The sequence below is a fragment of the Chenopodium album genome, chromosome 14, assembly GCF_948465745.1.
Source record: "Chenopodium album chromosome 14, dcCheAlbu1.1, whole genome shotgun sequence".
In the NCBI taxonomy this organism is placed as follows: Eukaryota; Viridiplantae; Streptophyta; class Magnoliopsida; order Caryophyllales; family Amaranthaceae; genus Chenopodium; species Chenopodium album.
The window spans coordinates 41,800,494-41,872,582 of record NC_137847.1 but is presented as its reverse complement, the minus strand read 5'-3'; the positions used below and the strand labels follow the sequence as shown (position 1 = coordinate 41,872,582).

Sequence of the window (72,089 nt, the reverse complement as noted above, 5' to 3'; positions counted from 1 at the left end):
CAGTTCCTTAAAATTAAGGGTAGCTATGTAATAACACCAAAAAATACTATTCATAAGGAATAATAGCAACTTTTGCATTTTTATTTATAATGGTTATGGATTTGCCCTATTCGATCATGTGCAAATACATACTCCTTTTGTCTCTAAATTTTTGCTCCATAGTTAAAATATGGATCAAACTTTTAGAACTTTGACTATTAATTGTGTTGATTTATAATGGATAATATAGTCATGTGTTATTTTGTTGGATTCTTCTCAACTTATATGAATGTGAGTTAGTACTTATTGTTAATGAGTTAATAGTTACCTTGATCCATTCACAACCCTATTAATATGTTCATGAGAAGGTAATCACATAATTATGTGCGGCAGACTTGTGTGATATATTTCATGTGTTGGCTGAAATGTTCATGTGTTGGCTAATATGTTTTATTTGTTGGATGATATGGTTTTTGTGTTGGCTAATATATTATTCCTTTTGTTGGCTGATATGATTTTTTTTAAATTTTTTTTTTTTTTGATATGTCCCTTTTGTTTGCTAATAAGACATCAGTTGGCTAATATCTTTATTTCGTTGGCTGATATGTATATTTTAATTATTGGCTTATATGTTTCATTTTGTGGGCTTTGTGTTTATTTTGTTAGCCTACCCGTTGCTTTTGTTTACTGATTTCATCCTTTTGTTGGCTGGTATATTTAATCTGTTGGCTGATATGTATCTTTTGTTGGATGGTATATTCTCTTTGTTGGCTGATATGTTTCATTTGTGGGCTGATATGTTCCTTGTGTTGACTGATACATTTTTATTAATATCCGATATGTCCCTAATTTTGACTGATATCAAACATCAATTAACTGATATGTTTATTTTAATGGCTGATATGCGTCATTAGTTTTCTTTTCACCACCACTGATCACCACTCATTTTTACTTATTTTTACTTCATTTTCTCCTCACTAGGAAACTCAAGTAGGCACAACTCCCATGTTCCCCCAATTCACCAATTCACCAACACCAACCCAACAAAAACAGCCGCACAAACCACCGGCTGCTCCCCACATGCCCAACCGAAAACAGAACCACCGCTGCTCCCCAACTATCGCCCAACCAGCCACCATCAACCGCTACTCCCCAACTGCTCCCCAACTAGCCACCATCAACCAGCGTACTCTACCAGTAGAGAACTGCCACCAATCACAACCACCGTCCACAACCTGTAATTGCACCTCCCTTGTGACCTGCACCAGCGAATCGCGACCAAAGTACTCTATGTTAATTGAAGAACGAAGTACTCTCTGTTGATTGAAGAAGTGAAGATTAAAGAACCCTAACAATTCGATAAGTTCTGGATTCTTAATGGCCTTTGTTCAATCGATTAAGATCCGTGAGGTATGGTTTGATAATCTTGAATATGAGTTTTTCTTGATTCAATCTTTGATCGACGATTACTCCTTCGTTGCAATGGATGCGGAGTTCCCAGAGTACTTTTCCGGCAATGCTTTGAAGATCATTCAATTAGGGTTAACATTGCCACACGAACTATTAGGTGCGGACTACCGCACCCAATAGTTTTTGTATGTTCATCAAGACTATGTTGGATAGGGTATTTTCTTTCTTCTCCTTAAGGTGCATTTGGATTGCCTAGTCTTATCTAGCCCGAATTACTTTTAGATGTTACAACTTACATAAATAGGACACAATTTAAAGTAACAACTCTCATAATTTTCTTTTGTACTTGAATTGAATTGGTTAGTCTAGCATTCTAGCATGCTTATCTCTCGACAAGCTAGCATGGCTAACAAGTATGGGAATGGTGACACAACCAAATGATCGATTGTACTCAATTAGACATGTTCACTTTTCTAGTAGTGTATGTACATTTTGGTGGGTCCATTATTTTAAAGTCTTACCTTTGATTGGTGGAAAAGGAATGCCACCAAGTAATTGAATAAAAAGCGCATGGATGCGAGTAGTCAAAGTTGGTTAATTTTGTGACTAGTATTAGGAGTTATGTCACACCAAATAGAAAGAACATTATTGCTGAACTCAATTAAATCAAAGACATATCAATCATTATTAATACATAATTATTGAATTAATATGTAACCATGTGATAGTCGTCAGAAGAAAAAAAAAAGTTAATCATGAAGATATAGTACGGGGTGTTGAATTGTGTGTTTTCTAATATTCACCTATACTGGATCATATAATATAATTTAGTATGTATATGACTAGAATATATTACATACATACTTCAAATTTGAAATGATAGGATATACAAAGTATATGTTTATTAGAAATTTCGATATGCCTTGAGATTTAGTGACTTCATAGACTTATGAATTTTAACAGATTAAGCAAGGAGGATCATTTCAAGCCAATTGTTGAAAATTGTACAACTCGATTTCAAAACAATGCATGAAATTATCTCACATTTAAAAAAAAAAAGAGAGAATTAATCATTTGATAAGGCTAAGGAGTTTCCCTCACCCCTACCCCACTTGAAGTAGAATCACCTAGGCTTTATGAAGTGAACTCTCTCCATATTTATTAGGTGGCATGGCTTGATGAAATACCACATGTGAGCCATAGATCAAAAAACAAATACAATATAGGCTAAGGGGATACAAATTCCCTATTTCTATTATTACCATATGGCTTTTATGTGCTCGGAATCTCCTGCTTATATCATGTGATGTGCTCTAAATGAAAGGTAGTGACCGATGTAATTTTCTGTAAGTCTTAAATTGTGTTACCTCTATACCATAATATTAACACAGTCAAAATTGACACACTTGTTAATGTCCAAATTTCACCTTGAATAAAATAATTACGTATTAGTGAAAAGTATATAAAGATGATACAGAGTATTATAAAACTTTAAATTAATAAACATTTAACCACATTTTACATTATAACATTTGTTTTTAATAAGCTAGTAAGAAACTATAACTAGTTTTTGTCAATATATATATATATATATATATATATATATATATATATATATATATAGTGAAAAAAGTCAATATGTAAAAAGTCAATATGTCGGTAGGAATTTTTCATTAGATAAGCAATAGCTCTATATCAAGTACGGAGTATGATTTGAAAAATGTTAATAAGTTAAATTTCAGAGGATATATATATATATATATATATATATATATATATATATATATATATATATATATATATATATATATATATATATATATATATATATATATATATATTTATATATATATATATATATATTAATTCAAACTACTGATGAAATTTCAAATAAGAAATGTATGCACTCTCAACATACAAATTATAGAGAGTGAGGAATAGCTCAAGTGGTTAGAGGAGATCCTGGGATTAATTCTCACCCTGTCCTTGTGGCTCTCTGAAAATATATATATATATATATATATATATATATATATATATATATATATATATATATATATATATATATATATATATATATATATATATATATATATATATATATATATATATATACAAATTACAACTCTCTTTTAGGGTTTCTCCAAAATCTTGGTCGTTTAGGTCGGAAATATTCTAATTTTTTCGGAAATGAAACTATTTCCGACCTTTTTTTCCCTTAATTTTATTTAGTTTTGCAATTTAGGTTTTAATAAATCTACGCAAGTATGTAGATATTCGTCCGTCTACCTATGGTGGACTCGTTAGTTTTTGTTAGTTTAGTTGTTTGTTTATGTTTAGGGTTTAGCAAAAAGGTAATCATCTTTTGCCCTATTGTCAGTTCTTTGGTAAAAATATATTCGGGATCGCAACGGTTGTCAAGTTTTCAAATGTGTTCGAGCGAATCAGATGAAAATCATCCTTACGGCTACAAAAAATAAATAGACCGTCTCTTCGAAAATGTTGTATATTCCAGCAATGTGTGGGAGAGATGTACCACGTATAGTGCAAGATCTTTTCAACGATGGTACCTTTGATGAAAGAAACCCTAATTTGATTCAATTTTATGTATTTGTTAATATAGATTTCATTTGTTGATGACGAATGACTTTTTATTAATGAATTGATTGATTTGTTTCAAAAAAACATACAAATTACAAGATACTACATACTACTTTTATTGGTAAAACATTTTTACAATCATAATTATTTGAGTTTAATGATGCGTTATGATCACTTAATTTTCACTTATTTTCATTTATAAAAAAATTTAATACGGAGAAACATACTTGAACTAAATTTTAACTTACAAACACTTATTTAAACAAACTTATTTTAGTTGTAAATAAAATTTAGATAGTCATTATTCATCCATATTAGATTTGAACTTTTCTTATCAGAATCATTAACTTTTTGTCTTTACTTTTTTTTCTTGAAAAAAAATTAAAATAAGGTGAATAGAGTATAATAATATTACATTTATCCCTATGCTTTTGGGCATTATTAAAAGTAATAATCTCCACACTTGCATCCTTTTATAGGGTAGTTTCTACAAAAATGATTTTGGATTGTATTTTTTTTTCTTTTTCCGTTGACTAATAATTATTTTTAAAGAAGGTATTAGGTGTGGCAAGCCGCACTAAACAATTTGTGCATCAAGTATATATGATATGCAGTATTTGATCAGGATATGTATTATTTTATAGAGGATATGTACAACTTGTTTGAGGATATGTGTTATTTAATGGAGGATACGTACAGTTTTGTTGTAAGATATGTATTGTTTGTTATAGGATATGTAGTATTTGATAGAGGATATGTACAATTTATCTTTGGTAGAAGATACTACAGTTTGATATAGGATATGTAGTATTTGATAGAGGATATGTACAATTTATCTTTGGTAGAGGATACTACGGTTTGTTAGAGGATATTATCATATAGCCAATAGAGGATATCGTCCAGCCTATAGATAATATCAAAGACACAATTATAAATGATATCATATAGTCAATAGAGGATATTGTCTAGCCTAATAGACACAATTATAAATGATATCATATAGCTAATATACACAATTATACATATTTTATATTTAGTAATCTTTATTTTTAAAATAAACAAATACAATAATTGTCTTCCTACCATTGAAGGTCAACAATGACAAAACCACCGTTGAAGGTCCCATACTAAGCTTATAGGTATAAGCTAACATGCTCATTTATCAACCAAAATACATGCATTTGTTATCAAAACACTCACAATTCAACATACAATCACATAGGACAATCAATTTCAACAATTATACATCACACAAGAAAGCCCCAAATCGATTTTTTTAGGCATTTTTGGAAATATCCGAGAATCTCAAGCAATTATCAAGCCAAATTCAAGCATAAATCATGGACAAATATAATCAACAATCAACGAGTTTTTCACTGTCAACGATACCACCGCCAATAACAATGTTGTCGATGAGAGCGATCATTGGGTATAAAGCAAAAACCCGTTGGACTGACGAAACATTTGGTCAGTCTGAACTGACGTAATAATTTGTGTTAATTTTAAGAGACTTATAACCTTTGTTTTGACCAAGAATTAATTGTAAGTGACTTAAAATAATAAACCACTTTCTCATTCGACCAAAATCGCCCAAACTTAATGATTGTACATGTTACCATTTCAAACTCTTTGAAATAGGACTTTGTTTTCCACATTTTAAAACCAACTCCCCAAGAACCATATACTTATTTATATAGGCGCCATGAAAGTCTTAGCCAAACCAAACTTGAAAATTTTAAATTTAATCAGATAATTATAAGCTAAATTAGCTTATGATTGTTTCAAGCAGTGTGCAAGTGTGGGGATTATTTCGTAAAAAATAGCCAAAATAAATTATTTACATGATATAAAATCCCTAATTGATTTCGTGGTATCATCATCAACTTTAATAACACTAGCCTAGCAAAAGAAAAAAAAAAATACTTCCTAATAAATTAGTACTTTCATTATAGTTGATCAAAGAGTCAACTTTATCACTTTAATCCATAGATTAATGTTAAAAGGAAGAAAACTAGAGAATAGATCAATAATGACATACGAAAAAGAAAGCAAAAATAAGTTATGTAAAATAATTCTAAATGTCACTAAACCATCACATTTATTTTGATACCCTATGAAAATGGTAAAAAGAGTTGGGAAAGTTACATAACTTCGAGAGACTTGCCAATCCCCACTTTTCCTTAATTACTAATTACTAAATTTGAAGCCAAAGCAAGGATATAGAGTTCTGCAACTCACATGGCAGTCGCCCTCACTTTTTTGTCATAATGTTTATGTTGCTATGCTACTTTATAATTAATGGAGCACTTTGGCATAATGGTTTTTAATTTTTATATAAAAAAAAATTGATTCCCTCGGCTTAAATTAGGGTAGTGTTCAGTCTAACTTATTTAAGTAAATATGATTTCATTTAAAAACAAATAAAAAACTAATTTTGAAAAAGCTAATATTAGGAGTATTATTATTATTATTATTAGCTAGGGAAATTATCAATAGTACACCCGTAGTTTTGACTTTTATCAATGATACACTCGTGTTTTTAATAATTATCAGAGATGCACCTATGGTTTCGACTTTGTCTCACTCATACACCTCTTCCGTTAATTCCGTTAAAAAAGTGTTAAATTTTTTTTTAAGGGAAAAGCTTTTATAATAATTTAAGATTAATAAAAATTAATTATAAAAACTTAAAAAAAAAAAAAAAAAAAAAACCCAGCCACCCTCTCCCCACCCTACTGCCATCCGTCCCCCACCCCTGCTCCCCGTCGCCACCAGTTCCTCCTCCCCCACCCAGCCGGCGGCCAGCGCCCACAGCCGACGACCCCACCCACACCCCCCTTTCCCCCACCAAGGCAACCCACCACCCTCTTTTTCCCCCTTTTTGTTTCCCGAACCCCATCCCAAAACCACCCCTAAACGCCGTCCTCCCCTCGAAACCGCCCCCCTCCTCTTCACCTCCCCCCGGAAACCGCCCCTCCCCCGAAAACCCCCCCTTAATCGACCCCTTAAGGACTCTAACGCCCTAACCCTCCCTTAATTCGCCGGCGGTTTTAGGGTTTCAATAAGGTGGTGGTTTAGGGTTAGGACCCATAGGGGGTCAATTAAGGGAGGGGGAAAGGTGAGGGGAGGTTTCCAGGGGAGGGGGGAGAGGAAGGGGCGTTTTCGACGGGAGAACGGTGGTTAGGGGTGGTTTTGGGATTGGGGTCGGGAAACGAAAAGGGGGAAATGGAGGGTGGTAGGCTGCCTTAATGGGGGAAAGGGGGGCGTAGGTGGGGTGGCCGGCGCCGGGCGACCCTCTAAGCGTCGGCCGCTGGCTGGGGGGGAGGGGGATCGATGGTGACGGGGAGGATGGGGTGGCAATGGGGTGGGGAGGGAGGCTGGGTTATTTTTTTTTTTAAAGATTTTAGAATAATTTAGATTTACAAAAAAAATTAAAATTTTTAACGGTTTTTTAACTTTTCAAACGGAATAGGTGTATTAGTGAGAAAAGTCCAAACGACAGGTGTACCGTTGATAAATAATAAAAACACGTGTATCATTGATAAAAGTCAATACCACGGGTGTACCATTGATAATATCCCTTATTATTATTATTATTATTATTATTATTATTATTATTATTATTATTATTATTATAAAAATAACAAAAATTTACACAGTCAATCAATTTACAAGAAATTGGTGGCGAGTCGAGATACAATATGGGCCTCCACTCCTCTAGGTATAGCGAACTCGATCCTGTTGAAAATGTGAGCAGCTGCACTAGCACCAATATCGATCCTGAGTCTTAGCGAACGCCTGAACCCGCTTCAGCAATGCTATAACATCATTCTCTAATTCCCCCAACGAAGAAAAGGAGAAAGGTAAAAAACCATAACCAATAACCCTGCAACACGCCTCATGCTAGGAACGAAGTTAGACAACCCAGATTGTGTTAAATGAGAGGAACTCGTCAAATCAACAAATACATCAAGGCCTCTCAATAACTAACGCTTAACTTGCACTATGGCTTTGTATAGTGAATCATATCATGTTGACTCTTGCAAAACATGATTTTGTGACCCTATGATATTATTGGAATAAAAACTACTTATCTTGGGGACAAACTTTTAAACAAATCGAATGTACAATAAAATATTGTACATCCGTTATAAAGTGACCCTAAAATGAGCAAAAATTACCATAATATGAATAAAAGTTACCCTGACATAAATAAAAGTTACGAAACATTTATGCTTTATTGATAAAAGTTACCCAAAAAATTGTAAAAGTGACCCTAAATTTGATAAAAGTGACCCTCGATGTACAGTAAATTACTATACATCGGATGCATACACAAGTTACTCTATCTTGGGTGTAAGATGATTATAAGATTCACAAATCTTCAAGAATAATATGAAGATACGTATATGACCTAGAAATTTCTATTAGTTTCTAAAGTATGTTGCTTAAAATATAATATACCATTCACAATACTAATGTGATTCTATAAACACAATGCTAATGTGATTCTATAAACACAATGTCATATGAAAAATATATTAAATATTTTTAACAGTAAAAATATTATGTTTTGGATGGATATTTAAGATATTAAACTCTATATGAGTGTTAATAGGCAATTTGATTTAATTATTCTCAAAATTAAAGAGAATTTGTATGATTGAAAGGGTAAATGTTTGCATGACTATTATAATTTGTGTAAAAAGCTCATAAGAATTGCAAACATGACTACATAATATTCATTTGAGTAAGAAAAATTATGAGTTAAAGAAATTGAGCATGACAATATAATGAGATTTTAGTTAAAAAAATGTATTCATTATGCCCATACCTTAATTTTGGGAATTTTCAATATAAAGATTCATATAATTGGGCAAGAGGAAAAGAATAACTTTGCTTGTTTGATATATGCATTGCTAAAAGAATTTATGTCTTAAAAGAAGCAATGGATTTAAAGATTGTTGGACTATTTTTGTATCCCATGTGCAAGGATTAGGGGGAGATAATGTTTAGTCCAAATTGTTTTTATGTAATCCTTGCACATAAATAATTAAATATGTTGATGGTCAGTTTGGTATATACACTAGCCTAAATATCAATGATTTACGGAGTATTTAATTGATGTGGCCACATGATGATCAAATATTTAGAATGATACCATCCTAAAGATGGATTTGAATCAATGTTATTACCAAATACTAGCTATAAATATACATATTAAATTGACGTCCTAAAAAGGACAAGATCAGTTACTATTGAAACTATCTAGCACACTTGAAGTGTGGTAATCCAAAGGGTTACAACGATAAGAATCCTTGGAAGAGGAAAGGAGTAATAATTGACAATGAAAAATTTGAGAGAGTGATACATTTTGATGGATTTTCTGAAGAGATCATTTCTAGTATATTAAAATGTGTTATGATTATATTATAAAGTACTCCAGAAGCATTTAAAATGTTGTGTAACAAGATTAACATGTATCAAAATTAAATCAATGTTGTAGTGGAGTATGGGTATTAGCTAATTGTCTTGCCAATTGTAGAAAGAAACACATAGATGTACTTATATCACATCATACTCATGAACATGCATAAAGTATCTTTAATAAGGTGATCACCAGCATTATAAAACTAACCAGAATTTAAATACTAAAGGAAAAGTGATATGATAATTAAATTAAGCCATCTGGGGTTTAATAAATTCCCATTATGGAAACCTGAAGTTTCATTTGATATGAAAGAAATAATGCGCTGGCGCTCTCTCATGTTAGATATATGAAATGAATTGAATCGCAAGACATAATGTTGTGATTGAGGTATTTTTGGATTGTGATTGAATAGTTTGTTTTGAAGAAATTTCAAGATATTATATGCTAGTTTTGAACAATTTTGCATGTGAACAAGTAATAAGTGGCCAGAAGCTCACTAAAACAGCTTGTATGTGTAAAGATTTTGAGTAACTAGAAATTCATTATTAAAGTATTTGGAGAATTAGAAACTCACCATATAGTGGCTTTTCATACAAGAGATTTAATAGTAAATTAATCTCTTGATTGAGGATATTTGTTTTATGTCAGCACATAAGAAATAGAATAAGAAAATAGACAACTGCACAAATCATGACTCCCTATTAAGATTGATCTCGAGAAGAGATAGAAATTACATTATTCTCCGAAAGAGGTAAAAATTTGTTGAATATGATTATCATGCGAGATGAAATTTGTTGGACTTGACATTATATTCTAAGTTGGTGAAGAATTGCCCAATATTTGAAATATTTTACCAACTCATGGGGAGAAGAATTGAAGTATGTTGGAAAAATTATAAAACTATAAGTAGTTGATCCCTTTAATGATACTTTGAAAATTTACATGCCAACTTTTGTATCAAGATAGGTTGCACATCTATTATTTGATTTGTACACCGTTATGACTCATTCAAAAGCATAGAGAGATACATTTTGGTTATAGTGAGAATATGCATACGTTGAGATGGATCTTGCCTATTTTTTTTTAATTACTACACCTGAAGTGTAGGTTGTAAGGTCAATTCCAATATATGTAATATATGGCAAGATAGTGCAGTTGATATTAATACCACAATGTATGAAATACCCTAAATAGAAGTAGTATATATAGATTTATGAGAATTATATATATTTATGAGAATTATATAGATATATGAGAATTAAAATAGATGGTCTGGCCTATAATACGAAAAAAAGTTATAATGGTACCAATTGGAGATATATTCAGATATCATAGTAAATTATCATGCGAAATTGTATCTTACTGAATTTTATAATACCGGTGTACTATGTAACTAGTAAATAATATGCATATGCATGATAGAATGGACTAGTGAATAAGAGATCTGAATTATATGTCCATTTTAATGTCGACGTAATGATAATGATCAAAACGTTTATCATGGACTAGAAGTCCAATGAAATTTGGATTTTTAAATCCACACACTACAGTGTCTTGCATTATTTTCAATCTTAAGTCCATGTGAATGCGTGAGTCATAGGTTAATAGATTACTCATTTCATGTGTAGGAAGTTGTTACTCATTGTATATTTTGTTCAATAAATATCTTATCATGATTTTAATATCTGATATTGCATGCACTAGTTTCTATATAATTATTGTGGTATGTGTCAATATTTGTTCAAAGTATAGTAAGGCTTATTTACAATATTGATAGGAACTTACAAAGAAATATTTATATTCCAATGGACTTATAATTGTTATGAAATTATTGATGATGCCGATTTAAGTGCATGTTATGAATCATGTCAGATGAGTTCCTGAAGAACTTATATACGACGTATTTAAATATCTAGCTCTACAAAGTTTATATCTTGAATATTGCAATTATTATCGAACTCTTGAAAAGTCTATGTGACTACATTAATGACACCTCAACCTAAAGTTTGAGTATATAAAAGTTAGTGAGATTTACTATTTGTATTTGCAAGAGAGCTACCGTGTTAATTATGAAACGTCTAAAGAATATCAATGGAATACTTATACGTGAGAATGTTTTCTTATAGTCCAGAAGAACCATAATTAGTGTATATAATTACATGAGTATATTATAATTCATATGAGATTGAAGAAGGACATTAATAATATCAAGTTTTGTCATCAAATTATTATCAATGTATGTTTAATCAAATAATGATCATCAATTTCTATAATTCACAACCTCAAGAAGAAGTCATAACCGCATAAGTTTAACTTTTAAATCAATTATTAAACAGAGATTGATATAATGATATTAGAGATAAACACTTGTATGGTGAAATGAAGACACTTCACATGTTCACCTGAAGATTTGAAGATGCAATTTCAGTTTAGGAGGATCGAAGAACAACAAATGATATTTTACTACATATGAGAAGATATCCAACCATGTTGGATTCATTGTTGCGGCACTAGAAGATCTCAAGTTATATATTCATTATGGGGAGAAAATACGCGCTGCACTATTTTTTCCTTGACCATGGTTTTGTCCCACATTGGGTTTTCGTGGTAAGGTTTTTAATGAGGCAGCATCTCAAGCGTATTACGAAGAATGTTGTACTCTTTTTCTTAATTAGGTTTTTATCCCATATAGGGTTTTTCCTAATAAGGTTTTAACGAGGCACAATCTTCAATAATGAACATCCAAGGGGGAGTGTTATGAAATATTGGTTGGATGCCCATTATCCTTTTTGTATCATCCAAATTATTCTAAATCTAGGGTTTATTGTTATCTAATTTAAGTAAACCATAATTATATTGTATGTATATATACCCCATCATATGGAGTAAAGATACATACATTAAGTCTCTCTTAATCTCTCATGTTTTTCTTATTTTCACAACATCATCATCATCATCATCATCATCTTCATCATCATCATCATCATCATTATTATTGTTGTATTATTATTATTATAATTATTATTATTATTATTATTATGGTTTGTTATAGTTAAGGGGAAAGGAATCATAAATCATTTACCTTACATTAAAGTTGATAAAATATACTGCCCAGCCATTACCAAGTTTGCTTAAACTAATGTAGATCATACATGTTTGTACTTATTGGTCATTTCATACAATCAAGTTAATATCGGTTCATGACAACTATTTATTAAACACCTTTTATAGATAGAATTTGGAAGAAGTTAAACGGGTGGAAAGAAAAGTTGTTGTCTGTGCTGGAAAGGAAGTGCTTTTAAAATCTGTGATTTGAGTAATTCCCACGTATTTAATGGGAGTTTACAGATTGCCGCATAGTGTTTTCACGACATTCACTCTATGATGGCAAGATTTCTTTGGGGTAGCACCGATAAGGATCGCAAAGTACATTGGAAAAAGTGAGTGGATCTTTGTACTCCAAAATGTTTGGGGGGCTTGGGTTTCAGAGGTTTGCGAGTTTTCAATGAAGCACTTCTTGGAAGATAAGGTTGGCGACTTACCAAGTTCCCAAACTCTCTTCTTAGCAAGGTTGTGGGTGCTAAATACTATACGAATTGCAACGTTTTGGAGTCAAATTTGGGGTATGCTGCTGGAAGCTACTCCTAGCAGAGCATATGGTTCACTAAAGCTCTACTCAAGGGTGGTCTTTTGTAGTGAATTGGCAATGGAATGAGTGTTAACATATGGTGTGATCCTTGGGTCAATACCGGCACTAGCAGGTTTATTTCTTCATAAAGATCAGAAGTAGTCAAAGCGGTAGCAGATTTGATTGTTCATGGAAAAAGAGAATGGAAGGATGCTATAATTTATGATATTTTCAACGAACAGGATGCTAGCGGCATTCTCTCTATCCCTTTGAGCTCCAACCCTTCATTAGACTCGGTTTTTTAGGCTTGTTCCATGGATGAAGTCTATTGGGTTGAGACCGCATATATGCTTGGGAAATCGTGCAACTTGGATGATTTTTATAAGACTTGGGTGGATATTTGGAAGCTTGATGTCACGCTAAAGGTTTGTCATTTTATCTGGAGAATTTGCATAGGTACAGTCCTAGTCTGAGCTTACTTGAAGTATCGACATATGTCGGATGTTGAAACCTATCCTTAGTGCCTCGATAGCCCTGAAAGATTTAGGCACGCTTTCTTCGAGAGTCCTATTGCCAGGGACCTCTAGGTGGAGTGTGACTACCAAGAGCCCGCGGTTTGGCCTACAAGGGCTGTCCTTCCTTGATTTCTTTGAGGTGTGGAGCAAGCTTAGCTCTAGTAAAAAATGCAGGGGAGCTATTCTTATGTGGAACCTGTGGAGAAGAAAAAATGAAAAAAATATTCCAAGGGGCTGAAATTTTTCACCCTGTACATGTGGACAAAGTGAAGAGGCTTGTGAGTGAATGTATCTCTTGCTCGGAGAAAATATATAGTGTGAAAAGAGCCAAGAACAGAAGCAGTCCCAAGACATGGCAAGCGCCGCCAGATGGAATAATTAAGCTAAATTGTGATGCGTCTCTCCGCGAAGAAGGTTGGGTGGGTCTTGGTGTGGTGGCCAGGAACAGTCAGGGGGAGGTTTTAATCGTAGCTTGTAGACGTTCTCGTGCTTACTAGCCTCCCATAATTGATGAATGCAAGGCTGTGTAGATGGCTATTAGACTAGCAAAGCGTTATGGGCTCAGAGATATTGTGGTTGAATCGGATTGCGAGGCTCTTATTGGAAGACTTTGCAAAGGCTCCATTTATATCACTGATCTTAATATGCATCATGAGGATGCGCTAAAATCTTGTAATTCTTTTAATTCTATCTCTTAGTGTCATGTCAAATAGGAAGTGAATAATGTAGCTCATCATTTAGCCCGTATAGTGCCTTTCGGTTTTGAACAAGTTTGAGAGAACCATAGTCCCTGTGAGGTCTCCCCATATGTATTGATGGACAATTTATTAATTTAAGGCATGCCATCCGTTTTTCTCAAAAAAAAAGTATAAGCATTTAGCGAACCAACTCACACAACTGGCTAGTGAAACTAGCTCATATGAACAACTAACAAAAATAATGTACCCACCACCATTGTTGATGATAGAGAAAGGTTTGATCAACTACAAGAAAAAGGGGGATTAGCGACGGTCAAATTAGTCGCAAATCCGTCGCAAAAATGGATTTGCGACGGATTTGCAACTACTTTGGTTAGTTGCTAAAGACCTCGTCGCAAATCCATTTTTGCGACTAATTTTGGTATAGTCACAAATTTAGCGACGAATTTGCAACGACTTTGCAATTGCAATTTACTAACTAACTTTAAAATTTTAGTAACTGAATCATAGTCCGTCGTAAAATATTAGCGACTAATTTGCGACTATCAATTAATGACTAACTATAAGATTTTAGCAACGGATTCATTGTCCATCACAAAATAGTAGCGATGGATTAACAACTACTTTGACCAAATTTTTAAGACTACCGAGTCTAGTATTTTGCGACAGATTAGCGACTACGGAGACCAATATTTTTATGAATGATTAGCAACTGCCAAGATCAATTTTTTGCTACTAACCAATTAGTTGCTAATACAAGTACCTTAATGCTTGATGTCTTTTATGATGGAAGGCGCCATTTCTTACTTGAAACATAGCCTAATAGGTTCCCATTAAAAAAATGGTTTTTTTCCCTCTAAATTGAAACAGATACACATACATATATTAACTTAAATATTTTCAATAATGATTATTGTAATAAATATTACAATTTTATCCCAACAGAAAGTATTTTAATTGTACAAAGTTGGGATTAGCATTAATAAGAACATTTAACAACAAGCAGCAACAACAACATCAATGGCTTCAACGTATCAGCAACAGGTCTGCAAGAATGAAAACCAAATAAGTACCTTGATTAAAATTTGTCAAGAGAATACACAAGAAGACCAGTTTAAAAACCAAGACATGAATGAATAGCATAATATTGTAGATGAAGTATAATAGCGCTATCTAGATGATTAAAATATACATGAAGAGACATGCTTAAACTCATCAAGACCCCCTTGCAAGCTTGGGGAGATTCATAGCAATGCAAGGACTAACAATAATGATCAAACTTTACACGTCTTTTGTAAACAAAACTAAGAAATGTTTTAGATACAAAAGATCCCAAATCCTTCTTATCATAACTAAATTACCAGAATATCTTGATAGACAGAGATAGGAAACTAAGGTAAAGTATAAATTTTAAGGCTAACCTTGCCGACGTTCCTGAGGTGCTTCTTTGCTATATAAGCTGATAGGGAGTCAGTAATGAAACTTAGTTATTCACCTAACAAAACTTAGTTATTCACCTAACAGAGAGTTAAACAAAAAATAAAACCCTAACAGAGAGCGAATATTTAATATAGATTACAATATGAAAGAAAAGATGGAATATTAGTTCACATGCATATTGTATATTTTGAAGCTGAACAAGCAATAAAAAAAGATAGAGAAGCAAAAGAGAGCAAAGGTAAAGAAAGACAAGATATGGCAGAATTCAGAATTCTGATCCCATAGAGTAAGTAGTAGAGCATTCAACCTGTCAAAGGTATGAACTAGCCCATCTGCACCTTTTTTCAGCATAAAACAATATATACAGAAGCATAATATGTACTATATATTTTTCTTAGTCCAATCAAGAACCATGTTAGAAACGGAAAGAAGAGGAAACGAATATTAAAACCAATTTGATCCAAATAGCAGAGCAGAGCAGCGCACGAAAAATGGAGATTAGTCTCCACTTGTGCTTGAAGATTATGAGCTTGTTCTGCAAATGTAATGAATATTGATCACATTTTAGACAATAAGCAATGTTTGTTTGTGCTTAAGCTTATTATTAACATATGTACATATCATTTAGTCTCTAAGATTCTAACACTTCAAATTCCAAAACATAACAATAAATCTCCAAAATCCTAACAGCAAATCCTAATATCTTAAATGAGAAAGTTATAGCATGAGCATCCTTTCTACATCAGTAAATGATATAGTTCCCACAATCTAACATTCTCATTCAATTTTAGCTCAATAACAAATCTTCAAAATTGTAATATGGAACCACTTTACCACTTCAATGATAAAACCAAAAAATAATGAAGCTACACTCATTTGGAGGTGATAACACCATAATAAAGAACCAAAGAGCATAAAATAGTTAGACAAATTACATCTCCAGTTGTTTCTTAGGGTATTATTTAGCCTTAGTATAATGCATATTACATCTTCTTTCGGTTGTTTGTAAGGAACATGAGAATTGTAATACTGAAATTGTAATTACAGATACAAATCTCTCAGCAACACTAATAATGCAATGGTGATTACAAACACACACAAAAGCCCCAAAATTTCACCAATAATTTCAAATTTCTGTCACTTCAATTGAATTTCAATCAAATTCCTATCATCAAACCCAACCAAAATATATAACAAAAAAATCAACCAAAATCATGCAGATTTATACGAATAATAAAAAAATAAAAATTAAAAACGCAAATTTTGACATTGAATCAATAAATGGGCAAAATTCATCAACAAGCCCAAATAAAAAATCAACAAATTGATCCAATATAGCAATAAAACAAGCAATATAGAGGAATCGGTTAACAAGGAATTGATTCTACTGAGAATTGGAATAAGCGAAAATAGTTAAAATATAAAGGACCTTACATGTAGAGGAATCGGTGCCGGAATTCAATGAATCTGGCGACATGAGCGACGGCGACGGTGGTGGAGGTAGAGTGATGGAGAGAGTGAGCAGATGAGAGAGGAAGAGAGAGAAATGGGGGTTTTCAGTTGTTGATCGAATTTGTTGGGTTTTGGGAGTCGAATATCTTGGATTGGGGTCGAAAATTGCTGGGGTTTTGGGGTTTTGAACGGGTTTGAAATTTCTGGGGGTTTTGGGTTTGATTTTTGCTCGAGAATGGGGAATTTCTGCTCGGATTGCTCGAGTTAGGGAGGATTTGGCTCAAAATTGCTGGGGATTTCGGTTTCCAGTTGAATTTTTTGGGTTCAAAGGTCGAATTGATTGGGGTTTGAATAGTTAATTTCGCTGGGTTTTTGGGGTTTGAATGGCAGCAAGCTAAAGTAGTGCATATTTCAATTTTTTTTTCTACAGACTCTACACTGTAAGCAATGGGCGAATGAAGAGGGTAATTGCATACTATCGTTGAACTAATTTTACCCTAACTAAGGCAAACAAGTTCCTAGATTATGGCCATGTTTGTTAATTAGAGTTTTGACAACAAATGAGCTTATTTGACCAATTAAGTTAGAGATTGGACTACAATCACTACATAAATCATCTAATTTGTTTGTTTGGTAAAAGAGCTTTTTAAATAAGCTTATTGAGGCAAATAAGCTAATTTGTAAAAAGCTAATTAAAAAAAGATTAGCTTATTGAGTAATGAATGTCAAAAGACAATTTTATCCTAAAAGTTACTCTAATTCACATTCTTGCCCTCCCGATTTCTTACCCTAATCAAGTAAAAAAAATATTATCAATGTCCTAAATTGTCATTTCATATGTTCAACTATCAAGCAACTACAAATAATAAGATAAGTTTACCCAACAACTCTACATAAAAAGCTCTTATAAATCAGCTAGTCAAAGCAGCTAATGCAACCATTTAGTCAAAACAGCCGATGCAACCAGCTCTTGTCAATCAACTAACCGCTAATTACCAAACAGGACCATAGTAGACTGATAACACTTTCACCGTGGGATACGAAACCATAACTTCGTCATATTTAAGAAAATTATCAAATTGCCTATTTTCAAACACAAATGGAATGTAGAATGAGCTGAAATAACAACCATATATTTTTTTGAAAAGGATGAACATCACAATTAGTATCGAACGAATGAATATTTCAATCTCTTTCAGCCACAAATTTTTTTTTTTGCGACTGAATATTATGGTAGTCGCAAATAGTAGTCGCAATTTTTTTATTTGCAACTAAATATTAGGGTAGTCGCGAATATGAGTCGTAAATTAGCGACCGCATTGCAACTAATGTAAAATTAGTTACAAAATTTGCGACTACTAGTCTTTTTCAGTTGCAAAAATGTTTTTTTGCGACTGAAAATTAGGGTAGTTTTAAATATGAGTCGCAAATTTGCGACCCCATAGCAACTACAACAAAATCAGTCGCAAAATTTGCAACTACCCGTCCTTTTCAGTTGCAAAAATATTTTTTGCGACTAAATATTAGGATAGTTGCAAATATCAGTCGCTAAATTGGCTTTTTCTTGTAGTGGATCGAGCATATCACCCATTCACATAAATGTAAGCTACATTAGGTCATTTGATCAAAGGTTAATAAAAATTATAAATAAGTCACAATGATATTACCACCATATGAAAAATTAAAATTAGGTGAATATGGGGCGCGTGTAAGACAAGAAACGATAACCAAAATTGGGTGATTCTGGGGTACGTAGGCCGGGGGTTGGGCGGGTGGAGGTAGGGCACAACTTATTTGGGGTGGGTCCAACATACCTACCTCACCACCCATGGCAGGTATGATTTTCACTCGACCCTTACTATATTACCTACTAAATGCAGTATCTTTTTTCGACGGGGATGGGGCATATTTCTCCTATTTGACCCGCCCCTTTGGCATCTCTTGGACAATCTCCCTATCATAAATAAGTATTAATTAATAAATGCAGATGTGATGGATGTGGTAAGGTGGGTTTAGGAGTGAAATAATAATAATAATAATAATAATAATAATAATAATAATAATAATTAGTGGTGGTTTATTGGGGATTCGGTTTGTTGGAGGTGGTAAGGTGGTTGTTTCGGTTCATTGGTGGTCGGCTGGTCGCTGGTGGTGGTGCGAGTTGGTTGGGTGTGTTCATTGGTGTTCGACTGGTCGGTGGTGGTCGTGCGAGTTAGTTGGGGTTTCGGGTTATTGGAGGTGGTAAGGTGGTCAGTTGGTCGCTGGTGGTTGTGCGAGTTGGTTGGGTGGGTTCGTTGGTGGTCGCTAGTGATGTGGGGATTCGATTGGCAGTGATGCGAGTTGGTTGGGTGGGTTTTGGGTGGTTGTGGTGGTGTTTAAGATATTAATGGTGGTGAGAGGGTGGTTACAAGGTGAGTGCTAGCGGTGTTTATTTTCTCTCTCATCTAATTAATCACATGTCCGCTTTTTATTAATCTTTGCTTAAGAAATGTTGTGTTCAACCAAGTTTGTTGCATATTTTATGAAACGGAGGTAGTAAAAGAAAAATTCCAACAACTACCAAGCTTTTCACAAAAGCTAATTTATAATATTAACTTTTCACAAAAGCTACTACAATTACTAAATTTTATCCTTCCCACTTACCAAAAACTTAGGTTTTCTACTAAGTAATGATTTGAATAAGTTAAACCACTAAAAACTAGCTAGAAGCTATTTAGAAATTAGTGCTGAACAAGCCCATAAAATGTTAATTTGATAAGGTGTACTTAAATATATTGTTCAAAAAATTGTTTACTAGAAGTTATGACAATATGTTGCTAATGGGAGACTGTGGGAGTATAATTCCAAATGATTGGATGATCAGCTCGATTCGGTATTCAATTAGGAAGGAAGTGTATTAACAAACCCACCATAGTTTAGGATACTCATAATACTTCCTCCGTACTATTAATATTGCAACAATGGACTTTTTGCACTATTCACCACTCTTGTTTGACCATATAATATGATTTATACGTTAAGCAAAATATAGTCATGTGGGATCTTGTTGGATTCGTCTCATAAAATACTTTCACGATATCAACTTTTTATAATTTTTACTCTTACATAATTATAGATATTTAGCATATAAAATGTGTTTTGGGATGCGTAATTTCCTCCTTGTTGCAATATTAATAGATCGGAGGAAGTATAATATAGTTTAGAGCATCAGCCAAGATCACAAAATAACCCTTATTAAACTACTAGGATTAATGCCATAGCCCATAAATTCACATGGGTAGTCTGGTATGTATAAATGGTATAGTGGTACATGGAGAACTAGGTTTTTTTTTTTTTTTTTTTTTGTTTGAATAAAGAACAAGCTAGTCAAATAGCCTGACTATCGTACTGAAATAAATTACTCCTCAATTTATCAAAATATAACCCTAATCCGACTTAAGATAATTAAGCATAGACATCCCGCATTATAATACATGATTATAGAATCTGGACAAATGTAATATGTTATATCCATGGTTACATTTATTCTATGTCCATCCCATGGTTAGAGTACACTGATACACATTTCTTTCTTTCTTTTTATCTTTTAGGCACTAAAACACAAAACAAAATTATACTTCGTATGTATCTGTGTAATGACGTAACACCATTATTATTGTAAACAAAAAAATTGAAGTTGCAAATTTATACTTTATATATTAAAAAGCGTTTCTAAAAATGTTTATGTGTAACATAAATCTGCACCACATTATCAGTTAACTACATATCATGTGCCATGTCACTCCTAGCATTGCAACATTTAGTCCATGTCATTATTAATAAAAAAAAACATCCCACAAGGTTTGAATATTGGATCTCATGATTACAAGATCACACACTTTACCATCTTAGCCAAGGCCAATTTCTGTTCTCTATATACATATAAATAAATATATGTATAAGTAAGCACAAATAAATAATTATGTAACCTGAAAAAAAAAATGAATAAAAAAGAGTAGCCTCAACAATACCAAGACAATGAAAATAAAATATCTTCAACAACGGGATTTTGGGTTACATTTTGTTTTAAAGTAATAAACCGGCGTAACGCGCGGGGTACACACTAGTTAGAAATAATTTCACTACTCATTCAAATTATTTTATACACCTGAAATAATTTAATAATTTCACTACTCATTCAAATTATTTTATACATCATACCTTTTTATTTCTAATTTTTTTTTTCCTTTCTGTAACGAATGGTGTCTTTTATATAGTTCTGCTCACTTTTAATTTATTTCACAAGTTTTTGGGCCCGGACGATGTCCCAGATTATTACATGGAACTGATCAATAATATATGTTGTTAATTTATGATTCAATTTTCTTGTAATGAAATTTGTTGTTTATATTGTCATTTGTTACACATTAATACTTTGTATTCTAAAGATCATATAAAAAATCACATACTTTGGTGGTAAGACACTTAGTTCTAGAGTTAGAGGTTATGAGTTCAAATCTTGTGGTGAACTTTTTTTTATTATTATAAGTGCATGACATGTAATGAAAACAAATGGAAGGGAGAGCCACATGGCGTTATAAGTAGTTGTATGGGTGACGTGTCGTAGTGAGGAGAGTTTATGTGACACGTGGACGTTGTTAGAAACGCCTTTTAATATATTAGTATAAATTTTGTCAAACCTAGTTTGCAATGCTATCTAATCTTACCTAGACTATGGGTTACTGTATTTACATATGTTCACCCACTTGTAAACTTTATCCACCGTTTTCTTACATCCATTCAATTTTTATAAAAAGAGTATAGTCGAACTTTGGTAAACGAAGGAAGCATATATAAGCAAAGTATAGTAGGAAGAGTGCGCAACCCTTGATCTGAACCAACGTCTCATTCACCCCATTAATAATACCTCTTTCACAAGTCCTTTTCCCTTTCTCTCTTTTTAATTCCCATTCTTCCTTTCTCTCTCTCTCTCCAATATCACCCCTTTTTATTTTTTCCAGTCACAAGAAAGTTAAAAACTCAGCTGTTAATGGAGTCTAAATTTTTTATGTGAATTTCCATTTTTAGCCTTCTCTTTTCAACCAAAACCGTCCATTTTCATACAAAAGGGTATAATAAAAGGGTTAATTTTGTAACAAAAATAATTTTTCTTTCATTTAATTTTTTTTTTAAACTTTGTGAGAATTAAATAGAAATGTTGAGAAATTAAATGGGTTTCTACTTTTATAAATACCCAACTAGAAGGGCAAACTCACTTCCAATTTGTTTTCTTTCTTTTTTTCTGTTGTTGCAGAATTTTAGGGAAGAAAAAGAGAGGCAGACATATTATATTTCCTAATTCTTCATTTTTCTTCCTCAGGTGAGATTAAGCTTAAAATAATAGCTTAGTCAATTCCAAATTTCAATTCTATTTAATTTTCGTTTCGCCTCTTATGGTATTTCTATTCCCTTTCCATCCCATGAAATTTCGAGCTAGTAAATCAGTTTCGAATATAGCATATTTAGTTGAACTAAGCTGGATGACTAAATAACTATCTAGATAGCTCAATGAAAAGATTAATGTTGTGGATATTATGTTGGTTTAATGATGTACATGTTATTGATTTTATTTTACTGGTGTTATAAGTTTTTGATTAAGCTAATATGTTAACATATGATTAAATTTTCTTTCAGAAAAACTAGCAAAATCATGGAATTCCCAACACAAGTTATGGAAGAAGGTTCACCCTCAAGCCAAAGAAAGATGGGAAGGGGGAAGATCGAGATCAAGCGGATCGAAAACACGACAAATCGCCAAGTGACCTTCTGCAAGAGAAGGAATGGATTGCTGAAGAAAGCCTATGAATTATCAGTCTTATGTGATGCTGAAGTTGCCCTTATTGTCTTTTCGAGCCGAGGCCGGCTCTATGAGTATGCTAATCATAGGTATATGTTCAACATAATTCCTCCCTTTTTACTAATTCACGAATTTACTTATATTTTGGACAAATTTTGAAGATGATAAATAAGGGTTATATCTTAGAGAAATTAAAATTGTCTTTCTTTCTTTCAGTTTTGTTTTTTTCTCTGTTAAGAGCTTTAAGGGATGCCCTTTTTATTTCTTTAAATAAGGCCTTCTTTTACTTCTTTGATTGACAGAAACATAGATCTGGTTGTAATACAAGGAAATAACAGAAATTTGGCAATTTTTTTTGGCATAGAAAAATCAGACCTAAAATAAATGGGAATCATTATAAAATTTTAAAACAGTAAGAAAAATTGGGAAAGTTTTCAGGACTATGAGATCAGCTTTCCATCTTACCCTCTTCTCCATTGTTGCTAACTTTGTATATTCTCTCTCTAAGTGAAAGTACAAATATGCCCATGATCTATGATGCTGGAAGAAGAGGGGTAGGCCTACTACGCCCATAGCTGTCACATTCTGATTCGTCGAAAAACCCTCTACCGGTCTACCCCCATCTCTTGACACTTCCTTAATATCATGTCAGTTTACCCATAAAGCTAAAACAAAAGGACACCCACAAAAGTTTGTGTTCAAGAAACCCCAATTCAAAAAATCAAACTACTACTAGTAGATAAGATTATATAGAGCAGTATGTAACACAACACAACACCACAATGTTTTCGATTTTGTTCATCTAACACGTAGCGTGTGTAACTAAATTCCCTTGCCTATAATTAGATATTGATGAAAATATGTTGGTTACACGTGATGTGTATTTGTAAAAGTCAATAAATTAGCCTAAATTAGGGCTTAAAAATGCACCCACTTGACATATTTGAGGGTTTCAATTTATTGCACACAACTCATTTTTTTGGCAAAGTGGGTCTAAATTTGTAACAAAACAAAGGCTAGTAGTTAAAAAACATAATACAAATCAGAAGAAGTTAGAAGAAGTTTGCCAGATTTGGTCCCTTTAATTTTATATGTATAATTCTTTTTTCATAATTAGGGTTATTATCACTAAGTCTTAAAATTGGCCATCTACAATAGATTGAGAGCTTTAACTAAAATGAAATTGAAAATTTAAATTGTTATATGACTAATTTGAGAAAAAGAGGAATCTTTTGTGTTTTTAGTTAATAATTTTTGTTTTATTAATGTTTTTGGGTAAATCTGACAAATATAAAGAGAAAAAGGTTAGTGTAGTGATATGATTTCCAATACAAAGAGTAACTCTTCTAACTCAAATGGTGAAAGAAAAAAATATACATATATTTGATTAATTTTTATTTTGTACAAATACCCTCTTAAATTGTGAAAGGATCTTACTTTCTCTATGAGTTCAAAACAAAAATTGGGTAAAATTAATTTTTTAATTTACCGTTTTCTTTCAACAAAAAAGAACCACCTCACTCTTTGATGATCTCATCACTGTTGAGTCTGAAACAGCAAAAACAACAAAAACATTGCTGTTTTTTTTCAGAGTGTGTTGAACCAATCAAATTGCATCATCCTTTTTTCACAAACTTTCACTTTATTAGGGAAAATTAGGGTGTGTTGAGACTAGATCTTGCTTAGATATTTTTGTACAATACTCATGCCTTTCAAAGAAATTTATGTACTCTTACCAAAGCTACCTAAAAAGAGTGTTTGTATATAAATCCGTTAGATAATTCAATTTGTGGTCACCGTTTTGTACTTAAACTTGCATCATCCTCTAATTAAGACGATATTTAGTCATCATAAAATTCGGTTATTAGTCCTATTTCATTCTCATCTAAGTATTTGCAGCTTATTATAATCGTTCAAGTAGATCTTATTACCTACCCAAAAGAATTAGTCTTATTTAATTTTTTTTTTTTCAAAACGTAAGTTTTTAAACTATGTAACTTAGATCCTTAAAAAAAAAGTCGTAACTGTAGTTAAAAGACAAGTTATAGTAAAAGTTAAATTAATTTTTTTCCCAAAATGGTAGTATGTGGAAATTTTTTAGCAACCACTTTACAATGTTTATACTTATAGCTTTTTCTCCACCATCTTTTACAGCTACTTTCAACATTGTTATTCTTGAATTTCATTTACTTAGGATGAAATAAAAGTTTTTTATTTTTTATTTTTTATTTATTTTTATTAAAAAAAAGAGAAAGATAAGAAAAGAAAGAGTATGGACAAGCTTGACTTTGTGTAATCCATGCATGGAAGAAGAAAGAGCCCTACACCTACGGCTGCTATCACGTGGTCAGACTTCAATTTTTTATTTTTATTTATTGATTGATAGAAAATTAGAAATTCGGAAAAGACTAATTTTAGTATTCCAATCGTATTGTGTATTTGTGTTAAAAAAAATCATTTTTTAATAATAAAAAATTCCTAAACCCTTGGATATTAGGGTAATCGAGTGGGTTAATATCTAACGGACAATGGGTTTCTGACACGTGGCTCAGTTCTCAACTCACTAGTCTTATTCTACCCAATCATATCACTGGACCACATGACAACGTGGCAGAACTTAGCCAATCACTTACTCGAGGAAATTAAGGTATCACCCAATTCGAGAGAGTTCAGTCAATTTTTTAATTAAATTGGATGTTATAAAATCATTAAATATTATAAATTTAGGTCATATCATACTAAATTACATCACATCAAACAGTAAATATTCTGAACTCTGAAGTTGAGTTTACTGAGGTTTTTCTTACTTTTCATTCAAATTACTGTTTTGTATAGCTTTTCGTGTTGGACTATGTTACAAGATAGATTTGACTAAAATAATTACTGAAGTAAGTATCTATTTTTAGATGTAATAATCATTTCATGAAATTATTCATATTGTTTGTTCATACTTGTACTCAATGTCGTTTAGTCAGTTGTAGAATTTATTTCTATAATCATTTGTTTCGTTTGTGGGATTTTTTCAAGAGCTTTACTCCTTAATTTGCAATATTGATATCCAAGCTTTTGATTTTCTGGATTCCATCTTCTCTGCTTTGCTGTTTAGTGTTTCTGCCCATCTTCCGCTTTTCTTCTTTGGCTGTTTAGCAGCAATAATTGAAAAGAAAAATGTAAATAAAAAATAAACTATGGGTAAGGTTTAGGCAAACAATTTATATTTTGTGTTTTCAAAATGTGTCAATGCTAACCCAATAACTAAAATGCTTAAGGACATGTGCTGGAAAAAGTCAATTTATTGAGGAAAAATGAAAAAAAAAAAAAAAAAAAAAAGCAGAATAACTAAGTTCCTGGGAACATTTTGTTTAAGGGGTTAGAGTTATGACTAGATATGTTGAAAGGAGAGTCTATACTATTTGACTATTAATAATATAATATATCTGTAATAATATGTAAAGTGAAAGGGGGTTTTGGGTGATAAATTTTTCTTCCCAAAAATACCCATCTCATTTTTTTATTATCTTTATTTAAAAAAAAAATTTAAAAAATTACCTTCATTTTAAAAAAAAAAAACTAGTACTCAACCCGTGCAATGCACGGGTTAGATTTGTTTGTAATTTTTTTTAATGGGAGGATTGTTAAGTTATGTCTGCCTTTAAAAATGAAAATAGGGGGAAAAAATATTACAGAGTAATAATGAATGTATGTTTGAAAAATAATTCTTTATATTCAAAATTACCTAGCTTAGCAAAAATTGGATTGCAACTATTGAACAACATTGAATTTCATGCCTATTACTATTCATATTTTTTAATATATCTGTCAATTCAAAAACTTTAGATGCCATTACATGAAGCAAAACAGAAAATTTAAATTTGGAAGATCTAGAATTTAATTTTAATTAACCAATCAAACTATTTGATTAAAATGTAAAATAAGTAAAAAAAAAAAAAAAAAAAAAATTCTAATTTGTTCAATGAGATCAATCCGATTAAAAGTATAAACAACATACAAGTAGTTAAATTGAGAAGAACGGAAAGATGCAAACTTTAAAAAGTTCAAATAAAAATACAATAGAATAGCCACGCGTACAATTTAATGTTGCTTTTGAGTTTTGATACATGATTATAATTAGTGCATGAAAAATCGATTAAGAGTATAAACAACATACAAGTAGTTAAATTGTGAAGAACGAAAAGATGCAACTTTAAAAAAAAAATTAAAAAAAAAACTACACTTATAATTTAATATTGCTTGTGAGTTTTGACACATGATTATAATTTTGATAAATTATTCTTAAAAAAAAAATCGAGATACACACCTTACTGCTTGCGAAAATGTTGCAACAAATAATATCAATTCAAACCCAGAACTTCACAAGTTGACATAAACCTACAATGAATAAAAAAAATTGAAAATAAGTTTAAAATATATACAAAATCATGAATTTCATTGTAATTTTTTGATTTTGTTTGTAAAAAAGAAAGTAATTAATATTAGACTAATGAATTATGTAGTTATTAAGAATGAGTTGGGGATGAAAAAAATGATTTAGGGTAAAAAGAAAGGAAGAGAGATTGGATATAAAAGAAAGATAAATTCGGTAGTTGTGAAATGAAAATAACATCTTAAATGGATGTATAAATTAATTGAATACTAGGAAGTGAATGAAGCGTTGTTTAGAGAATAAATTAAACAAATAAAAAGATAAACATCAGAGATTTTGGGAAGTGAATGAAGCGTTGTTTGGAGAATGAACCAAACAAATAAAAAGATCAACATCATTTTTTTTTCACCTTTAATTAATTATTTTTTTAACCCAAAAAAAAAAAAAAAAAAAATTCCTTAAGAAAACAGAAAAAAAAAAAAAAAGGACACATAGACACTCTAAATTTCGTTTAAATTTTCCCGTTTTAAAATAATAGTATAGATAACTACCATAAAAAAAATAATAAATAAATAAAAAGAACTTACCATCCTATTTTTTCAAAAAAAAAAAAAAAAAAAAATTTGTGAGAAACTACCTAATAAAGCCTAAATTTTGTGAGAAACTAGCTAATAAAAAAAATGTTGTAAGAAACTACCTAATAAAAGATAAAATGTTGTATGATATTACCTTTGACCGATTTTCAACTGTTGACTTTATTTTACAACGTTGATCCACCTTAAAACACCCTCGAAACCACTGTGAGGGTTGATTTTCAAGATGGTAAGGTTATTTTCGAGGTGATTGGAGGACATTCCAAATTGGTGAGGGTAAATTAGTGTTTCAAGATGGTGGTTTTTGGCCTTAGAGGTGGTGGTTTTGGGGTCGAAAGATGGTTTAGATGTGGTGGAGGTGATTTTAAACAAGTTGTATTTGTTTTGGGAATTAAATCGGTGGTTTCGGGAGTGTTTTGAGATCGATCAACGGTTGAAATCTGGCATATGTAGTATTTTACAACATTTTACCTTTTCTTAAATAGTTTTTTACAACATTTTACCTTGATTAGGTAGTTTATTACAATATTTTTTTTATTAGGTAGTTTCTCACAAAATCTGGGTTTTATTAGGTAGTTTTTGACAAAGACAATATTTCATGAAAAAGGCGAAAATTGAGCCATATAAATTTCTTGTGATGCACACGCAATGTGCGTGTGCCTCATAGCTTGTAATAGTAAAATAAAAACTAAGAATGATACGTGTCACTTTTTGGTGCTGTAATTTTCCTCCAGTTTTTTTAATTCAATTAGCTTCCTACAAAAGATATTAAATTTCTTTTAATAATTGTGTTTTCACTTCCTTACCCAAAATATTCACCCAATCAAATAATTGTGATTCACTTCCTTAAAAAAAAATCATATATTTTCATATCTTTAATTGTATTAAATATTATTCTATATCTTTTACTATGTATATCGTACGGATTACATTTCATTTTGTATATTTAAATATAATAGTACTTTTTTTTTTTTTTTTTTGAAACATAATAGTATAGTATCAATAATCAATAACTTAATCTAATACAGACACCGTGAGTGACACATGTCACATTCTGAAGCTGTTTTTTCCCTCCAAAACTCCCCTTCCTTTTTTAACCTTTTTTTTTGGTTAATATTGAATTTATAATAATATCATTTCAAATATTTTATATTATCTTTATGACAACTATATATTTCTTTTTATTTGGTGTTCATAATTATATATATACATTTACCTAAATAATTATTTCAACTTCTTTCAAAAAAAAAAAAAAAAAATCTCAACTCCTTTTTAACTATATTTTAAATGGAGTATTATTATATTTTGCCAAAAAAGTTATAATAAATTGATTCATATAATAGATGTTAAAGAAATTACTTAAAAATATCACTTAAATTTTTTTTTTCAAATACCTCTAGCTAATATTTTATTTCAATCTCAATTCATTCAAGCTAATTACAATTTTGTTTAAGAAATTTCACTACTATACGTATATATTATCACAAGCTGATATACTGCTATAAAATAAATGTTGTGTTTAACAAATGATTTATTAGATATAAAGGTGATATATTATTTGTAATTTTGTGTATGTTTGCACTTGCTAATAATTTTACTGGAGATTTTAGTTTGTTGTTAGATTGATTTTTGATGTTTATTAAAAATACATTTATAAATAAGTATTCACTAATATGACCACTAGACCTGATTAAGGCCCTGAAATATTCTCGAGTTCGGGCAGACTAAAAAAATCCATTTTTTAGATAATTTGTTGCTTTGCCTATTTATATATATTATGACATTATGATTTCTATATATTTGATTTGTATGTTTTATCAAATTTTATTTGTTGGATATAATTAATTTTTTTAAAAAAAAAAATTAGACTTACAGTACATGCACGGGCCTTAAGCTAGTTTGGTACTATATACGTGACAATATAAATTTATTGTAACTACAAATTTAATTATAATGATTTAAAGACGTTTCTTTTGGAGAAAAAAGGGAATAATTATTAATTAAAACGTAGAAATATTTTTTGTAAAGAAAATATCGATATTTTTTTAATCAATAATTATTGACAAAATTTTACTAATAACTAAGCAATATTATGTTTTGCTCAAAATATATAAAATACTTTAGTATTAAACTATCAAGATCACAAGAGAGAATACGATGTAATTAATTGTGACTAGATACATAGCCTAGCACACAACTTTCAATCAAATGATCTAAATAAACAACATTTTTTTTTTCTAATCATTCCGTAGCATTTAATGCGTAGTTTACACTTTTAAAATACTTAATTGTTTAGTTAATAAAGAGGAAAAACTATACCAAATTAATTTTATTACAACACTCATTTGTCTAATTTACTTTATATACGTTTTAGATATATTTTGTCCACGGTATTTTTATAAAAGATTTTATTTTTAGTTGATTATAATTAAAGTGTTAAATTTAGAAAATATGGATAAGTGAAATTACCTAACATAATTTGTAGTATATCAGAAAAAAAACCTCCATTGCATATGCAAGTTTCCTTTGTGTAGTTATGTAAACATTTTCACCTCTTTTGATAATAGTATTTCAATTTCACTGTTTGTAGATTAGTTTTTATAATAGTATTTCAATTACACTATTTGTAGATTAGTTAGCTTACCTGCTGGTTGCTAGTTATCTAATGGAACTATGTTATGATAGTATGAAGCCAAAATATAATGGCAAAAAACAATAGTGTTAATGATTAATAAGTAATAATACAGTTTCACAATAAAAGAGAAATTATGTCAAACAAGTTCTTGTTGAATGATAACTCGTTGATATTTGTTTTGAAGTTGAATGCGATACATATCCTTTTATTGAGTATAACATGTTAAGTCTTTTGTCAAAATTATTAACTTCTAGTGTCAAGAATGTTGAGATGTTGAGTTAAAATTCCAAATATAGCTATTTAGTTCACCTAAGCCATTTTTTCTCTCTGAAATTATCTCTAGTAATTGTGCAGCGAAAATAAATAACAGATGTAGGGAATGAAAAGTGGTAATAAGAAAGGGTAAATAAAGGCAAGATAAATATTAAAAAGTGACATACAATTTAATATTTGACATAATTCACAAAATATCCCCGGATGATGAGCACCCAAATAATTATCTCAATAGTAGAGTCGTAGTAGAGAAGGTGGATAATATACAAAAGATAGATAGGTACGCTTGTGTATAGGCATGTGTTTGTATGCTTAAATTAAATGTTCATCTCCAGTATTTTTTTGAAACTATGTCCATCTCCAATATTTATAGTTGAATATGAAAATTAAAAGAAATGACTAGAAAATTCAAGAATTTTCTTCAAATTTTCTAGAAATTTCACAACCTATATCTTCTTGTTGCTTCAATGTTAAGAATTCTTTAGATCATTTTAGGCTTACATGATGTAGAAAAATCTAAATGAATACTAACCGTGCTACCAGTATCCAAAAATTTCCAGAACACGTATAAATACTCCACCAATGGGCCTATAAAATTTGTGCCACTGCCAAATCAAACAATATCATTTCTAAATGTATGTATGCATGAGATATGGTCATCGTTGTTTATCAGATTGTTCAATTAAAAACAAGTATAAAAACTTATGGAACATAAGGTCATGGAACTAATTGATATTCTTTAGCTGCAGTGTCAAGGGTACAATTGACAGGTACAAGAAGGCGTGCTCTGATCAGACCGGTGCTGGATCAGTTGCTGAAGCCAATGCTCAGGTATAATGCAACTAACTAACCTCACTTGATTGCTCGCTTTTCTTTCTTTTGGTAGGAAGAACATTTATATAAGTTGCTTACAGAATGGTGAAATCATAGTTACCTAATTCCCTAAACCTAGAAATGTGTTTTAGGTAAAAAAGTATTGTGTAATATAATTTTGTAAATTGCAGTACTATCAGCAAGAGGCTGCCAAGCTGCGAGGCCAAATCAAAACTGCAACTGAGAACAACAGGTAAATTTTACTGTGTAAACCTTGATTAACAAAATAGTACGAAGTATTATGTTTAGAGCAAACATTACTGAAATAGAACTATAGGCTTCTTTCCAGGCATATGATGGGTGAAGGGCTGAGCAGCCTAAGTATGAAGGAGCTGAAGAACCTCGAGACTAAACTTGAGAAAGGAATTAATAGAATTCGGTCCAAAAAGGTAAATAGATAAGAAAGCTATATGAAGTTGGCATGTTAATACAGTTCTTTTGACATCCTCTTGTAATTTACTTTTCCTTATTTTTTTTGTGTTTTCCAGAATGAACTGCTCTTTGCTGAGATCGAGTTTATGCAGAAAAGGGTAAGTTAATCTGTCCCTATACTAAAATGATCCAGATTAAAACATAATGTCTATTTATCTGAGTTGCTAATTACACCAATATGATTTGTACAATAGTATTAAGAACTCATCTATCAAAATAAGTAATCCGTAGATGTTTAAACAATAGCAATCACGATACATAAATAAGCATTGATGAATATTATGTGACTGAAGAGAAGCCGTGAAAGTTTTGATCAATGTGTAGGTGTCTTCATGTCTTCCAACTTGTCCCCCATTATGGAGTGATATTGTAGAATTTATTTGACATATGAGCTACTGTATTTAGTGGTTTATTTTTCAATGTATAACTAGATTAAGTGAATAAGTTTAATCTTTACAGTGAGTTAATTGTTATGTCAGTTTAGGTGCAATGCATAATTACAAACAGGTCGTCTTAAAAGAGTCTGTTTAGATGTTCTAATAGTCACCAAAATTACTCCTGTCTCGTGTACTCATCTGATTTAACCCTTTTGCCTTTATTAATACTACCTCCGTTTTTTTTAGTTGACAACTTTCTCTTTTTATGCTTTCCAATGCACTATTTTAACGCTTAATATCTCTAAATCTCGACATTGTAAAATTATAAGTGGATTTTAATAAAATATACATTGAGACGATTCTTACAAGATTGCACTTATGTTTTATCATAACAATAAATCACAAAAGCTAGTCAAAGTGTAGTTAGTGAATAGTGTAAAAGTCAAATGATGTCAACTAAAAAAAACGGAGTTAGTAGTTTCTTAGGTTTCAGACTAACAAGCCTTAAACAATGCTGCCGCCATATTGAAAGATCTGATCTATTTGATTATGGAACTATCTAATTTCTGTTTCAATTTGATGCGGTCTATGTCAACCTAATTACACTTTATGTAAGAAATTAGGAAGAAATTAAGTTTGAATTTGACTCAATACCCATTACTTTGTTAATCTTTTGTAAGCTTAAAGCACTCTAGCCTCTTATGTTAAGATTCCTAAATGTGATTAGAGAGATAATAAAACAAATTAGACATTAAACCTACTGCTTGTATAAGATACTACAAAACTATCTAGGAAAATGGTAATATGAGATTATGAGGTGGTGCAATTTGACATGAAATACTACCCCTTATTTATCTCTAAAATAGGTATCATATATCAGCACTTGAAAACATGTAATTTGCTCTAATTTAATCACATAAAGATTATTTTCAGAATTATAATTAAGTACGAAAAATAATGGAAATTAATTGAGAAAAAACATTGTTTTTATCTTATATTTGTCAATATACTTTGTTACTTTGTATGTTAAAAGACGCGATTTACTGATTTACTGTCAAGAAAGGAAGAAGCCATCATCAGACTTCCTCAATTTTCTTTTACTAGTACTCTAGAGATCAATAAATGTATTCATTTCGAACAATATTTTAGATATTGTACAAATTATACAAGACTTATTGACAAAATTGTTGCTCCTGCAGGAGATTGAACTGCATAACAATAACCAGTTTCTCCGAGCAAGGGTATATGCTTCCTTCCTCTCTTTTCCTTTATTTTCAACACGACGAAAGCACAAATTTATGAACACATGAAATTGAATTATATAGCAGATATCTGAAAATGAAAGAGCTCAGCAAAGCATGAGTTTGATGCCGGGGGGCAGTGACTATGATCTTGTCCCTTCGCAGTCGTTTGATTCCCGGAATTACTTCCAAGTAAATGCCCTCCAACCCAATAGTCAGTATGCCCGCCAAGACCAGACCCCGCTCCAGTTAGTGTAACTATGCAACATAATGCAGATTGAACTGGCCGGAGCTGAAAGTGACCAAGTGAATTCGCTAATGAATGGGATATAGTCCTGTATTCTAGCGTTTTGAGTCTATAAGGAAGTATGTAGTGCAAGTTTGGTGTGCAGTGTGATTTGCATAACGTTTGATGCAACCTAAACTTTTAACTTAATTATCTCATCCTGTGTGATGGAGTATTTGACCTTAATTTTCGATATATTGTGCTGTTATTACATTTTGGAAAATTTGTTCAAAAGGACCACCTAAATGGTCTCTTTTGTTTAGAAGGACCTAATAAGAAAAAGGTTGTTTAAAAGGACCACATTTTGGGTTGACAAAGAGGACCAAATCCAATTTTCAGGTAAGTCAATGCCGAAATCCGGCGTTGACTGTCACGTGCTAGGCACGTGACTCATTAAGTTGACCCAAAATTATTATTTTTTTCTCTTTTTTCCCCTCTTTCCCACGATTTCCCCCAATTTTTCCCTTTCTTCTCCTTTCTCTCTCCTCTAAGCAGAAAAGTTGCTTTAATTCATCATTTTCGTATTGCTAAAACTCCCAATGTTCGTCAACTTGCTGTTTTACTTTGTATGAAGATTACTGGGCATTGGGCTAAGCTTAATCCTCATCTTCGTCAACTTTTTAAGCACTCTCTTATTGATAGTATTACTATGGAGCACAGGCTTTCTTTCTCTCTTCTTTCGATTCTCTTCTTGCATTCTGATGGAAAAATGTCTGATTTTTTTGAAGAATTGAGATGATTTGAAGTGAGGTGTGTAATGGAGGAATTAAGTCGATAATGGGTGATTGAGTAATCGTTTGATAATGGGTAATTGAGGAATTAGTTTGATAATTGGTAATTTTGGAATTGGTTTGATAATGGGTAATTGAGGAATTAGCTTGATGATGAGTAATTGTGGAGCTAGTTTGATGATGGGTAACTTTGGAACTAATTTGATAATGGTTAATTATAAATTAATTGTTGTTGTTAGGTTTTTGATTGTGTATAATGAGTTATGCAATCAATGAAATTTGATAAGAATGTTAAAGTGTGTAATGATTAGTGATAATGGGATAAATTGGGGGTAAATCCCTAAATCTGGGTCAACTTAATGACGGTCAATGCCGGATTCCGGCGTTGACTTCCCTGAAAATTGGATTTGGTCCCTTTTGCCAACCCAAATAGTCTTATATGGTCCTTTTAAGCAACCTTTTTCTTATTAGGTCCTTCTAAACAAAAGAGACCACTTAGGTGGTCCTTTTGAATAAATTTTCCTTACATTTTAGCTACTGTATGGTGACTATGGTCTGTATCCATTTTGACTATTGCAATTTAGGGCCACCATGGACGAATAGAAGGAAGCCTTCGTTCGCTACACGAGATCCCCTCACTTCCTTTTGCAAGCAGTTTGCCATCATGTTATAGTTTCTTCCTCCATAATGATTCGTAAACAACCAAGTACATTGCTGTCATTACTCGTTAAAGGTCTTCACACTGTACCAATTGCTTCCTACAGTCCACTGAATGCTTGCCTTCTATTAGTTCTATGTTACTGAGACTCGGGTACTGGTTTTGTATGAAAGTACACATCCAAGTGTTTGACTCTCAAAAGTTTAAAAATTAAGACATGTAGACAGTACCCAAACCTTTTTTTTTTTTTTTTTTTTTTTGAGGAAAGAGACAGTACCCTATCTTGGGACACAGGGATGTTGAACATGGTAGACATTTAGATCTACAAATAAACATGAGAGAGAGATTGAATAGGACTATGGGAGGTTGTCCGACTATAAAAAGGGTGATGGAGGGTATGAAAGTTACAATCTCCTCTAGCCATTGGAATCCAAATAACCATTGATTGATTGATTAAGGAGAAATGAATCCCCTTTAACTAGTTTTGGGGCCAAACGATGCCCCAGTTATGATTGAACTTTGGGATAAATTCATTGGCTTGAATGTCAATGTTTGACTAATTTTCTCCAAACTTTTTCAAGTCAACTCAAATTTTGTAGCCCCAAGTTATATTTAGGATGTTTTCTATGATTCAGATTAAGAGTTGTTATTAGCTTTTACTATTAACACATATGTATATATAGTCTCTTATAACCAAGACTTGCCAAAACTCCTAAGCTTATATAAATATATCATAATATGTAAATCACGAATACCCATCATGTTAAGTTACAAATAAAATTGATGCTTCCCAAGTGTCTTGGTTAAAACTTTGCTAATTAATAGAATGTAGGAACATATGCAGTAGCTAATTAAATTACTAGACACTAACTCATCACGAATAAAATGACAATCTGTCTTTACAATATATTTTTATTACAATCATAAAATAAGTTGATTGACCATCACAAAATAATTTCATAGGGGAATTGGGATGCAAAATATCAAAAGATGACAACAAACTTCAACCAATTTATCTCACTAGTTGTAACGGACATAGCACAATACTCTGCCTCAGCAAACAAACGAATATATATTGTGGGCTTTTTAATTTCTTGGTCTTCCATGAGACACATTATATTAATGGTAATGCCAAGAGAGGACAACAAAGAATTCAACAGATTTAACTCATAAGTTATATTTAAAATTAATGCATTTCATTGAGGAAGACCTCCTAGTGCAGTAGCACATGGATTGCCTCGCATCCTCAAGGTGTGAGGCTCGAGCTTCACCAGTGGCAGATTCAAGATTTTTATTCGACAACAAGGCTTAGAAATGAGTAATTGGTGGGTAAATATAACACATAAGAGACCAGGTATTAGATATAGGAGGGTCCCTTTGTTATCATTTTTTTTGGCTGAATGTACAACTATACCTCTGTGTACCCCCAAGATCCGCCAATATACAAATCCTCTCCCCGGACAGCATTGCCAGTTAGGCTACCTATGATAGGAGCCTTCGATTAGAGCCCAATTTACCTTACTTTATATATATATAAAAAAAATAAAAAATTAATACATTTCAATAATTGTTAATATATGTAATTATGCATTTGCAAAAAATTAAAAAGTTATGTATTAATAAAACACACCTTGAGACCAATCAAACCAATAAAAACATGCATAGTAAGCTTATGATTAAATCACAAATGACTGTTAAAAGTAACTTATTTTATTGAGATAGGAATGTATATTGTGATATGATATTATGAGAATAATATCATATGAGATATTATGAGAATAATATCATATGAGATATTATTGTGAAAAGATATATATGATATATATATTGTGAATAGATTTAGGAAGTTAAGATAATAAGGAATATTAGGGTTAGTTATTCCTATTGTTTATATATATTGTAATGTGGCCAAATATTATGAATGGGAAAATACAATGGAAATATAGAGAGAACTATTTTCCCCAATATTTAACATGGGGAAAATACAATGGAAATATAGAGAGAACTATTTTCCCCAATATTTAACATGGTATCAAGAGCCTAGGGAGATCCTGGGATGAAAACACGAGAGTTCGTGTGGGAGAATGAGAGAACCTTAAACACGAGAGTTCGTGTGGGAGAATGAGAGAACCTTAAACACGAGAGTTTGTGTGAGAGGAGAGAATGAAAAAAACCTTAATCACGAGAGTTCGTGTGAGAGGAGAGGATGAAAAACACAAGAGGTTGTGTGAGAGAATGAGAAAAACCTTAAACACGCGAGAACGTGTGAGAGGAGAAGAAAAAATATGACGGGTTCGAAAAAATAGACGTTCTCGTTAGATTGATTGATGGGTTCGAAAAGAATGGCGTTCTCATCAAGTGAGAGAATAAAATAACCTTAAACACGAGAATTCGTGTAAGATGAGTGATCAAATGCACACATTATTCATTATTTGCGTCCAATATAGTGAGATTGTGAGAGTTCACAATTTTTTTTAACTATACGTTATTTTCATAATTATCGTATAATAATAGTGTGAGAATTATTGTGAGAGTTCGAAGTATTTTTTTTAATGAGAAATCGTTTTTGTGACTATGTTGATCATGGTGAAATTTGATGATTTTAATGAAGATGAAGAACGTGGCATGATCAAGTGTTCGATCAAATTCAAGAGGATTATATTTGTGATTATTCGAAGAAGGATGATTACATATTGCGGCTTGATGATGACATGATGCAGATTTTATTTTATTGTCCAAGTCGGATGTTCGAGATCTACACCTCCGACTTGAGGGAGGGTATTGAGATAGGAATGTATATTGTGATATGATATTATGAGAATAATATCATATGAGATATTATGAGAATAATATCATATGAGATATTATTGTGAAAAGATATATATGATATATATATTGTGAATAGATTTAGGAAGTTAAGATAATAAGGAATATTAGGGTTAGTTATTCCTATTGTTTATATATATTGTAATGTGGCCAAATATTATGAATGGGAAAATACAATGGAAATATAGAGAGAACTATTTTCCCCAATATTTAACATATTTAAATAGTAAAATGTTAAGTAATCGTCTAATAAAATGGAGAAAGTAACAATTGAAGGTGAATAGCTAGATGTTAGCGTTTAACCCTTAAACTTTGGCAATTAGCATCATAGAATAGTAGAAGATATAATCTATACTAATATATTAAAAGGCATTCCTAAAAACGTCTCTACGCCACGTAGACCCCCTCACTACGCCACGTCACTCACTCAAATCCTTATTATGCCACGTCATCCACTCAATTACTCAATATACCACGTCATCCGCACTACCAACAATACTTAATGTTGCCTCAACTATATTGGAAAAAAAATATATGGATGAGAAAGTTTAAACCCTTGACTTCTTTGAATAAATGTTATTGTTTAACCATCTAGACAAATAGTCAATTATGATTTAATCTTGCACACTAAATAATATTATACTATAAAAGTATTTAATATACATACTACATACACACTATTAAATGCTTTTAAAAATTAGCATTTGCACAACTACAAAAGTAGTATCCCGGCGGGCTACTCACTAGTGATTATGTTAAAAGGATGTACCATTAATAATTTGTTTTAATTGATAATTAACTAAATCAATTGTACCAATAAAAGGTTGTTTAATATCATCATCACACTTTTTAATGGTATAAACTAGTGAGTTATCCCGGGCGTTGCCCCATTGCTACTGTTGTAGACGTACAATCGATAATTTTTTTTTTTATTAAAAGGCTTTTCAAAACTGGAATTATCATTATCAAATAAAAATTGGGTTATTCATTGAATTTTTTTTTTCTTTTTTTGAAGGCATTTTAATCGAACCTTGTGGTTTGCACTTATATGATTTTTTACCATACAAATAACATAGTTGATGTTGGCTTAGATGGTTAAATACACATATGTAGAGGTTGAGGGTTCAAACCTCGCTCCTTATCCTTATGTTTTTATATGGACTAATGTTAGTTGTTTGGGTGATGTGGCATTGTTTGAGTGATGATGTGGCGTCATGAGATGTTGGGAAGATGACATTATGGTTCAACAAAATAGGGACTACGTGGCACATCGACGTTCTTAGGAGCGCCTTTTAATAGATTAATATAGATTTTACACGTATGATGTATCTATAAAAACAAAATGGTAACGTCATGTGTCACCCTTACTTATGATTTGGTGCCACATGTGTGCTATGTGTCGCCTTATGTGTCATTACCATTCTCTCTCCAAATTGAATTATAGTAATATACTTCCTCCGTCCCTTGTTGATAGTCCCTTATACGGTCAATTTTATGTCCCAAAATGATAATCTCATTTGATTTTTTCAAGTACCATTAATAATAAATTTTTTACCAAAATTTTCTCCAATTTGCAACAATATTTGTGCAAATTTAACTTTTCCGTGTAAATTTTGCTTTTCCATATACTTTTATTACTTTCTATCTCTACTTTTTTTGCAAACCCAATGTAGATTTACCTTTCCAATGTACTTTTACTACTTCTTATTTATGTTTATTAATTCTCGTGAAAATTGCCCATAAGAGACGGAGGGAGTAGTGACTTTGAAAAACTCTTCATTGAAGTGACTTTAATGCTCTATAATAATGTTTAATTTACTTTAAAAACTATTCATGTGTAAAACCTCCATGTTTATATTTGACATATCGTATAACATATATTAATGAAGGATAATGTAGCTTATTTTATTTTCATTCACTTATTAATATTTTTCAATATGAACCCTTTTTACCAGTCAAAAACAAATATTAACCTTTTTTAATTAACTTTGATCAAACTTATAAATTAATGACGTGTTGGGCCATCGCCCGGACAAATAACTAGTTTATAACTTTATTTATACAATGAGAAAAATATCACAGTAAATTTGTATCTTATAATTCTATTACACCATCAAATGGTATTATTTACTTATTGGTATCTTATAAAAAAATTAGCATTATTTACAAAAATGCCACGATTGTAAATACATAAATAAATTGTATGTACTAATACTTTCTCGCTATATATATATATTTTTAAAAGGTTAGAAGAAATAACATTAGGAAGTCGAGTCAAGGTGCTAATTAACATCACTAAGCCGCTAAGAAGAGTGCAGAAAATCCGTGACAAATGGGGCAATGTGATTATGGTGGAATTCGCTTATGAAAGGCTGCCTTTTTTCTGCTTCGCTTGTGGGGTTATAGGACATTCAAAGAAAGATTGTTCTCTTATGTCGGAGGAAAGCAAGCAGGCTAAACTGGGATGGGGGAGGTGGCTTTGTGCCTCTCCTAGGAAGGGAAAGGGGAAGGAGGACGAGGAGCTCGAGGTAGTGTTAGGGGTGAGAAAGCAACTTTTTGTGACTAAAGAGATTGTTAAGTCGACCCATGATCATGAGAGTGAGATTAGTGCGCTGGAGAAAGGAATTTTAAAGGAAAGGCAGCAGTGCATTGGTACAAATGAGGGGCAGGTTCCAAAGCTTTTGGAAGGTGCTGAGCAGTGTGTCGAAAAGGGGAGTGAGGAGGTGGGAGTTGAGCTACGAAATTTTGACAAAAATCCGAAGGGGGAGAAGGGGCATAATGCAGGGGGGATTGGGTGGGGTTTGAATCTGGAGGAAATTGGTAAGGGAGAAAAACTCATATGATTGCCATATGAGTAGGGATGAGCTAGATATTCTCGGGAAAAGGGGAAGGGAAATAGGGGAGGGGATGGTGGAGGGAGAGAGTGCGGGGAAGAAAGTTGTAACTGCTGATAATATTTCCGGATTGCGGTTGGCGGAGACTGTTGTTGAGCAGTCCCGCCGAGCTCAATGAGAGTGCTAAGTGTTAACTGGAGAGGGTTGGGCAATACCTCTGCAGTTAATAACCTCCGAAACTTGGTAAGGAGGGAGGCCTTGTCTCTTATCTTCCTTACAGAGACGAAGTTAAGTATCATAGAAATGAATAAAGTTCGAGATAAGTTAGTAGGTTATGATGGTGTTGCGGTGGACAATTGTGGTAGGTCAGGGGGTGTGGCTATGCTTTGGTTGAGGGATCTTGATGTGGAGTTACTCACTATGTCATTACACCATGTTCATGTCTTGATTAAGAAAGGGATAGGGGAAGGAGTTTGGAGGTTATCGGGTTTCTATGGGTGGCCGGAGGTGCATAACCGTCATCTATCATGGGAACTTCTTGTTGAGTTAGCTAATAGTAGAGAGGAGTTGTGGGTTTGCATAGGAGATTTTAATGAGATTTTTCTTGACTCAGAGAAAAAAGGGAGTAATGATCGAGCTCTTTGGCAAATGGAGAATTTTAGGAATGCAGTTGACACATGCTATTTGTGTGATATTCCTTTTGAGGGATATGAGTTTACTTATGACAATGGTCAATGGGGTGATGACAATATACAATGTAGACTCGACAAGGCTCTTGCGAATCAAGGGTGGATGGGTTTGTATCCGAAAGCAAAAGTTGTTAATTTCGAGCGTGAATGGTCGGACCATGCACCGATAAAGTTGCTTCTTGACGAAGATACTAACAAGTCCAAGTGCAAGGAGAAGCCGTTTCGCTTCGAGCAGCTATGGGTGGAGAGTGAGAGGTGTGAAGGGGTGGTGCAGTACGGCTGGCAGCTTGATGGGGGTTCGGTAGAGGGTAGGCTGGCAGCTTGTGCGGCGGAGTTGAAGATATGGAGTGATAGTGATGAGTTTGGGAAAATTTTTAGGGAGATAAGAAAGAGGAGGAAGAAGCTTGCTACTCTTAACAAAGGGAGTAGAACGGAGAGCCGTGTGAAGGAAAGGAGGAAGGTGGTTAGAGAGATCAATGATTTACTCCATCATGAGGAGATTTATTGAGACAACGTTCGAGAGCCTTGTGGATTGAGGCTGGTGACCGAAGTTCAAGTTTCTTTCATAGGAAAGCCTCACAACATCGTCAAAAAAATAATATTAGATGCCTTGTTTTGGATGATGGGGTTAAGCATCAAGAGGAAAATGGAATCAGCAAGGTGGCAGTGGAGTATTTTTAATCTCTTTTCCTCTTCTGTGGGGTCAGACTTTGATGAATCTCTTTGTGGGATTGATACTCGTGTGACAAAGGACATGAATGAAGGTTTAAGTGCCAATTATACCGCGGATGAAGTGCTTGTTGCTCTAAAACAAATGCATCCTCTTAAGGCCCCGGGTACCGATGGTATGTGTCCTTTATTTTTCCAAACTTATTGGCATATTGTTGGACCTTCTGTTACTACTTTGGTGCTTGGTGTGCTTAGTGGTGATATGATTCCGAAGGAAATTAATAAAACTTTTATTGTCTTAATTTCAAAAACGAAGGCTCCGGAAATAATGACGGAATTTAGACCTATTAGCTTATGTAATGTGGTGTATAAATTGATTACTAAGGTGTTAGCTAATAGATTAGAAGTTTTTCTTTCGGATATTACTTCTTTGAATCAGAGTGCGTTCACTCCGGGAAGACTGATTACTGATAATATTTTGGTGGCTTTTGAGGTGTTCCATCATATGAAAAATTCGAGTAGTAACAAGGGGTCTATGGCACTAAAACTTGACATGGCGAAAGCTTATGACAGAGTGGAGTGGGGCTTTCTGAGAGCGGTTATGCTGAAGTTGGGTTTTGTGGAACACTGGGTGGATTGGGTTATGCATTGTGTTTCTACAATTACCTTCTTTGTTCTTATAAATGGGGCACCTTCAGGGGAGTTTACTCCATCGAGGGGTTTACGGCAAGGTGATCCTCTTTCCCCATATCTGTTCATTATGTGTGCAGAAGCGTTGTCTGGACTGTTAAATAGATCTGTGGTGAGTTGTAGTCTGTATGGGATTAGAGTGGCATCGTTAGCTGCTTTTATTTCGCATCTACTATTTGCAAATGTAGAGGAGGTTAACACAATTCGTAGTTTACTCCGTACTTATGAATGTGTCGGAGGTGTGTGTCGGAGGAGAGAAGGAGAGTGTTAGCGGACTTGATGGGTGTGAAGATGGTCGATATTCATGATAAATATCTTGGTCTCCCTACGGTTGTGGGGAGGTCTAAGATAGTGATTACGAAAGGTGTTAGGGAGAAGTTGTGGAAGAGACTTTAAGGGTGGAAGGGGGGAATGCTATCTAATGCTGGTCGGGAGGTGTTGATTAAGGTCGTGGCCCAATCTATCCCAACCTACGCAATGAGTGTGTTTAAATTTCCCTCTTCCTTTTGTGATGAGTTGCATTCGATGGTTTTGAATTTTTGGTGGGGTTAAAAAAAGGGTGAGAGGAAGATCCATTGGTTGTCTTGGAAGAAGCTTTATGAACCAAAGGCAGTTGGAGGACTTGGTTTTAGAGATTTTAAATATTTTAATGCTGCTTTATTAGGTAAACAAGCTTGGTCGGAGGATTATTCAAGAGCCGGGCAGTTTAATTGCAAGAATTTTTAAGTCAAGGTATTTTTCTAATGGGGATTTTCTGAGCTCTGAGATTGGAAATAACCCGAGTTACACGTGGAGAGGTCTTTGGGGGTTAAATGGGTAATTCAGAGAGGAATGAGATGGAGGGTAGGGGATGGGCTAAACATTCTGGTGTGGCAGTGCCCTTGGATCCCTGGAACGCGGACTAGGAAGGTGATATCTCCTATTGTTGAGGGTAGGAGTAATATGAGGGTCTGTGATCTTATTCACCTACCTACGGCTTCTTGGAATGTTTCTTTAGTCAATGAGATTTTTCTTCCATTTGAAAGGGAGAGAGTCTTATGTATTCCTCTGAGTTTCCATCTCCCTAATGAAAAGATTTGTTGGGAGTTAGAGAAGGATAGAAGGTGCTCGGTTCGGTCGGCATACAGGGTGATTTTTGGTGAGCCTGACAGTGAGAATGTGGCTTCTTCGTCGTTGCATACGAACATCTGGAACAAGGTATGGCATTGTGTAGGGAATATTTCAAGCATCCCACACTTGAGCCCCACTGTGATCATACACTTAAGTATGGTGGCGTCCAAAGGGAAGGAAGCTAGAGCAAAAGAGTCGCCAACAAGTTTTAGGAACTTGTAAACCGTTCACAGGGTGAAGGTTACACCCCTTCACGATTCATGAGAACACTAAATCCATAGTGGTCTGGAGCCATGACTGGATATTTGGGGATGAAGGTACAAATCCAACCTAAAAGAGATTGAACTTGCCCTAAAAATAGGCCTCTACTTTATTCTTCTCATATTCATGTGCACTTTCTAACTAACATACAATCATTATATTAATCCTAAACCTGTTTAATCTATGTTGGTTGAATATTAATGCACAAGCAAAACTATTATTGGCGATCACTTGAATTAAAATCACATTAGCCTAAATCAAATTATTAATTATCTTATTAAGCGTGATTTCAAGTACAAATTCCCTTTAAACCTGCAAGAGAGGGAGTGATCAAACAATAACAATAATATCAAGCAACATAATAATATTGACATAACAAATCATCATCATCAAAATAATATTCTCAATCTCATCAAAGCATAATAATATTATTAGCAAGATCCTAGGCATGATACTAAGATGATTAATAACAAATCCTAGCATGTCACTAAACATTAAAGATCAAAGCTTTAGCATAACATGATACTAACATGATAGAAGAAAATCGGAAGCAACCTAAGCATGATACTAGAAATATACATGATATTAGAAATATTAATTATTACCCTAAACATAATACTAGGAATCATAAAGACATCCTAACATGATACTAGGAATTAGAATAATCTAAGCATGATTCCTAAATAAATAGAGCAATTGAATAAGGATTTTTTGACTTCTACCATAAAAAAAAAATCAAAAAATTGTGTTTTACCACCAAAACTTCTAAAACTTTTATTTTACCACCAAATAAAAAATTAAAAATTGTTTTTTACCACCTGTCGTCAAAAACCTAACGGAAATTTTAAAATTCTTCGATTTTTGTGTCAAACACATGTTCTTTAGAGGTTTTGGGGTATATTTTGGCCCTTTGGGCCCAATTTGAGATCAGAATTGACAAAAAATGATCGAAAATGCTTCGTTTTGCGTATTTAAAAATACCTCAATTTGTGTAAACATGCAAAACGAGGCATTTTCGATCCTTTTTTGTCAATTCTGACCTCAAATTGGTTCCATAGGCCCAAAATAGCCCCCTAAACCTATGAATAGCATGCTTTGCGCACGAAATTTGAAGAAGTTTTTTTAAAACCGTTAGATTTAACGGTTTTCTTGATGTTAGATGGTAAAAAATAATTTTTAGAATTTTTTTTGTGGTAAAATAAAAGTTTTAAAAGTTTTGGTGGTAAAAAATAATTTTTTGATTTTTTTTTGTGGTAAAAGTCAAATTTTCCATTGAATAACTTACTTTGTTGCCTCGTATCTCTTTCTATCAAAGAAATACACACGTTAGTAACTTCAAGGAAAATAGTAAATCAAACAATTAATTAAATAATTGAAATTGGGATTTGGGACTAAACCCTCAGAAATTATCAACCTTTCATGTCAAGGGAGAAGGCAACTTCGAGTTTGGCTAGGTGTGTCTAGAACTTGTGAATGCAGAATTGTGTTTGAAAAAAGGCTAGGCTTAGAAAGGGAGAGAAAGAATAAGTTTTTGCTTAAGAAAGAAGAGAATAGAATTAGATGATTGAAAACGAGGAAATACGACCCTATTTATAAGAAAAATAGTCCGGAAACGATTAGAAAAAGACCAAATGCAATCTGGAATAAAACCACTTCTGTTATGGCGCGACAGCTTCATCGCGGCGCGATGGTTCTGTCGTTTCGCGATGGTTCACGCGTTAACCCAAAGCCGTACAGAGTCCTTAATCTAATTAAATTAGACTAATTAACGTCCGTACTTATCTTTTAAAATTAGATTTAATTCTTTTAAAACACTTATTTTATTCCAAATAAAATTTTTTATTTTCTAAAAATATAATTATTAATCCTAATTCCACTAGAACTTAAGAGAACCTTCTAAATTATTCTAGAAGATTAAAGTCAATCCTAATGACTTTAGAAATAATAGTTAATGAGCCATCCACTAGATCATTGGGCCGTATATAAAACTTATTTCGGGCCCAACTTAGTATTTTGGCCACAACTTCCTCATTATTCATCGGAAATGGGCTTATAATATATCGTTGGAAAGCTCTTTTCGAACCCAATCCAAGTACACCATTATTAGACCCTTATTATGGACCAAACTAAATTGGATTGGATATTTTCATACATTTTCGAAAACAGAAAGAAGTATTTTTATATTAAAACAACCGCATCACAAGACTTTTCACACTTTCACTTCGTTCGATAATCAATGACGTGAAAGATATTCATCACTAGGTTTAGTTTTTTTGGGGAGACACAATTAGGTGTCTACACATTGTAATGTTTTTTCGAGAATAAAAATCTTTTTATGGACGGCTTGTAGAAAGATATTACCCACCTCAAAGGGATTAAGTAGGAGAATGCAAGAAAAGGATTCCATGTGTAGCATTTGCAAAGCCAAGGAAGAAACCGAATTGCATTGTATGATGGAGTGCGTGATTGCCCAATTAATTTGGGATGAGAGTGATCTGAGAGATAAGATTAAGGGCGAGTTTAGAAATTTCTATGAGATGGCAATGTACTACTTGGAGTGTTTGCCTAAGACTGACCATGGGCGGTTTATTACAACCTGTTGGGCGATTTGGAATGCAAGAAATCGCTGGATTTTCGAAGGTGAGAGGTGCGAGCCAAAGCGATTGATAGAGCATGTCAACAAGATTATAGGGTAGTTAGCAAAGGAGGAGGCAGGGGTGAAAATTGGGGGGAGGGGTGCGCGTTTGAGGTGGAAACCACCTGTGGCTGGGGTGCTGAAGGTTAACGTGGATGGTGGGGTGTGTGAAGGGAAGGGATCTCTGTTGGGGCTGTGATCAGGGGGTCAGACGGGGCAGCAGTGCTGGCTGCTGCGTGGGTGGTCGAGGATAGGTGGGAGCCTTCCATTGCTAAAGCGAAAGCGATCTTGTTGGGTGCTCAAGCTGTTGTGGATTTCGGTGCTCGCAAGATAGTGATCGAGAGTGATTGTTTGGGGGTGTTGAACGCACTCAAAGCACAGGAAAGGGGGGAGAGTAGTCTTCACCTAATATTTGATGATATTTATCATGTTATTCAAGCTTTTGAGTTTGTTTCTTGGAGTTTTGTTAATAGGGAATGTAATAAGGTTGCGCACAAGCTAGGTCATTGCTTGCCGTGGGAACCGGGTAGTAGAGTTTGGTTATCTGATTTTCTTGATTGTATTGTTCCTATTGGACTATGATCTCCCTATTAATGAATGAGTAGCCTTGCTGGCTTTGTTTAAAAAAAAAAAAAAATTAGAAAGCCCTCTTCACTAGGGGAATTATTACTAATGTAAAAAAAAAAAAAGCAAATTATAAATTGTATGTACTAATACTTTCTCGCTAATATGAATTACGATCCCACATTCCTACTTATAATACACTAGTGTTAAAAGATCAAAACTAAAAACGGTTAGACAAAAGCTCCAAATCAAAAACCAACATCATGACTTGTATCTAAACACGAAATGTGGAGAAGTATGACGATACTTTCCAAATTTAATCAAACACATTGTAAAAGCATTATGTCATCAAGAGTATAATTATACTAGCAGCAGATAGGATAAAACAAATCCAGCGTATAAAACGAAAACATGGATTTTTTTTGCTATGAGTTTGTATTCGCATTAACGTCAATTGCGGTCCGTCCATTATTACAAATTGAGCGTTCTCAACTAGGAAGGTAATATTTTTTTGAGAAGGCATTGGGTGTGGCAAGCCGTATCTAAAACTTTATGCAGCAAGTATATATATGTATGTAGTATTTGGTGGAGGATTTGTATTATTTGATAGAAGATAGGTACAATTTATCCAAAGATATTTTATTATTTGATAGAGGATACGTACAACTTGTTGGTGGATATGTACAGTTTGTTAAAAAATATGTAGTATTTGATAGAAGATATGTACGATTTATCTTTGATAGAGGATACGTATAGTATGTTAGACGATACATTTTATTTGGTAGTATATATATATATGATATGTAGTATTTGGTGGAAGATGTGTCTTATTTTAAAGAGGATATGTACAGTTTGTTAGAGGATATGTAGTATTTGGTGGATGATGTGTATTAATTGATAGTAGATATGTGTTGTTTGCTAGAGGATACATACAATATGTTGAAGGATATATATTATTTGTTGGAAGATACGTACAGTTTGTTGCCGCATGAAATATTGGGTGCTCCTTTGTGTATTATTTTTTTTTTTATTAACAAGGCCTTTTAATTTGTTTATTTTAAAAGAATCTTGCTAACGAACAAGCGTCCTCAGAAGTTAGATAACTAATCAATATATTATTTAAAATAGTAATTAAATTTAAAATGCATGTCAAAATCACGCGGTATAACTAATATTTATTTTACTCTAGTACTTTCACTTTTAGTTCTCTTATTAACGTCCGTGACACACATTAGCTTTTGCCGTTTTGAAATCATTATTATTTGTCCTTAGGGCCTATTCACATTTACTTAATTTCAGTTCAGTTTAGTTCAGTTCAGCTCTAATCAGTTCAGTTCAGCTCAGCTCCAATCAGTTCAGTTCAGTTCCATCAGCTCCTAATTTCCATCTCTCATAAAATATTCATTTCAGCTCAGTTCATTCAGTTCAGTTCAGTTCAGCTCCAATCAGTTCAGTTTAGTTCAGCTCATTTCAGTAAATGTGAACAAACCCCTTAATTAGATTGACCACTTTCCATTGTACAAAGTTTTAGAGGATAAGTATGCGGTTAAAAAATTATCAATTATTAATTTAGCATAAGTGTTGATCTAATGTGAGTTAAAGCGTTTTATTACTAATATAATTAAAAAAAAATGGTTTGAAAAAAAAAAATATAGCATAGTTCAAGAGTAAAGTAAGAATATAATTGGTTAAACTTTAACAAAACAAATGATAAAGAAAAGAAAAAAAAATATGGGTTAAATGTTTAAAGTGCAGCCTTTTTTTTATTTTTTTGTTTAGAGACCACGAGGGCGGAGACGATAATTGATCCCAAAATCTCCTGGAATCGTGAGAAAAGCTCTAACCACTTGAGCTTATTTAAGTTAGTATATCGTACTAACTTATTTCAGAAATGGTCAGATCAGATGAGATGATTTTATTTTTTAATTTGCGTTATTTAGTGTTAAATGTCCTTATTTTTTGTACTTTAAATAATTAAGAAATTTTTTTATGTATAGAAAGTAGGCTTGTACAGAACTATCTAATGATCCAAAAATCCGATAATCCGATCCGCAATCGATCTGAATTTTTGGATATCTAATCCGAGTTTTCACTTCAGATCAGATATCTAATCCGAAAAGGTGGATATCGGATGCGGATCTGGATAATGATTTTCAAAATTTCGGATATCCGATATCCAAAATATAAAGGCTAAAATAGTAAAATATATATAAATTTTCTAAATTGTTCATATAAAATGGTTTACTTATTACAATATTCTTAATATATTTTATGGTAATATTTATTGCAGAAGGACTATTATTTTGTTAAAATATGTTGTACAACTCAGCGATAAAAAAGCGGTAAAATTAGTGAAATTTACAAAGTAATCATAATCAATTTTACTTAATAATGGATAATGGATATCCAAAGCATTCGATCCGAAAATTTTGGATATCTGAATATCGGATATCCTAAATTTTCAAATCGAATTTGGATATCAATTTCTGATATTTGAGTGTTTGGATATCCGATCCAAAATCACATTTCGGATCAGATATCCGTGAACAGGCCTAATAGAAAGTACGATTTAATAACATCTCATTTCATAATTTTTAAACTTATGGATAAGTGTATTAGTTAGTTTGGAAATCTAATCAAAACAAATCAAATAAAAAAATCAAATCGGATCTAATCATATTATGTGAACTGAACATAGCCTAAAATGTGTAATGTAACAATCTATGTGAGACTTGAAAAACGTCTTTGTAAAATGAAGGGAATATGTGACACCGACAGCATATGTGCAAATTAAAGTCAGTGTATTAATTCAAAAACAATTTTCATTACACTACATATATATTTTGGTGCACTGTGCACTAAAACTATATACTAATGTTTTTTTTTTTAAAACTTATTTTAATGAATAAAAACTAATTATTACTCATTTAATTATCAAATGAGCAAAAAAATAAAATTAATTTGGTACATCTTGCACCCAATTGTATATAAAAAAATTTTACAAGGGGGTGTACAGTGTACCACACACCGGGCACTATTTTTTGATAACGACTTCATAAGGTATACAAAGATTTATTTTATTTTATTTTTTTTTTTTTTTGGCATTTTGTATGATGTGGTTAAAGAATTTTTCAAGGCAATACTTTTATTCATTTGCCATACAAAAAATTTGAAACTGACAAGTAAAGAATGTATATATAAATGTAAAAACTACACAATGCATCTAAAATTTGAGTTAAACATTATTTCTTCAACACAATGCATCTAAAAACTTGTTTGGTGAACCCATTAAGGGTCGATCAAGTTCATTTGGAACATTCATCTTAACCTACCCAAATTATATATAGATATATACTTTGTGTAAGTATCCATCCTATGTTGTATGTTGTACGAAGTATATATGTGTATTTGGGCCTAGATAAGCTTTTAATATCGTGTATAATCAAGCTAACTTCAAATTAATTGCCTAATGCTCATCGGATGGACAAAAAAGAACGGGTCGTTGTATGCAATTGTTGCTGCTGCCTGATTCACAAATTCTGATGGATGAAATCCATCCATGTATCCGTGAAAGAGCCTATTACGACAAGGGGGAGAAAGCGGCTCACACATGAAATCACTTCTTAATTTGCAACAATATGAATCCATTATAAACCCTGCAAAATTCAAAAGTTTGAATCGTAATTATTAGAACAATGTACACATGCTCTTTAAAACGGAAATTTAAATTAATTTAAACTAGTAATGTAACAACTGTTGACCCACGTACCAAATGGGAATGAAGTTGAAGATTGCATGGCCGAGAGATTAATGTAGGTAAATTTGGCCTCAGGGAGCTTTAAATTGAAATCATCTACTAGTGAAACAAGTTTTGTATTGAAAAGATCTACTGCTTTGTTGATTTCATCAACACATTTTGTTGAATTGAATCTAGCCTTTTCAGCTGGAATGCAACCTATTTGACCTAATCCAAAAACCGCTATCTTCCTTGCACCAGAATCATATAGTGCCTACATCAGAAAATGCATTAATTAGATAAGTAATTAAAACAAAATAAAATATTTATTGAGTGTTAGTTTACATAGATTTGGAAGTGTTGTAATTAACAACACACATGTGAGTACATAACGATAATACATAATGATGACAAATGATATATATATATATATATATATATATATATATATATATATATATATATATATATATATATATATATATATATATATATACACGATTTAATCCTAAAAGTGTTTGGACACACGCTACACTAAATACAAAAAGTAATGATAATCTACCACTGGTAAAAGTGATAGTGCGCTATGAGTAGTGATGTTGAGACCAATTTTATTTTAAGTTGACAGACACCATGCATTTATTATCATGTACACGGGTAGCAAAATTATTGCTTAATATATATGGAGAAGGGAGGGAAGGGAGAAAGAAACAAACACATACCAGTAATCGAGCTCGATATCGAGATATGAGTAGTGTTGCATATTCGTCCTTGGTGAAGAGTTTGCTACTAGGAAATTGTTGTGGGAGGAAGTAGTTATTAATGTAGTCATTGCTACCAATATTGACAGTGTACAAACACTTGTTTAAGTAGTTAGCAATCGGTCCTTTAACCATCGATTGAAGCATTGAGATTGTGACGTTGTAATTTTGTAATTGTTGATCCAACCAAATTCGTTCACCCTGAAAATGGAGGAAACAATTATATATGGTAAACAAATAAAATTATATTATCAAACCCTTTGTAGAAAATGTTACTCGCATTTTTGACTTTTTTGTTACGGAAATAATGTAAATTACCTCCTTCAATTTGTTCCTTCAAACCCTTTTATTTGCGTTTTTTTTTTCAAAGTAGAAAACCGATCCACATTATAATTAAGCGAATCTAACAAGTAGTTACTTAATTACTTGATAATGTTTTATTTTTATAATGTATAAATTATTTTTAAAAAAGTCAAAAGTTTGGGTGCAATCAAGTGATTAATTAGTGAATGGAAAAATCTTTTAAGAACTATTCAGATTTGGTTAAGGAAGTGTCATTATTTTTTGACTAGATGAATGTGTCATCTTCGATCTCCATACATAATGCAATTTTTTTTTCTTTTTGTTTTATAGAAATGTTGACATACAAGTAGTAATCACCAAAATTTACTGTTCATAATAGCAGAAAAAACCCGATAGATATTATATTTATGATAATATTTGTCGCGGATTAGGATAGATATTATGTTATTTTGTATCCTTATCGTACTAGGTTTTCTAACGTGATTAGGACTAGTATTGTAAACTCTATATATGTTGATCATTGGTACACACTCCAACTTGAGGAGTTTTCCAAAATCTAACAAAACCATCATATTAATTTAATTATAATGAAAAGGGATAGGGGTAAATTGTTGTTTACAATATGCTTTTGCCATGATTCCTTTGGTTCCCTTTTACAAACATAAAACGATGCAAGATATAAAGTTTATAATAGTACCAAATTTGATCCAGTTTCTGGGAGAATTCCTGCAGCACCAGATGCGTAATTGACTCCTCTCAATGCATCTTGACCAATGTGAGCACTATATGGTTGTATAAACTCTTTAAATCCCAAGAATTGAGCTGTAATATCACCAATAATAAAAAAAAAAAATTATATTAATAACCATTTGGTTTAATCTATTTTTTTTTTCCAAACTAAGCTCCATATGATAGTATGATAGATAATTAGTATAGGGAATTTAATTGATTTTTTGAATTGAAATTTAAAGTTTGACAATACATTAATAGATATTATAATCATAGTTGTTTCCCCATCCTCTTCCATGCATGTAAGCCTGTAAGGTGTGACGGTATGACGACTATGACCCATGAATTACTCCATTTCATATTGATTTTTTGAAGTCTCAGTCAAAGTCTTTGAAGACTTTGATCATTAATACTCTTACGATTAATAAAAAATAATGAATTGATCTGATGTGATTTTTGTTAGATTCATCTCATCATGTGTTAAGAACTAGAATATTTTTAATCATGAAAAGATGAAAATCAAAATCTATCCTAAAAAATTAATGTTCTTATATATGTTAAAAATAACTTAATACAAAACTTACAAAACTTGGGATACATTTTGTGTTTAATGGTTATATTATTTGAAAGGTCGGAACCCAGTCACCCCAAGATTAATGATCAGCTAGATTAGTGTTTAATGTTCAGCTAGATTAGTTGGTTAATGCATGTCTCGACTCCCAACTTCTAGGAGTGATATTTTACCCAAGATTTGCATCAAATTTTGTTAACATTATTTAGTCTTGGATATTAGTCTTACTGTTACAAAATTGGTTAATATACGAGTACTTGAATTGATGTGATATAGCTAACCATTGTCTACACTTATCTATGCAATTAATTAGAATCAAATATAGCTATCTATTTTATATTTTTAAAAAATTTCTGATAAAAATACCAATGGAATCATTACTATAAATCACCAGGTCAACACATACATAAAAGATTAAAAGGTGGCATAACATAGAAAGTTTACTTTTTTTAATTTTTTGTATCAATTTTACATTTAGAACATCCAAATATCCTAATTAATTTCACGTGTAAAATTTATAGACAGCCAAACAAAGAAAATATGAACAAAGTGCACCAAAAAAAAAAAAAAAAATGAAAATATGAACAATAATTTATCAACTATAGAAGGATAAATAGATAGATAGATATGGATAGTAGATATTGTGTTAGCAGATCATTTCACACTATTTTTAGCATTGTTACATGCTTCGTGTTTATATGCTGCCCTATATAGTAAATACTGTGCTTCGTGTTTCATTTCATTGTTAATACCTACTGATGAAATCTGCAATGGTACGTCCATTAGTAAACCTTCCGGTGGGAACTCCGCCAGGAAAATCGACACCATACGGTGAATAATTAGCTTTAGCCATAGTATCTAGGGCATTATTGTTGCCTGCATCTGATAGCGAATCTCCAAAGATGAAATAACATGGCACCTCCGGATCACCATTAACGAAATTAGAGCTAATCACAACAAGAACCAAAAATATTACTCGAACTCGCAACATTCTTTTTGTGATTTAAGGTTATTGGTAATGAATTGAATTACCTTTGAACTATTAATGATATATTGCATTATAAGATTAGATGTAGTTATGTTATTTATAGCGGGATACTTTAATACGAGTATAAAATTACAAAAATTTTAAATAGAAAGTCTAACAATCATTACACTTTTACGTTCCTTTTGGCCCATAGGTCGTATTATTGATCTACGCGGCCTATGATGGTAAAGTTGACAATTTGCCTTTTAATTGAAAGTTTGTTAGTAGGGGTGTCAATTCGGATAAATAGTTCGGATTTGGGTTGGGTTTATCAATTTCGGGTTATAACGGGTTGAAATAATTAGCGGGTCGGCTTGGGTCGATTTTGAAAATTATCGGGTAAGTTCGGTTTGGTTTTTTTAATTGCAGTTTTTATTCGGATCGGGTCCTTATCGGGTCAGGTTCTAGTCGGTTCGAGTCATAATCAATTTGGGTTGAACCGAGTCAGTTTGAAAACGGGTTAACCCATTTAAAGTGGGTTTCGGTTAAAAACAGTTCGGGTCTTTATCAGGACGGGTCGTAATTGGTTCGGGACATAATCAGTTTGGGTTAAACTGGGGCGGTTCGAAAATGGGTTTCGGTGCAAAACAGATCGGGTGAAATCGGGTCCAATCATTATCGTTTCAAGTTATAATCAGTTTAGATTGAACATGGTTGGTTTGAAAACGAGTTTACCCAATTTGAAGCGGGTTTCAGTTCAAATCATATCGGGTTAAAATTGAGTCGAATGATTATCAAGTCGAGTTAGTCATATAACGGGTAGGAATAGGTCATGTTATAATCAAGTCAAGTCATAAATAAGTTGGGTTTATCGAGTAGTGGGATGAAACGGATTAGATCATAAATATATTAGGTTATAGGTTGTAAATGACTCAGTCATAACGGGTTACGAATTTTAAACGGTTAGGTCTCAACGGGTTACGGGTCCTAAACGGTTCGGTCACAACGGGTTACGGATTGTAAATGGTTCGGTCACAACAGGTTTTGGGTTGGAATGATTTAGATTTATCGGATTTTTGCCGGGTTTTAACGGTTTTCGGTTTAAAATGGGTCGGGTTACTATCGTGTTTAGACGTAATCGGTTTGGGTTGCTTTCAGTTTTGGTTTGTAACGGTTTGGCTTGATAATGGGTCAGGTTAGTAACGGTTCGCACAAATTCGGTTCAGTTCAGTTTTGGGTTTGAAAAAATTGGGTCGGGTCAGTTTTCGGTTTCAAAAAAAACAGATTTTAAACAGTTTAGTTTCTTTTCGAATCGGTTCGAAACAGTCGGATTTAACGGTTCGGATCAAAAACTGAGAACTCTATTTGTTAGTCAAAGAAATTAAAGCATTATTTTTTCACATCAATATAGTATACTTTAAAGATTACATAATTTAAAACATCCATTATTGGAGTATTATATTTCATTTGGTGAGGGAATATATTCTTTTTCAACAATATGCTATATGCATGAGGACTTTGATCAAACTATATCTTCTACAGTTACTTTAGACTTGTATTTGTGAGAAAGACACTTAAGAGTAGAGGGTTAGAACATTCAAAACGGGTAAGGGAGTTTCTATTCTCAAGCATTATATTCTTACTTGATCGGCATCGAACTCCAAATTTTAAGATATGAGATAAGAACCTTGCGAAATGAATTTAGTCTTGGATGATAATGAGTTGAATCAGCTGACGTAAATATAAGGTATGGATGATAAAGTTATTACTATATTAGCGGACAACTTGCATTGGTCATGATATAATAATTAACATCCTATTGTTTTGTCCAATAATACGCGTTCGAATCAGTTCATAAGATGTGAATTATTCTTTATTCTATATGTCTTAAGCCACCAAGCCTAAATATAGGAATTTTCTATTAAAAAAAATATGTTTACACGTTGGTCGGAGTGTTACAAATAGATTAAAATATTTAAAAATAAAATTCAAACATGTGGATCGAGTTTTAATATCTGGGGTCAAATTTGATTTGCTTTGCTGTTGCTAACATGGGTATATGATATCAAAATGAAATAAAATATCAACTAACGATGATTGCATTATGGATACTTTGTTGTAGAATTTTTTGCGTGATGGAATTGGAAATGAGGGCTTTTCTTACGATCTGGACGTGCATTCGAATTTTTGTGTGGCTCTTGAGGAATTAATAATGTCTAAAAACTCCCTTACAGAGGCGAATATAAAACATTCATCAACTTGGATCAAGTCAAAGTCAAACTAATATGCGGGGAATTAGTTTTCACTTAAAATTAAAGTTTTATAAAAGTACTTCATTATTATCGAGGACAGAGGTAATAATTAATTGGATTAATAAAACTTAGGGTTTGTTCACATTTATTGAATTGGGCTGAAATGAACTGAATTAAATTGAAATGAACTGAACTGATTGGAGCTGAAATGAACTCAACTGAACTGAATAGAGCTGAAATGAATATTTTATAAGAGAAGGAAATTAGGAGTTGAATTGAACTAAACTGAACTGAAATGAAATTAAGCTGAAGTGAACAGGTCCTTAGGATCAAATCATGCTTATGCTATACATTTATCTTTTGAGTCTCTCTCAATATTGAATTTGTCTTGCTCTATGTTGATTCTTACCCAATTCAAATTTGAATGTGGTACTCTATCTTTTTTTTTTGGTGCTTAGAGAGCCACAATGGCGTGTTTAAAAATCGATCCCAGGATCTCTTGAAACCGAGAGGAAAGCTCTAACCACTTGAGGTATCCTTCACTCTCACATGTGGTACTCTATCTATTGGCTGGGTTTCAAGCTAAGGTCAGGGGTTGAATTTGCATTTTTCAACTATTCTAAATCATGTGTTATTTTAATTACTACTATTATTATATTTTTTTTACAATGTGGAAAAAGAAGCCTAGCTTCCAATCGAATCTGATTGTATACTAGCAATTGATGATAATTAGAACAACAACATCAATAACAGTAATCATGATTATAGTACTAGTACTTATTACGGAGTATAAGTACGTATCTCGTCTTTCTGATGGGTGTCCGGTTTGTATTAGCTTTGGCTTCCTATTATATGAAGGTCAAAGTGGCTCACAATAAATTGGTTGTGTGATTAAATTATTTCTAATTCTATGAGAATTGGATTCAATTCAATGGTCAAGCTCTTCCTCCTAAGTACTTCTTGAATAGTTGTTCTTTTTTGTAAGTACCTTTCTATTATCACGTTTGTCAACGCATGTTTTTAACGATTAACTAGTTTTTGGGCCCGGGCGATGCCCAAAATTATTAGATGAAACTAACTGATCATTAATATACATTGTAATTTATGATTTATTTTCTTCGAATGAATATGTTTTTTTTTAAAAAAAATAATTAAACCATGTGGTTTATACTTATATATATATATTTCTTTTCATATTTATAACATGTTTGATAATTAGCTAAGATGGCTAAATAGTTAATTTTGCTGTAAGTGGTTTGGGGTTCGAATCCTCTTATTGACATGGCGTCATGAATTGCTAGTGAAGTGACGTGGCGTAATTTGGAAGAGTCTACATGGCGCATGGACGTTTTTATAAATGCCTTTCAATATAGTATAGATACTGTGTATCGAGGTAACTTTTGTTAAATTTAGAGTAACTTTTATCCATAAAGCTTAAATAACTTTTATTATATTACAATAACTTATATATACCAGGTAATTTTCATTCATTATAGGATAATTTTTAACCATTTTTAAATAGCTTTGAGGTGGATGTACAATATTTTATTATACATCCGATTTTTTTTAAATGTTTGCCATTTGAAAAACTTACTTAAAATAGAACAATCCATGTTACTATATCCAAGTATTCTTGAGAGAGTGGGCTTACAAAATGACCCAAGTCAATGTGACGTTAATCCGATTAACGATCTCACCCCAACTTAGGGAACTAAAACATACTCCCTCTCCCTCCGTTTTTAAATACTTGCTCCATTTTTTCATGCGCGGAGTTTTAGGAGAAATTGGAGAAAGTAATAATATATGGAGGTAATGGGGTAGGTGGAAGAATAAAAAATTGTAAAAAGCAAAAGTAGTGGAAAACATTAGAGGAGAGAGAATATGAAATTAATAAAATATGATCATGGTGAGTCTACTAGGTGAGTGAAATTAGTTAAATATTGTAAAAGTTTTTCAAATAAGAAAATGAAGCAAGTATTTAAAAACGGCCGAAAAAGAAAAATGGAACAAGTATTTAAAAACGGAGGGAGTAGTATTGAATAAGGCTTTAACGCCTAATAAATGTAATTCGTACCAAATCCATGCAAATTTTGTTAACCTAACCTTGAAATTAACTCAACAAAACTTAATTATAGTCTATATAGCTTGCCCAAGATATTTCCTCAAAAAAAAAGAACAAAAAAAAAAAGGCTTGACCAAGATATGATATGACTTGTGTGCACTATATAGAGACTAGCAGTAGCATATCCAGGAATTTCAAAGTGTCAATTCGAAAAAAAATAAAAAAATAAAAAAATTGAAATATTAACTAAAGATTCAATACGAGCACATAAGTTCAATTTTAGGATTACAAAATGAATTAAACATTCTTCTAATGGAGGATCCCTTCAACTAGGTAAATAACAAGTGGAGCACGTTTCTAGAAAGACTCTAAACTCATGGTAAAAACCTCACAATCTATATTAACATGAAGCAAAATTCTTTGTAACTTTCTAGTATTTTTTTTATATATAGTAAATCAATAAAAACACAAAAATCAATCAAGTACAAGTATTTTTATTTATTTATTTATTTTTGAATAAAGTACTAGTATTTATTAAAATCTCTAAATAATTTAATAGTTATATGTAGTTCTATCTCCAAAATGACAAAAAATGAAAACAAAAAAAAGGAAAAAGGAAAAAAAGAAAAGGAAAAAACAAACAACGCTGTTGTATAGAGGAATTAGAAAGTTAAGAATAGTAGACTGCTGCCCCAAGATATGAGGTTGATGTCAGGCATCGAACCCTTGATCTCCAAGGCTAACAGTTAGTAAAAACTTACCACTGAGCTGCGCTTCTACTGCTTGTCTTAATTCTCACAAATATTAGTTATAACTTTTTTTTTTATGAAAATCAGTGGGTTCAACAAACCTACTTGAACCCAACCCGTATCCGCCACTGGAGACTAGAGTCAAATAGAGTCCACAAGCACCTAATAGATCCGTTATCTAGCATAATATCCAAGATAATCGGAACTCGAACCCAATTTTGATAATTCAAACCCAAATTAACTCCAACCTATTCAGACAGTTTCGAAGCGGTGAAGCCTAGTTGGACTCATTGTAATATCCAATAGAGAATTATCAGAACTTAGCCAATCTTGTTGACTCACTGGAACATATTTATTTTATTTGTATGTCATTATAGATTTAAACATGATTAACATTTTTTTTTTCGTGTGTGTTTAGAAGGCAATAAGGGCGGGGTCAGAATCTATCTTAGAATCTCCTGGAACCAGATGGGAAGCTCTAGCCACTTAAGTTACCCCTCACTAAATTATTAATAAATTACTTGTTCAGTTGTTTCTCTTGCCTCTTTTTTGGAGCTTTTCTCATGTTATTTATCCCCATACAACGTTGTTCAAATGCGTTAAGACTTGATTCTATTAAAAATGTGTATGGTGCATCAAAGGACATTTGGATACGGCATAGTAATCAATGAAATTACATTTGAGTGCAATTAATCTATTTAAGAGAAGCCTGGTTCAATGGACATTTCTGCTTGGTGGCTCATTCAGGAGTTGCGCGCTTCAATTCAATCTTTTTTGGTTTGCCAAGTTCAAAAGGTTCCTCGTTTGTGGGTGTCTCCTGTTCACTGGTTAGTTGGTTGTGATAGGCGTCGCCAATTACTGTATTTTCTGTTTTAGCGGTTTGTTGACAGTTGTTATTTTGTTTTTATTTTTTATTTTTATTTGATAGCTCTTTTGTCAAAAAAGAAAAAAAAAAGACTATTTAAGAGAAGAAAATATAATAATTCAATATTCAAGTTGATAAACAATTTATTTGGAGTTTAACTATTGAAATGATTGACTCAAATTACTGATAACAATTTTACAAGAATTAATTACTCATTTTCGCGTATTAGCATCAGCCGTATACATTGGAAGCAAGCAATCGTTGAAGTATGAACCACCTATAAACTTACATATGTTTATTGATAAATGATCACAAAATATAAATATAAAACTGATAATCTACTTCTTCTGTTTCTTTTACTTGCAACACAACCTTTAGACATGCAATTTTGGGCTGCAATTAGAAAGGTAAATGAATGATGTCGAAATAATTTAAACACTGGGATTACAGAAGAGTTAAATACCATAAGTAAAAATTAATATGATTAATTTGAACGTTCAAATTAATGAAATTATATAATCTTGGCCTCAAATCGCATGCCACAAGACTATGTTGTAAGTATTCAAAACAAAAAAGTATGTAGTCTATGTACTACTGTGATTTAAAGGCAATGATAGATTAACAGTAATATAGTATGATACCATATATTTGTAGAGCTAATTAACCGTATTTAAAACTTTAAGAATTATTTTAAGTGTAAACCACTGTAAAAAAAAAAAAAAATTGATATGAAATCTCAAACTAATACATTATTTAATTTTATTTCAAATCGAGACTCTCTATCTAAAATACACATTCTTTCCCCCCACCCCCCACCAAAAAAAAAAAAAAAAAAAAAAAAAAAAAAAATCGGAAGTACACATGATGACATGTGGTATTTCCTTAATTTTGTACCGTTTTCCATTTTCAAATTACGTTACCTAATTTAGCTTTGTACCATAATGGTCCATCCACTTTGGGCCTAAGAGGACCAAGCCTAAATCAAGACTGCTTCAAGGCCCTTACCAATGAGACAAATGTCTTGGGTGTCTGTTTAAGCCCAAACAATTGCCAAGGCCCAAATAATCTTGTAGAGTTATTAAGGCCAAATATAAATTGTATTCTGTAATAAATAGTGTGGTTAGCTGTACACAATGTTTTGAACATAGAGAGAGGTACAAATCTTTTTATTATTTTTTTTTGAGGCCAAAAATCTTTTTATTATTTAATCAATTTTCCTCAAAAAAAAAAAAAAAAAGTACAAATAAAACAAGCTAAAATGGAGATAACAAGCTAAGAATGTTATTTTTTTTTTTTTTTTTTTGACAAAGGCAAATTATATTAATAAAATCAGAGTTTACAACATACGAAATAAAAACTAAAACTTACTACTACAAGGCTTTCGACATTTAAGCCTTTACAACTTTCGATATTAAAAACCATATTACATAACTGGGGTTGGCCGGAGATGTTGCGGATTAGGACCTCTTTATAGGCCAAAGAGCGGATACCTACTTCAAAACACAAAGAGAGCAAAGAGTATCGAACTTCGATCATGGCTAGTTTAACCTTACCTAGTGGGATCAACTTATCACCAAGTAAGGCCTTCAAACCGATCACTTGGACATGTGACCTTTCCTTCAAAGGCTGTTCTTGTTGGCAAGAAAGCTTTGATAACGTCGAGGCTCGAGAAACCCCAAAACAAAGTTTGGGCGCCTGCTTCAGATAAAAAATTTCAAGAGTAATGATCATAATGATCACAACAAAGAAGGGAGCAGAATGACAACCATAATCACTCCACCATAACACACACTTCACCCTAGCCATGGTCAACTTCTTGTTCGTTCCCCAAACAACGGCAATCCATGTTAACTCTCTCAACACAACAACAAAACCCAATCCCTTAACAAGGGATCCAAACTCCTTCCGCACACAACCATCCAATAAACTATAGCCAATACAACCAGAAATACAGGACAACAACCAAGAAAAGCTAAAATAAACCATACATAATTTTAACAAATAAAGTAAACTCTGAATAACAAGAAGAAAATACATACTTAGGTAAGCCGACCAAATCAGAGAGCCCCTTTTAGACCCATAATCCAAAACCATAACGACAAAGAACCTCAAGACCCTAACCCTAACTTCACCGTTTCCGTCACGAACCACTCCTGACGGCGGCGTTAGGCCTAGCTTTCCAGCGCAAGGACCCATGAAACCCTAACGCTAACTTTACCGTTTCCGTCACGGTCAAAATTACTTATGACCTTTATGACGGCGGCGCTAGGCTTAGTCCTTAGACCTCTTGTTTCGCTGGTGAAATCCTTTGAACGTGAACCTTCCACTCTAAGGTGGGTAATATAGGGGCTTCTCTGATTCTTCTTAGCCGGGAAAAGGTCACAAAGACACCTTCGAAACTTAGATTAATAAGTTTAAGGGAAGAGATGAAGGCGTTGCTCGGAGTTTAATTGAAGACGCCTAAAAGAAAAACAGAGCAATAAGGGGAAAGAAGAAAGGAAAAGAGAAGTAAGAGAAGAGGAGGAACACGGAATCCTCACAGATTAAAAGAAGAGAAAAAGGAGGAAACTCGCCGGAGAAACAGCTGCGGCGCCGGATCTCCGGCGAGCACCTAGGTTTACGGGAGGGGAAGGCTTCTTTTTTAGAGGAGAGAGAAGAGAGCGTTTTGTTTTAGAGGAGAGAGATGATAGTAGGTGTTCCACTTGGAACAGTTAGCAAAGCCTAAAAAATAAAAAAAGCCTTAAGAATCTAAGCTAAGAATGTTAACTGATCAAAAACTTAACCTGTTGATTGAAGCTCAAAGTTGGTTTATATATATAGTCTATCACACTCCTCATATTAATCTTGTGATATATATATATATATATATATGTCAAGATACAATTTTGACATAAATCTTGGTGCTAATTGCTAATCAATTTGCTAATATTCATAGGATGAACAAACAAGGGATCTTGAGAGGTGTATATATATATATATATATATGTCAAGATACAACTTTGACATCATCTCTAATAAAGAACAATGGACAATAAATCTTGGTGCTAATTGCTAATCAATTTGCTAATATTCATAGGATGAACAAACAAGGGATCTTGAGAGGTGTATGAAGATACTGCAAGTTGCTTATTTACAACTTCTGTTGGATGAAATCCGTCCATATATGCGTATAACTTCCTATTTGGGCATGGTGGAGTGGATGACTTACACAGGTTACTAATGGTTATTTCGCAACAAGTTGAATTCATGATCAAACCTGCAATATATTCATTAATTTTTACATCAAATAATTTTTTTTTTCCATGAATATGACATAGAATATATATATATATATATATATATATATATATATATATATATATATATATATATATATGGAGTAATATTTTTTTTATTTATTTATTTTTATTTTTACTGAAGGTAAGACAACATAAATTAATTAATTTTGTAATAATTGCAACACTTTTCTTACTCATCCATTTCATAATAGTTATAACACTTTCTTATTTGGCAAGGACCCACTAATAGTTTATTATTTATTTCTCTCATCACCCCAGTTAAATTACTTTTTTATTACAATTTTTTGTATGCGGCCTGTTGTACTGTGTGGCGGGGATTACTCAAGTTGTCGGGGTTACTCAAGTCACGCGGTCAGGGGTTACTCTAGTTGCCAGGGTTACTCAACTTTCTCGGTCAGGGGTTACTAGAGTTATTCCTGACCGAGTAACCCCTGAATGAGTAACCCCTCGAGTAATCCAACAATAAACCCCTCGAGTAATCCATCAATAACCCCCCCCCCCCCCGAGTAACCCTTGACCGAGTAACCCCTCAAGTAACACCACTAGAAAATAGGAAAGTAACGACGGAAAAAATCCGTCGGAAACACCCTGTTTTCCGTCGGAAAACCCGCTTCCAACAGAATTTCCGTCAGAACCGATTGTCGGAAAACATTTTGTAGGGAAAACGACCTTTTTCGACGGAATTCTGTCCTTCGGCGGAGCTTTCTCATCGGAAATTTCCGACGGAAATTCCGTCGTAAAATACTTACAAAAGACAAAAAATAAACGTCCCCCCACCACCAGCCCACCCCACACGCTACTAGCCTACACCAACCCACTACCCAACCACCAAAACCTCCACCAAAACCCCTTCCTAGCTAACCCTACCCCACCCAAATCCAAATCTACCACCCAAACAAACCCAGATCTACAACCCTAACCCTAACAAATTCGGCCAAATCACAGCAAACCACCCCAACACCAACCTAAAACCACCATGCCGCCAAAACAAACAACCCAAATATTAAAAAATAAAAAAAATTAAATCCCTACCAACCTCCAAAAACCCGAACTCCAACAGCCACCACAACCATATATATTCAAAAAATTCTAATGAAACAACAAAATAAAATAAAATAAAAAGACACATATCTTAATTCGATCATACCAAACCTTGAAATTGGGTTTACGATCGAATTTAACCTGAAAATCATTGTTTTCATCATGTGGAGAGTGAAAGGGCGAAAAAAGGCAGAAATTTTTATTGATGTTGATGTCGGTGTTGGTGTTTGTGTTGTTGTTGATCTCAGTGTTGGTGGTGGTGTTGTTGTTGATGTCGGTGTTGGTGGCGTTGTTGTTGCGGCGATGGTTAGTGTTGGCGGTGGTGGTGGGAGATATAAGGTAAGGTGGTCGAAAGAGAGAAAGAAGAGGAGAGAAAGAGAAGATGAAAGAGAAGAAGAACCAGATATAGTAGAGAACGAAAAGGAGAGAGAAGGAGAACGAGAGAGAAGGACAGAAGAGAGGAGAAGGAAAGGAGAGAGAAGGAGAACGAGAGGAGAGAGAAGAGGCGGAAAAGAGATGAGGTAGAAAAGAGAAGGGTTTTAGCTAGTAGTGGCAAGAAGTAGTTATTAATGTAGTCATTGGTGCCAATATTAACACTGTACAAACACTTGTTTAAGTAATTGCCAATTGGTCCTTTAACCTTTGATTCAAGGTTTATAATTACGGTCTTGTAATTTTCTATTTGTCGATCCATCCACACTCGATCACCCTGAAAATGATGAATAAATTATTTTTAATTTTCCTTTCCAGATATCAAACCTTAACAAAACTTTACACTTCTCATATTTGCAAAGTTTTATATGTATGCCTCCGCATTCTTATTGAAATGTAGTTGTGAATAGGGATAATAGTGGGTCGGGACAAGTGGGAAGTCCACCCCATTTCCGCCCCAATGAAGCGGGGATGGAGGGAGGTTTGGCGGGTAATGGGGAGGGGATGGGTACAAAAAGTGTACCTGGCTGCCATGGCCCACGGGTTATGGGCGCGGATATGAATTTAGGAGTAAACCCGCTCGGCCGCCCCATTCCCCCCTTCCGTGCCCTATCACCCGTCTCATATTTACCTTAATTTTGGTAAAGGTTGAAATAAACTTGAGTCTAAAATCTTAATAATATCATAGTATAAAATTAATGACATTAATGTCGTATGAATTCCGTCAAATAAATGAAAAAAAAAGATTTATTAGACATGATAATTCTTCATATTATTGTGATATAATATGGTATTATGGTTGCGAGTTTGGGGGGATTTGAGGTGAATATACATATCCAAATGGGTGGTGGGACGATGATGGATATTAGCTTGTATTTGGCGGAGTAGATGTAGACATAGGTTTTGTCTCGCCATGGGTGGTGAACAGAGATGGGTATAAGATTTTTAGGCGGGGATTACCATCCAACCTGCCGTGTAACCATCTTTTGTTGTGAAACATTGTTAGGAATTTGCAAAATAACGAAAATGCTGCTAATGAAATGGGTTACAGCTTGATCATCTAATTATAATGATCTAAAGGTGCCTTTTTTTAATGATCATCTAATTATGATGATCTAATTAAAGGTGTCTTTTTTAAAAATAAAAACAAGTCGGAGTTAAAACAATACCACATGATATGCTGTATGTGATAGAATTCCAGAAGCACCAGATGCAAAGTTTATACCCTTTGTTGCATCTTGATCTGTACTGTTCCTATATGGTTCTATGAATCCTCCAAATCCCAAGAATTGGGCTGTAAAATCAACAACAAAAAATATAAATATGATTTATTTGAATAATTGGAAAACTATGGTTTACAAAGTAATTTGATGTATTTACCAAGATTAAATCAATCAAAAGGAGGTTGTCTGAATCAATAATTGCTCATGTTTTCAATGATAATATTTTTAGATTTCATGTTGGTATAATTATTATACCAATATGAGGTCTAAATGTACAAACAAGATTGTTGGTATTTTTAGGCTTTTTGTTGATACATTTATTATACCAGCATGAGGTATAAATATATTAACAGATACTTGTTATTGTCATTCATGACAATACACTGGTAGTAATTATGCATGAATAAATTGCCCCAAATTTCTCACCTTTATCCCTATAATTATGCATTTTCAGGCAACAAAGGTCTTTGTTGTCTTTCATTGCTCAATTGGAAGGAGGTTTTTCTGATGACCCAATTAAATCCAAGAACGATGACAAAATTGCATTGTGATGTCAGATAAGAGTTTAGAGTTTACCTGAAATTAGACTGTTTTCGAACTGATTGAACCCGACATTTTTTTATCTGAATTCGATTCGGAGTCAAACCGACTTTACCTAGTAATTTATAGTCCAAATCCAACTTGGAATTGACACATAGTTAATCCGAAACTAATAAGACCCAATAATTCAAGATCCCAATTCAATCTAACCTGAAACAAAATTTACCCAAAATTATTTTGACCTGAAAAAAACCTATTTTTATCCGATCTATATAAACCCGACCCTTATTTACCCGACTTGAAACATCCTTTGACCCAACTAAACCTAACCTGGCCTAAAACTACTTATGGTCTATTTAAACCAGACCCATTATAATTAACTTAACCAAAAATTTACCATGACTATCCTCTCCAACCATATTAAATTGTGGGGCTCAAGAGAAGTTATAATTAGGAAAAGTGAGACATACGCTTATGAATTGACGGTCTTGATACTTTAATAATAGAGTTGCCAATGAATTGACGATGATAAATGGCCGCAAAGATGGTGATAAACCAAAGCGGTAAGGAAAAAGACGTTTTACAATGATGTAATAATCACCTGATCAAGCAATAAATAATCATTTTGTTTAATAACTTAAGTTGTCAATATTATATCAATTTTGATAAGCCAATACAAAACTTAAATAAAACCCTAAAGAATGATATGGACTATATATGAATGAAAACTCCAATAACAAAAATGACATGACAAGTATTCTAATATACCTAAAACGACTTGAATTGAGATTGACCCGAATTCAAATTATTAGACCCAAAACCAAAAGTAATTCTAACTGAAAATAATGAGCTAACAATCGAAGTAACCAGATTCAAATTTTAACCGGAACTGAATTGATTTGAACCGAGATCTAATCGAAATTGAAATAACCTGATCCAAAGTCAAATAAATCCATTTTGACCCAAATAAACCCGGTAAAATCCGAACTCGATATGACTCAACTCGAATTTGACTTGACCCAAGTTCAATTTGTATCCGACCATGCTCTTGAACTAAATTTTAACCCGAATCTAAATAAGCTCAACCCAATTTGATTTGGTTTGTTAGGTTAAAATTACCCATCATTACCCGACCTAAACATCCCGTCCAGTCGTGGGTCAATCCAAACTCCATCTGGGTACCCGATTTGACACCTCGACACAAATGGTATCATTAGTTGACAAGATTGTAGTGATATTTTCAATTAGGCTACTGTATTATTTTTAATTTGTATTTGAAAAAACTTCAATTGGCCTATCCAAAATGAGTACCTTAAATTCTTATATATATATATATATATATATATATATATATATATATATATATATATATATATATATATATATATATATATATATATATATATATAACCAAAAAAAAAAAAAAAATTCCTGTCAAAACAAATTTTTTTTTTTGTATTTTTTTTTTTTTTTTAAAAAGTACCTTGATTGGATTTATTTGACAAATTTTCTTTGTTTGGATGTTAAAAGGCTTCCACCTAGTACATATTTCCCACCTAGGAAATACCTTTGAATAAGATTGTCAAGCCAATCTAAACAATGCAAGGAGAATCGAACGAATAACCAACAAGACACATAAGAGCTACGAAGCTAAACCAAAAACCAACGTCATTGTTCGTGATGAATAATGTCATCAATTTTTTTTTTTTTCTTTAAAGAATGTCATCATCAATTAGAAACAGAGGTAGTATTACATATTGTATATTGAATTACCTTGTTGTTTTGCATATTTTATTTTCCTATATAATCTACACAATCGAACATAAACTATAGTAAACTTACCGATATAATCTACACAATTGAGACCGTTAGTAAACCTTCCGGTCGGAGTTCCTCCAGGAAAATCAACCCCATATGGTGGATAATTGGCTTTAGCTAGTGTAAATAGTGCATTGTTATAACCTGCACCTGAGTATGAGTCTCCAAATATAAAGTAACATGGCACTTTTGGTTCACAATTAGCCAAAGTTAAGCAGGTAAGAAAAATGATATTGGATAAACATCTCCACATTTTTTGGGGTTATTTTGTTGTATTATATTGAGAAAGCTTTCAATCTTGCAATTAACAACTTTATTTGATAAATTTCTGATATATTAAGGCATGTTAAGATTTTGTTTATAAAAGGTGTAAATTATTCTCCACATTTTTGTGTCCACAAAAAAATTGGAGAAAAGAAGGACAACTATCATCGACCGGTCTGATTGACATTAATTTAGCCAATTAGATGATGGTTGACAACTATCATGAGGTTGACTGACTCTTTTTTTGGGACAATATTAAAGGTTGTTTTAAAATATTTTGTTGGAGATTACGTATTTGATGTAAAGTAGTTTGTTATATATATAGTTTCATTAATGATTAATGCAAGGAATGCTAGTTAGCTATGCAGTATATGGGTATGTTCTCTTCAAATTATTTTCAGTTTAGTTCAGTTTAGCTTTAATAAGTGTAGTTCAATTTATTTAAGCTCCAATAAGTTTAGTTTAGTTCAGTTCAGTTCTTAATTTCCTTCTCTCATAAAATATTCAGTTCAGTTCAGTTCAGCTCAATTCAGTCAATTAGAACATGCCTTGTTAAGAATTGTTTTCCTTGAGTTGTATTAGTGTGGAGAAGAGTATATATATACAAACTAATTCGGGCTTATAAACACTTAGCCCAATAATCTAACTATACATGGTTTAACACCCCCCCTCAAGTTGGAACATGCAAATCATAAATTCCCAACTTGGCTAATAGATAAGAGAATTGTTGCTTCCCTAGAGCCTTGGTGAAGATGTCCGCAAGTTGTTCCGTTGTCTTCACGTGAGATGGCCGAATGGTACCATCTAGAATCGCGTCGCGCACATAATGACAGTCAACCTCAATGTGCTTTGTGCACTCATGAAAGACCTGGTTTTGAGCAAGATACAAAGCGGATTGGTTATCACAAAACAAACTCATCACACGAGGATGAGCCACTCCCAAGCTTAGAAGCAGAGCCTTCAACCATTTCAACTCAACGGTGTCTGTGGCCATAGAACGATACTCTGCTTCTGAAGAGGACTTGGAGACTGTGTGTTGTTTCTTGGTTTTCCAAGAAATTGGAGAACCACCAAGAAACACTAACTAACCAGTAATTGAACGTCAAGTCAAAGGGCAACTAGCCCAATCTGAATCACACCAACTAGTCAAATGCAAATCACAATCAGAGCTAAGAAGAATACCTTGCCCTAGACAACCTTTCAAGTATCGTACGCACGTAGCGCCGCATCCCAATGTTGCTGACGTGGTTGATGCAGAAATTGGGATAAAATGTGAACCATGTAGGCCAGTTTGGTCGAGTAAAGGACAAGTAAATCAGGTGCCCCACTAAGTGTCGATACATCTCCAGATCAACAATGAATGGACCATCCGATTTTGCTAAATTATGATTCTGCTCAATCGGTATGCCAGATGATCGAGGCCCTAACAAACCTGCTTCCGCAATTATATCAAGAGTATATTTCCACTGACACAAAAATATGCCATCTGGACTCCGAGCAACCTCAATACCAAGGAAATATTTCAAAACACCCAAATCTTTCATATGAAAGCATTGACTCAAATATTTCTTGAACTCAAAAATTGCAGAAGGAGAATTATCTGAAACAATCAAATCATCCACATAGACAAGAACATTGAGTTTCACATCGCCATTATTCAGAGTAAATAGGGAGTAATCAGAGTAGGACTATGAAAACCCGTACCTCTTGAGTGAACCTGCCAACTTTGCAAACCAACAACACGGAGTTTGCCATAGGAGCAAAGATTTCATTGTTACGATCCCTTCAACCTGATGATTGCCAAAAATAACAAGACGGGCCTTTAACCATTCAATAGTGCCATCAGAATAGAGTTTAATCTTGTAGACCCATTTGCACCCTAGAGCCTTCTTCCCCGGAGGCAACTCCCACTACAAGGAAACAACAATATTACGACGGAAAAATTTCGTCGTAACATAAGTCAAATCCGTCGTAAATAAGGTTTACGACGGAATTCCGTCGTAACTGGTTGTTGGAAAATCCTTCGTAGGAAAATGGCCATTTTACGACGGAATTTCCGTCGTAAACAGTATTTACGACGGAAATAATATCGTCGGACATGGAATTGGGTTTTAGTGAAGTTCCGTCGCAAACGTCCGACGAAAAAATTCCGTCGTAAAAGATTGGTTACGACGGAAAATTCCGTCGTAAATTTAAAATTACGACGGAATTTTCCGTCGTAAATTTTTAATTTATGACGGTTTTTTTCGTCGTATTTATTCTTTACGACGAAAATTCCGTCGCAATATTTATATTTACGACGGAATTATTCGTCGCAATGAATATATTTGCGACGGAATTGTTCGTCGTAAATTTTTAAATTCGGTCGCAAATATATTTATTGCGACGAATAATTCCGTCGTAAATATGTATATTGCGACGGAATTTTTCGTCGTAAATTCTGTTTCCAGCCCAAACAAATTTCTGTAATTTTCTGCAGTTTCAAACTTGAATGTTTTTAATGATAAATCGACAAAAAAAAAACTAAATTTACGAGTCCTGAAATTGTTGTTTTAAAAAAATTAATTACCGACCTACGAAATTATATTTATGTACATATATATATATATATAATAATTATGTCCTAGTCCAAAAGATAGTTCACATTTTGGTATCTATACCAAACAAAAGCTAGGTTAGAGTGATTCTATGCTAGACTAAAGCTAACTACGCAATCGCTTGGAAAC

General features: G+C 32.8%; 4 protein-coding genes across 5 annotated transcripts; 3 read left to right on the top strand and 1 right to left on the bottom strand.

The window, feature by feature from the left end:
• Window positions 1-22,135: 22,135 nt before the first annotated feature.
• On the top strand, window positions 22,136-34,109 carry LOC145579252 (floral homeotic protein AGAMOUS-like). 2 transcript variants are annotated; one of them, XM_081636500.1, is made up of 9 exons: window positions 22,136-22,263; window positions 22,448-22,513; window positions 22,828-23,079; window positions 31,625-31,706; window positions 31,880-31,941; window positions 32,026-32,137; window positions 32,237-32,278; window positions 33,757-33,798; window positions 33,886-34,109. In XM_081636500.1, the coding sequence occupies exons 3-9, from the start codon at window positions 22,844-22,846 to the stop codon at window positions 34,054-34,056; spliced, it is 747 nt and encodes a 248-aa protein (XP_081492626.1). In that variant the 5' UTR covers window positions 22,136-22,263; window positions 22,448-22,513; window positions 22,828-22,843; the 3' UTR covers window positions 34,057-34,109. The 2 variants fall into 2 exon arrangements, with proteins under 2 accessions (XP_081492626.1, XP_081492625.1); XM_081636499.1 differs by lacking the exon at window positions 22,136-22,263 and having other exon boundaries at window positions 22,411-22,513.
• A 7,198-nt stretch (window positions 34,110-41,307) lies between these two features.
• On the top strand, window positions 41,308-42,330 carry LOC145578083 (uncharacterized). Its single transcript, XM_081635478.1, has one exon. The coding sequence runs from the start codon at window positions 41,308-41,310 to the stop codon at window positions 42,328-42,330; it is 1,023 nt and encodes a 340-aa protein (XP_081491604.1).
• Window positions 42,331-44,012: 1,682 nt separating this feature from the next.
• Window positions 44,013-47,769, top strand: LOC145578081 (uncharacterized). Its single transcript, XM_081635477.1, has 4 exons — window positions 44,013-44,378; window positions 46,225-46,283; window positions 46,903-47,244; window positions 47,361-47,769. The coding sequence occupies exons 1-4, from the start codon at window positions 44,013-44,015 to the stop codon at window positions 47,767-47,769; spliced, it is 1,176 nt and encodes a 391-aa protein (XP_081491603.1).
• Window positions 47,770-51,204: 3,435 nt separating this feature from the next.
• On the bottom strand, window positions 51,205-54,842 carry LOC145579251 (GDSL esterase/lipase At4g18970-like). The gene is made up of 5 exons (XM_081636498.1): window positions 54,608-54,842; window positions 53,249-53,373; window positions 52,210-52,449; window positions 51,521-51,761; window positions 51,205-51,407 (listed from the first exon to the last, which is right to left on the bottom strand). The coding sequence occupies exons 1-5, from the start codon at window positions 54,840-54,842 to the stop codon at window positions 51,205-51,207; spliced, it is 1,044 nt and encodes a 347-aa protein (XP_081492624.1).
• Between the last annotated feature and the right edge of the window lie 17,247 nt (window positions 54,843-72,089).

Excerpts from the sequence above, each read along its gene's own strand:
- LOC145578081 (XM_081635477.1), top strand. The coding sequence starts at position 44,013 with ATGAGATGGAGGGTAGGGGATGGGCTAAACATTCTGGTGTGGCAGTGC. Across the intron at positions 44,379-46,224 it reads ATACGAACATCTGGAACAAG|CTTCATCGCGGCGCGATGGT; the intron begins GTATGGCATTGT and ends ATGGCGCGACAG. Across the intron at positions 47,245-47,360 it reads CATGTCAACAAGATTATAGG|GGAAGGGATCTCTGTTGGGG; the intron begins GTAGTTAGCAAA and ends GGGTGTGTGAAG.
- LOC145578083 (XM_081635478.1), top strand. The coding sequence starts at position 41,308 with ATGAGAGTGCTAAGTGTTAACTGGAGAGGGTTGGGCAATACCTCTGCA.
- LOC145579252 (XM_081636500.1), top strand. The coding sequence starts at position 22,844 with ATGGAATTCCCAACACAAGTTATGGAAGAAGGTTCACCCTCAAGCCAA. Across the intron at positions 23,080-31,624 it reads TATGAGTATGCTAATCATAG|TGTCAAGGGTACAATTGACA; the intron begins GTATATGTTCAA and ends CTTTAGCTGCAG. Across the intron at positions 31,707-31,879 it reads TTGCTGAAGCCAATGCTCAG|TACTATCAGCAAGAGGCTGC; the intron begins GTATAATGCAAC and ends TGTAAATTGCAG.
- LOC145579251 (XM_081636498.1), bottom strand. The coding sequence starts at position 54,842 with ATGTTGCGAGTTCGAGTAATATTTTTGGTTCTTGTTGTGATTAGCTCT. Across the intron at positions 53,374-54,607 it reads TACCATTGCAGATTTCATCA|CTCAATTCTTGGGATTTAAA; the intron begins GTAGGTATTAAC and ends GTGATATTACAG. Across the intron at positions 51,408-51,520 it reads TTCAACTTCATTCCCATTTG|GGTTTATAATGGATTCATAT; the intron begins GTACGTGGGTCA and ends TGAATTTTGCAG.